The following is a 72089-nucleotide window of genomic DNA, read 5'->3' as shown; positions in this document are numbered from 1 at the left end:
TTTACTGTTTTGAGACAATAGTTTTAACCATGATTTGGGATGAGTGGATTTCTTACATTGCTTACATTAGATTCTTAATTCTTCTTGGAGTCAGCATGAGCTACACACAAATATAAGAGTTGAGCCAGCTATGAGAAAGCTTATCAGTCTTCATTGGCAAGGAGAAGGTTAATAATATTTAGAACACATCTGAGAATGTGTGAGTTAAGCCCTTACCTTTATCCATCAGCCAGAGTGATGAAAGTGACACAGAGTCAATTTTTAAGATCGAGTTTTCCTGGGTGCGCTCGCCAGGCTAAGTCTCTGACAATAGTCATTATATCCTTCCTAGGACAGGGGCTTCAGAGAAAGAATGTGAGCTATGCAGAGAAGCGAATGAGGAATGTGTTCACCTCTTAGCCTCAACCCTGGGTCAGAAAAAGACCTCCCTGGAATTGGAGCTTTGAAAGCAGAAGATAAACATGATGGATACCAGAGAACTTAAAAGAGAGCAAGGGCCAGGGTCCAGGAGAGCAGGACTGTTAGGCTGAGCAGCTGGAGAGCCCTGCAGGGCTGGTGGACTCTGAGGGTTGTGGGGGGGACTCACATACTTAGCACCTTTCCTGTGCTTCTCACTCACTTGCTCAGGTTTTTGCAATAGTGGAAAGAGATGCTTAGAAGGGGAATTACCTGCCCAAGGATGCAGAGTGGGTGGCTGAGCACGATCCCAGCCCTGGCAGGGCGGACTTCCCCCTCTACCACGAAATACGCCAGAGGAGTCTGAACTCCGCCATCGTGAAATCTTAAAGCAACTGAAATCTAAAAGCGACTGAAATTTTGGAAGATCTGTTCGTCCTGAGTGTCTCCTATGGGAACAAATCAAAGGCTGAGGTAGGGAGAAGCTCCTGCTGCAGCCCTGCCGATCACTTCTCCAGGCCTAGGGCAGAGGGATCTCGGGACTGCACTGGGCCCCGCCACCTCACACCACCATCCCGGGCTCTTCATGCTGTGCTTTCCACTGTTTGCCCTACAATTCCCTGCGGGTCCACTGAATTCTAGAGAACCGGGCTCTGTGCTGGGGCCAACACAAATTCTCCTGCCTCTCACATTTGAATGCTCTGTCCTGGACCCATGGACTCCGCCCCAAGCCCTCATGAGGAATTTGACCCCATCCTTTAGTGCACAACTCAAAAGCCAGCTCCGTTAGCAGACCCGGTGACTTTCAGGTCCCCCGGCCATGTTGTTTGTGCCTCTTTCTACTCCCTGCCATCTAAGGTTAATCCATCCAATTAATTTCACATGTATTTATTTACTTAAAAATTATTACGTAATATTCACTACATCCTCCTCTAATATGGATCAATTAGGTTTTTGATGGGGATCAATTATGTTTTTTGGGCATCACGAAGAAGTCATGGATTGAAATGTTTGCTGAGTTTTTAATCTATCGTGGTATTGTTTTTATTAAAGCACAGATGGTTGCCTTGCAGGCAGGTAGGAGCCCCTTCAAGTTGATGGCTGAGTCCTTAAGGCTCTACTGTGATTTTTATTTTATCTTACTTTTTATTTTATGTTATTTTATTTTATTTTGAGATGGAGTCTTGCTTTGTCACCCAGGCTGGAGTGTAGTGGGGCAATCTTGGCTTACTGCAACCTCTGCCTCCCATGTTCAAGAGATTCTCCTACCTCAGCCTCCCAAGTAGCTGAGATTACAGGCGCCCACCACCACGCCTGGCTAATTTTTGTATTTTCAGTAGAGACGGGGTTTCACTATGTTGGCCAAGCTGGTCTCGAACTCCTAACCTCAAGTGATCTGCCTGTCTTGGCCTCCCAAAGTGCGGGGATTACAGGCATGAGCTACTGTGCCCAGTACTGTGGTCTTTACTAACCGCCTTGCCCTTTGGCACAAGATACCCAGGCTCATTCACCTGCCTGGATCAGCCACTTCTCCAAGCTGCCCTGTTTTCCTTTGTCACCAGAACTTTGAATTTTGCCAGTCTAGTAAGAGTAAAATGGCATCTCCCTTCAGTTATAATTTGTATTTCTTGGACTTTTCATAATACTGTACATGGTTTCATATATTTATTTGGTAGGTATCTTTCCTGTTCTGTGATGACTGCCCACGATTTTGTCTAATTTATATATATGAATGTATATATAGGTATGTGCATATATGCACGTACACGAATGTATATATTCATGTCAGTATGTACATCCATGTACATACATGTGTGTATGTGTGTGTGTGTATATACAGTCATGTGTTGCTTAATGTCCAAGATGCATTCTGAGAAATGTGTTGTTAGGCGACTTTGTCATTGTGTGAACATCATAGCATGTGCTCTCACACCAACCTACATGGCCCAGCCTACCCTACACCTAGGCTCTATGGGATAGCCTATTATTCCTAGGCTTCAAACCTGCACAGAATGTGACTGTACTAGTGTACTGAATACTGTAAGCAATTATAATGCAATGGTTAGTATGTAGAAAAGGTACAGTAGAAATAGGGTATAAAAGATAAAAATGGCAGCTCGGTGCAGTGGCTCACGCCTGTCATCCCAGCACTTTGGGAGGCTGAGGTGGGCGGATCACGAGGTCAAGAGATCGAGACTGTCCTGGCCAACATGGTGAAATCCCGTAAAAATACAAAAATTAGCTGGGCATGGTGGCACGCCTCTGTAGTCCCAGCTACTCAGGAGGCTGAGGCAGGAGAATCACTTGAACCTGGGAGGCGGAGCTTGCAGTGAGCTGAGATCGCGCCACTGCACTCCAGCTTGTTCACAGAGTGAGACTCTGTCTCAAAAAAAAAAAAAAAAGGCATGCCTGCATAGGATACTTACCATGAATGGAGCGTGAGGGACTGGAAGTTGCTCTGAGTGGGTGAATGAGTGAGTGGTGGGTGAATGTGAAGGCCTAGGACAGTACTGTATGGTGAAGAGTTTATAAACATTGGACACTGAGACTACACTACATTTATAAAAACATTTTCCTGGCTGGGTGCGGTGGCTCACACCTGTAATCCCAGCACTTTGGAAGACCGAGGCGGGCAGATCACTTGAGGCCAGGAGTTCGAGACCAGCCTGGCCAACATGGTGAATCCCCATCTCTACTAAAAATAGAAAAAATAAAAAAATAAAAAAATTAGCCGAATGTGGTGGCACATGCCTGTAATCCCAGCTACTCGGGTGGCTGAGGCATGAGAATTACTTGAACCCGAGAGGCATAGGTTGCAGTGAGCAGAGATTGCTCCACTGCACTCCAGCCTGGGCAACAGAATGAGACTCTGTCTCAAAAAAAAATACAAAAAAAAAATTTTTTTTAAATAATCAGTTTATCTTACTGTAACTTTTTCACTTTATAAACATTTTAATTTTAAAAAGTTGACTCTTGTAATAATACTTAGCTTAGAACACAAACACATTGTACAGCTGTACCAAATATTTTTTCTTTATATTCTCATTCTATACGCTTTTTTCTATTTTAAAATTTTCAATTTTTTTTTTTTTACTTTTTAAACTTTTTTGTTAAAAACTAAGACATAAACACACACACATTAGTCTAGGCCTACACAGGGTCAGAATCGTCTATATCACTGTCTTCCACCTCCACATACTGTCCCACTGGAAGGTTTTCAGGGGCAATTACATGCATAGCTGTCATCTCCTATGATGACAGTGCCTTCTTCTGGAATACCTCCTGAAGGAGCTGCCTGAGGCTGTTTTACAATTAACTTTATATATACATATATATATGTGTGTGTGTCTGTGTGTAGAAGGAGTGCATTCTGAAATAATGATTAAAAGCAGCGTGTTGTAAATCTATAAACCAGTAACATAGTCATTTACTACTACTTCCAAGTACCATGTACTGTACATAATTGTATGTGCTACTCTTTTATTCCACGGGCAGCATGGTAGGTTGTTTACACCAGCATCACCATGAAGTCTTGTGCTTCGTGAAGATGGCTATGGTGTCACTACTAGGTGATAGGAATTTTCCAACTCCATTGTAATCCTATGGGATTATCATTGTATATGCGGTTCATCCTTGACCCTGACCTGTATATTGCTAATAGATTTATAGGCATTCATTATTTATTCTGCACAATAATCATTTATCAGTTTTATGTTTTACAAATATCCTCCCTGTCTTACATGTCATCTTATCACTTTATGATGTCTCTTTTAGGACAAAACTTTTAAATTTTATGTCCACAGATTAAAAACACTATTGTCAAATAAAGCACATTTAGAGGAAAAAAACCCCATGAAGCCAAATGTACAGCTTAGTGAACTATCACAGAGCGAATAATTGCAACCTCTGTTCATGTCAGGAGAAAAGTCACAGCCAGCAGCCTGCACCAGTCACTGCTTCCCCTCCCTTCTAGTTCCCACTTTCAAGACAACAGCATCCTCACCTTTCCTTGTGATTATTTCTGTGAACTTGTATCTCTAAACATTGTCAGTCTAGTTCTTCCTATTTGAGGGGACTTTTATATAAATGAAGACACACAGAATGATTTTTTTGTGTGTTCTTTCACTTACGTTTTTGGGAAATTCACAAAATGATTCTAAAATTACTATGAAAATGGACGTGCCAAGAATAACAAAACAAACTTGAAGAACAACATTGGAGGAGGACTTCGTGTTACTGGATAGAAAGACTTCTCATAGAGCTTTGGCAATAAAGACTGCACGTGCTGTCTTCCACTGTAGGGATACGCTGCGACATATCCATCCGTCGTGGAGTTGGTGGACGTTTGTGTTGTTGCCAGCTGGTGGCGGTCATGAATAATGCTGCTACACACATGCCTGTGTCCATCTCTTGTAACATCTGTGCAAGCATTTCTGTGGGGTATATACCTAAGAGGGAAATTATAGGTAGGTGTTTGCAGTGACCACACATTCTCTTTGATCTAGATAGCCCAAGTTTGTGTTTTCAATCATGCCCTAGCTTGATATATTGTCTTATATGAATATCCAATTGTTTTGGAATAATTTACCGTAAAGATGACCATTTTCCCACTGTTCTAGAACGCCAGCTTTGTCATAAGTTTAGTGTTCATATACACTGCTTCCCTTATTGTCTCCACCTGAAAAAACTCTGAATTCATTTGCCAGGTTGAATGACTCCACCTTATGGAAATGTTTACTCTCTTCCTTCTAGGTGTCTCTCTAGGAGTCCACACCCCCCATCACTCATCATAGGAAGGGGACTCTTGTTTTGGCCAGACTGTAAGGTCCTTGAGTTATGCCTTATTTATTCTTCGTTCTGCCCCAGCCCCTCTGCTAATTACTGAATGGAATGAGTGTATTACCAGCAGTCCTCATCATAACTATGCTGACATCTACGCAGCACTAAGTGCTATATTCATTTGTGATTCATCCTTCGTACACTCTATATGAAGTAGGCAATTCTAGTATCCCATCCTATGGAAGAGGAAACTAGTGCTTTGAAGGAAAGCACCTTGTCCAGGTAACAGAGCCAGGGAGTGGTCAAGCCAGGACTGAAAACTGACAACTGTCAGTCTGGCTCCAAGTACTGTCAGTCTGGCTGTGATGAGAGTCACACATTCCATTTACGGAGCTGTCCTTGGTGGAGATGGACCTTAGAGCTGTAAGTTCAGGCCTGCCAGGTGCTTGCTCTTCTGGCATATCAGTTTCACATTGAACTGACTGACCATGCTTTCAGGTCATTCCCCAGCCTGACGGCAGGCACTAGCCTCACCTGCAGCTGGCTGGAGGTTGCACAGATTTCTCCTACTGTTGGGGGAAAATCCAGCGCAGTTTTTTTTTTTTTTTCTCTAGGCTCTATATCAACACAGCAGAGCTCCTGTTTCCTTTCCATGGAACTCATTTCATTTCTTATTGTGTTCGAACTTCCTTCTTTTGTGTAGGGATTCCCCTATTTCCGGTCAAGCTCTTAATTTTTCTTCGCCTCCATTGCTGATCAGCCTGAGTATCAGGAAGGGTCCCGCCCTCCTTGGAGCTGAGCCCCGGAGCCTCACGGAAGTCTTGCGATGGCACAGGTGCTGCTGAAGGGCATCTGCAGGCTGATAACAAAGACCCTATCTGGATACCATCTCTTGCAATCTACCATAGTGATTATGAAGATGATCCCTGGTTATTTTTCTTATGAGAAATCACCTCAGGCCGGCCAGTTGATTAGAAATATTGACAGGTATTCAGAGAATAAATTTAATTTTAATTCCTTACACAAGCAAGTTTTCAGAAGGTTCATTTGTTAATCGATTTTTCTGGAAACCGGAAAGCCCCTTTTCCATAGAAGCATAGGTCCACACAGGCTCATCTAATATAACCTCAAATAATAGACCATTTTAATGAAAAAGGTAGTAAGCAATGCAGTGACATCACTAGTAATGATACAGTTTTAAAATCATACCCCAGTGAAACTCAATATAAAACCTGTCCAAATGTAGAATGCAATGAAAAGTCAATAGGCAGCCGGGCGCAGTGGCTCACCGTGTAATCCTAGCACTTTGGGAGGCCAAGGCGGGCAGATCACCTGAGGTCAGGAGTTCAAGACCAGTCTGGTCAACATGGTGAAACCCTGTCTCTACTAAAAATACAAAAATTAGCCAGGCATGGTGGCGGACACCAGTAATCCCAGCTACTCGGGAGGCTGAGGCAGGAGAATCGCTTGAACCTGGGAGACAGAGGTTGCAGTGAGCTGAGATGGTGCCATTGCACTCCAGCCTGGGGGACAAGAGTGAGACTTCATGTCAAAAAAAAAAAAGAGAAAAGTCAGTAAGCAATAGGCTTTCGTGGAGATGTTACATGGAATTTAGAGGTTTTAAGAGCTTTAAAAAAGCCTAACATTATACTTAATTTCACCTGAAAAGCGGGATTTTATTTTTCCTGGAGCAACTGAATTGATTGTACACTCTTGTTGCCCAGGCTGGAGTGCAATGGTGCTAATCATGGTAAGGTATTACCATGATTAACACCATGGTGAGGACTGGTATTTGTTGGACTGAACATGCCTTTTAACATAAGAATCAGTAAAAGCCACAGGAGCTATTCAAAAACTGTCCCCTCATTCTGTTCTTCCAATAACTATGAGAGAAGGATTATTCCCATTGTAGAGCTGTGGAAACTGAAGTCCAGAGAGGATTAAGTTACCCGTTAGTAAACTGGAGAGATCAGACCCAAGCTATACTCATTCCAATATTCCACATTGCTTCACAAACAGATGGAACTGAACAGAGAAGAAAGAGAAATGTGTGCGCCCAAGGGAGAGAGAAAGGAATATTCTCCTGGACTCCCGTTCTTGGAGGTTCATCTTCTGGTCAGTGCTTCTTGGGCATTATTCCACATAATCCTCACAATAACCCCAAATGAGGTGCCTCGTCACTCCCATGTTGCATGTGGGGAGACTGAGGCACAGAAGGGTGAAGTTGCTTGTCTAAAGACACATCTCGAGCAAGCAGGGCAAGCTGGGCTTTGCACTCAGAGAGGATGCCTCTGAGCCAGCCGGCTCGCCTGTTCCTTATGCTGCACTGGCTCCCTGAAGATGGCGAGAGACACCCAGTGACAAGTTATAAGACAGGCAGACAGGGTGATGGGATGGCCGCTGGGAGCAGGGAGACTTCAGCTGAGAAGGCTGCTCCAGGGAGACAACCTGCCAGAATGAAAAGGAGGAACTCATGTACGGCCCCGGGACAGGGACAGCCAGAGCTAACTGGCATCATATGTGGGGAGGCTGCAGCGTGGGTCCAGTCACTGGGCAGTGAGCAAGCTTAGACTTTCTTGACTCCAGTCGGCCTCTCACACACTCTGGAACTCGTGCAGAAGGATACGATGGGCATGCACATTTGGGGACTTCCAAGAAGATCTTGGGCGACATCTCTGGCCAAGGTCCACTGTGATGGAAAAGGCAGAGACAGACTTTCCCAGAGAGATGCAAAGGCCCCCACAGCTGGAAGGAGCTCCGCAAGTTTGGGGATTTGAAACATCAGAGAAAGTGTGAATAGTGAAGGAGGTGGAAAGGGAGATAGAGAAAGGGACTGAGAAACAGACAGGCAGACAGAAAGAGGGGTGGGCAGAACCCAGACTTGCAATTATTTCTCGTTGCCCTGGAGTGCCACGAGGTGATTGGTGCAGAGAAGTAACAGGATCGTGCTCTGAGTAACATATTAAAAAGGTCCTGGGGACTGCAGTGAGTCCTCCAGCAGTGGACTTGTCTTCTATGGTCCTTGTGCTTCCTGGCTAGGCACTCTCAGTAACCCCACCCCGTCCGTATCACACCCAGATTTTTAGCTCAAGAAGGGAGAAGACAAGTAAATGGGTGAGTCTTCTTTCTTTCTTTCTTTCTTTCTTTCTTCTTTCTTTCTTCTCTTTCTTTCTTTCTTCTTTCTTTCCTTCCTTCCTTCCTTCCTCCCTTCCTTCCTCCCTTCCTCCCTCCCTCCCTCCCTCCCTCCCTCCCTTCCTTCCTTCCTTCTTCTCTCTTTCTTTCTTTTGACGAGTTTTGCTCTTGTTGCCCAGGCTGGAGTGCAATGGTGCAATCTCAGCTCACCACAACCTCAAGCCATTCTCCTGCCTCGGCCTCCCTAGTAGCTGGGATTACAGGTGCCCACCACCACGCCCGGCTAATTTTTTGTATTTTTAGTAGAGACAAGCTTTCACCATGTTGGCCAGACTGGTCTCAAACTCCTGACCTTCGCCTCCCAAAGTGCTGGGATTACAAGTGTGAGCCACTGCGCCCGGCCATGGGTGAGTCTTTCATTATGAGTAAATCCCATTTGATCAATGACCACTTGGGAAGCCTGGGATTGTTTCACCACTTTTACTCCATAGTCACTCCTTTAAAAGAGCACCTTTGATTCCGTGCCATACTGGAAATGTGGAAAAACAGCTATTCATACCCTAGTTTGCCAATAAATACTTGTGCATTCAAATGGATTTTGTTTCTACAGTTGGAAGCCCAATTGCAAGTTCTTCGTATATTTCAAATTAGCGAAGGAAACAATGAATGCCAACTACAAAATGAGAAAACAGTTGACTACGGCAGGAAAAGGAGGCCACTCTGGCTGTAGTCTCCATATGTAGTTTTAATTTTAACAGTATCAATGTTCGGTTCCAGCTTATGAAATAAGTCACTGAGGTGTTTCTTGGAACAATAAAATGGCCCCCAAATGTTTGCCTTCTGGTTGTAATTGTTCTGCATGCAAAATGTGCCATACTCTCAACATACGTTCCAAATGGACATTTATCAAACATAAAAAGGAAGGAAGGAATGTCAAGCCAGAGAGTTCCCAATATCCGCCTAAGAACCCTGGGGATGGCTCAGTCCCTAATGATGGCCTTGGATCACAGAGTGCATGGTTGTCATCACATTTAAACACCTGCATTTTCCACTCAGCAATCAGATTACTCACAGTGATGTTAAATTCTGAGAATGTTGAAGGCCTGAGGATGTGGGCCAGACCATGCTACAGATACTGGTAATTTTCATTGGGAAGACCATTTTTATGAACTTATTCTAAGAAATTACATCATAAAATTTCTTAAGCCCAGTTTCTCCTAACTCTAACTCCAGAAAGAAAGGCAAGACTTAAGAGTGCTTTCTAATATGTTAGGCACTGGACTGACATAATCTCACTTAAAGCTAACAAAATCAAATAATCTTATTTTTGTTACTCCTTCTTCCCCAGTTTTGTAGATAAGGAAGTGAAGGATTAGAGCCAGCCTAAGGCCACACAACAATTAAGCCATTAAACAGAAGACCTGGGGTTGGAACCCAGCCATGCCTCCTTCAGAGCCTGGATCCCTGACCCCTATTTTACTCTGCTTCTCTGACTCATTTCTAACAGGAAGGTTATTTTTCCACAAGAGAGATCTTTAGATAGCTCACGGGCCTACACTGATTCATCCATTCTCTCTCTTTTTGTTTTTTTAACTTTTAAGTTCAGGGGTACGTGTGCACATGCACGTGTATGTTCACTGCAGCACTATTCACAATCACAAAGATACAGAATCTATCTAAATACCCAACAATGATAGACTGGATCAAGAAAATGTGGTACATACACAGCCTGGAATACTATGCAGCCATAAAAAAGAATGAGATCATGTCCTTTGCAGAAACATAGATGGAGCTAGAGGCCGTTATCCTTAGCAAACTGACACAGGAACAGAAAACCATCCATGGCAGGAGTGGCTAAGTGCTTTGGAAGCTGTGAAGAATGCTACTTTGGTTATAAAGAACAGTGGTGGTTAGTTCCCCCCACCACCATTTTCCATTTATCAATGGATATTTGGTGTGACCTGGAGCAGGTTAGAACTTCAGGTTCTTCAGCTACAGACTAGGATAAGAAAACTGGGAGGATCAAGTGGATAAAGTAGGCGAAATCCTTGTCCTGAATCTAAGGAAACACTCAACCACCTGAGTTTATTACTTTAATTCTTACCATTGTCATCTGTAGTTGGGTTTAGGAAAACATCTCAGAGAATGTTTGGTTTTAACCCTGAGATGGATGAAGATCAAGGACCCTAGATAGTTGTCCAGGTAGGGGGCCCTGATACAGGGCAGACCACGTGCGTCCCGTATGAATAATAACTCCAGGGTTCTGGCTGCCTCCCTCTCTGACTGGTGCCTCTCTGCTGCCCCAACATTATCTGGGGAAACTGGGACTATCATACCTGCACCATTTTTGTGTCAGGGAAATGTAAAAAATCTTATTCATTTTTCCATCTTTGCTTTGAATAGAGAGAGGAATGCTGCATTCTTCCAGAGGTTCTCACATGTTAATACCCATCAGATTCTCTTAGGAAGTTATTTGGGGTGCAGATTCCTGTCTTACCACAGAAATTCCAATTTAGCTGGCCCAGGGTAGTGATTAGACCCCAGAATCTGCATTTAACCAAGCACATCAGTCATTCTGAGATCCCCTGAAAACTTGGGCCTTAAGAACTGAAACCCCAGGGGCACCCTTGGCCAGGCCAGATGCAAACAGAAATTAGGACTCACAGAGGGTTGCATTCCTGAGTGGTTCCTGGTGCCAGCTCTGCCTTAAGCAGGGTTTTCTACTACGTACTGTCTTATTCAACCCCCACAATAAACCCCCGATGGGTGCTGTTCCAATCATTCCCACCCTGGGTGAGATGAGAAGGACCAAGCTTGTGAGCACAGCAGGTTTGGAGTCTGCATCTGGGGCAGATCCTAACCCCGCTGCACCCATCTGCCCTCACGCTCATGTGCCTCTTAACCGTCTCCACGGTTTTCAAATTCATCTTCTTCCCTCACTGGTCCCTGGTGTCCCGGCGTTCCTCTGACCAAGGTGCACGTTTGTGGCCATGCTCCCAGGAGGATGCAGCCCACCCACCACTGTATTCAAGCCTCAGATGTTTTGTGACCAAGCTTTCCAAACGCCAACCTTACATTCTGCCTTGGGTCACTGGACTCGTCTCCAGGTTTGCTGTAGCACCCCATGCAATTTAACGGGATGCAGTCATGTTGCATGGGAAGAGGCAATAGAAATGACGCATTGGACCAGGTGCGGTGGCTCACGCCTATAATCCCAGCACTTTGGGAAGCTGAGGCGGGCGGATCATCTGAGGTCGGGAGTTTGAGGCCAGTCTGACCAACATGGAGAAACCCCGTCTCTACTACAAATACAAAATTAGCCGGGCATGGTGGCACATGCCTGTAATCCCAGCTACTCAGGAAGGCTGAGGCAGAAGAATCGCTTGAGCCCGGGAGGCAGAGGTTGCAGTGAGCGGAGATCGCACCATTGCACTCCAGCCCTGGGCAACAAGAGTGAAACTCCGTCTAAAAAAAAGAAGAAAGAAAGAAAGAAGAAAGAAGAAAAGAAGAAAAGAAAGAAAGAAAGAAAGAGAAAGAAAGAAGAAAGAAAGAGAGAAAGAAGAAAGAAAGAAAGAAAGAAGAAAGAAAGGAAAGAAGAAAGAAAGAAAGAAAGAAAGAAAGAAAGAAAGAAAGAAAGAAAGAAAGAAAGAAAGAAAGAAAGAAAGAAAGAAAGAAAGAAAGAAAGAAAGAAGAAAGAAAGAAAGAAGGAAATGACATATTGGTGCTGAGCTGTAGGGTTCGCGTTGGTGCCTGTGGTCGAGGTTGGCTGTCCGAATCCCTTGCCAATACCCTCGCAGCACTGAGGCAGAGGAAATTATACCCTGGGACTGCTTAAGGATGCTGATGAGATGGAGCAGGATTTCCATTTTTTTTCCCCCCACAGGGAAAGCACCTAGTAATTATACTCGAAGTTGGGACTTTGAAGGACAGAGGATGGGTCTTTTCTGACCTTTTGATGGTGAGGCCAAGCTGTGATTAGAGACCTGGCCTCCTGGCCCAGCAGTCAATGGGTGGGTAGGGCAGCCCACACACTCCTAGCTGCCAACCCAGAGAATCTGTTGAGCATCTTCTCCCTGGGCTGCAGCTGCCCGCACCCCACCACAGGAGTAAGAGCACCCAGAGTGGAAGGATGAGGGTGGGAAGGGACACTGAGCAGACAACGCTTATGAAATGAGACAGGGCAGGTCTGGCCACGGATTCCACAGGGAGCAGCCAGAGAGAGAGCAGAAACTCCGGAAGTGAGTGGTGAACCAATGTGCTCAGATTTCTTGGGAATGGTCTGATTTAACATATTGTGCCTCTCTTCCTTTAAACCATTAAAACTCTCAGATGTTTTGATGCTTCAGAATACAAACTCCATTTGCCAAACCGACGTTTAACATTAAGAAATAGCATTGGCCTGGTGTGATGGCTCATGTCTGTACTCCCAGGATTTTGGGAGGCTGAGGCGGACAGATCACGAGGTCAAGAGATTGAGACCATCCTGGCCAACATGGTGAAACCCCACCCCATCTCTACTAAAAATACAAAAATTGGCCAGGCGTGATAGCATGCGCCTGTAGTCCCAGCTATTCAGGAGGCTGACAGGAGAATCACTTGAACCCGGGAGGCGGAGGTTGCAGCGAGCTGAGATCATGCCACTGCACTCCAGCCTGGTGACAGAGTGAGGCTCCGTCTCACCAACAACAACAAGAAATAGCATTGCAGCTTTTGTCATTTATTTAGAAAAACACTGAGTTTGCTCTAACTGAATTGGGAAATACCCATATCCCATAACACGCAAATTCTTAGGGAACATTAGCAAATCCTCTGAGTTTTTAGGACATCAACAGTGGACGGGTATGCTTACGTAGCAAGACTCAGGGAAGGCCTGTGCTGCTCCCAACTCCTGGGGCCTCCGCTTGCCAAACAAATTTAAGTCATCCAACATCTCCTGCTGCCGACTGTGAGCTTGATGCTGCATCCTACAGTGGACTGAGATGGGGAAGATGGGCCTCTGCCACCTTGGAGCTCTCAGGATGGTCAGATCCTCTGAGAGTAACGGAGAGCACAGACCCTTGGAGATGGCCAAGCCCTCGCCTTTCCCTCGCTGACCCTGCATCCACTCACAAAGTTCATCCAATTCACGGGCAACCAGAGCTTCATGCCCTGCCACTCTCCGCTCCCACCTAAGAGATTGAGCATCCATCCTGTAAAGCTCACTGCAGGTTTTCCTTGAGCAAGGGGTCACCCAGTGGGGATTATTTTGGGGATTTTAGGAAGGCTGTTGCCTTGAAATGTTCTCCTTCACAGTGCTATGCTGCTTAAACCCTCTTTTGAGTAAATGCTGCTTTCCACAGCAATGTTTTTCAAAAAGTGAGTACCAAGCCCAGTGCGATGGCTCACACCCATGAGTTTGAGAACAGCCTGGGCCACATAGCAAGACCTCGTCTGTAAAAAAAGTTAGCCTGGCATAGTGGCGTGTGCCTGTAATTCCAGTTACTTGGGAGGCTGAGGCAGGAGGATCGCTTAAGCCCAGGAGTTCAAGACTGCAGTGAGCTGTGATCGCACCACTACACTCAAATCTGGGTGACAGAGTGAGACCCCATCTCTGAAAAAGAAAAAACAAAAAGCATGCGCTGATGGAGAGAGTTTCGGGACAGATTTGTGCATATTTAGCTTATATTTGTATATTTGTATATTTTCCTTATACTCCCTTAGGATACTTTTCTATATATGCCTAGGAATGGAAGTGCTAGTAGACCAGCCTGAGAGTGGACTAGTTAATTAAACTACATCTTAGATAATAGAAAATAAATTTGTATTGCCCAGTGAGTTACAATGAAGGAAATGAAATACTGAAAGTCCATGTGCCCATCCCAGCTGCAACCTAGTGTGCTGATCCTGGCCATCAGAGAGGACATGACTTTCCCATTTGCTGGTGGAACAAATCACCACAAATGTAATGAGCTGAGAGCTTGTCGCCGAGGGGTTCTGCCGTACAGTGAGCCGGAGCGCTGTGGCAGGGTGTGCAAGCAGCCCACGGCGCTGGCTCATGTTGGTGGCATTCTGAGCATGGGGAAAGCATGTGTTAACAATGCACAGTAACATGTTCCATTAGTTATGTGTGTATGTGTGTTTCTAGGTAAATATTTCGGAGTTAAAGACCATTTTAGCAAATCATGCTAAAACGATGAGCATATGTGAGGTAGCATTCCACAGTGTTTCCAGTTACTTCTGAACAACTCTTCTGTTTTATTTGAATGTTTTACTAAGGAATTATTTTCTTCTGCAGCCACAGATCACGAACACAGTAGCTTTCTACAGTTTACATGCAGCCAGTATGGAGTGGAGTTTGGCCTTAAACTCAGGCAGTTTGGCTCCAGAAACTATGCGTTTAATTCTGTCCCTATTCTGATGGAGTCAAGGTCTCACTTACTGCAGAGGACAGAGCTGTCGGGGTGTAGGGAGATCACAATGAGAAGCACCAGTCTTGGGTGTTTCCAGCGCCTGGTGCTGTAAAGCGATCCCTGGCTGCACAGCTGTGGTCAGTAAGATGTTCTGGAAATGGCAGGCTCAGCCCAGCACATTAGCCCTTCTCACCAGCAGCAGGACAGGGACTACAGAGGGGTCTGCCTCCTCCAGCTGTCAGTTCACATGTCAGGTCTGGAGGCCATGATCTGACCCTGTGTGCTTGGCGTGAGGCTGGGTGACAGCCAGCCCACCAGGCTGCAACCTTCTCCTGCCCTGGCATTTCAGATGGGTTCTTATGCCCAGGATTGTGTCTCTGCCCTTTTGAGGCTCTGGAGGTAATCAGGCTCTCTGCACACACAGGCGGTTTGCACAGGCCTGGCATCCTGTGGTGCACGTCAGCCCATCTCTCCACAGCACAGCTGCTCCAGTTACCCTGGCTGGGGGCCAGCTCAGAACCCCAAACACTACCACCTGTCTGGCATTGAGTCCAGCCACTTCCTGAACCTCCTCCCGTCTGATTAGATCCCTTTGATAGTGCTGCAAGAGGTGCTAGGTGACCCTCTTCCCCCAGCATAGTCAGAAAAGCTGCTTCCTTTCTCCTGGGACCAAGGGAGTTGCCTCCCCCTCCTCCAGACCAGGCTTGTCTTTCCCCAAATCCCAAACACGTGCAAAATTTACTGGATCCAGTGGAAGAAGTGCCCCCACCTCAACCTCAGAGATCAGCGTGCCGAGGGGGCCGTGACTAACCTTTAGGGACTGCTCCATCGATGGGAAAGCCAGCATCAACTTCAAGTGAACCAGACAATGGATGCCAACCTGCTGGAGGGCCGAAGGAGCCAACCTTGCACAATCTGCAATGTTATCGGCTGCTCCTGGGGACACCAGGCACAGTCCTTCCATCTCCAGGTTCCAGTTCTTTATTCCTCCAGAGTCCCTCTGGAGAGCTTCTGTGAAGAAGTGGGGAGTGGTTCCCAGCTTGTGGTAGTGAAATATATCTTTCACTGACAGATGGTTCCCTCATTGGAAAGGAGAAACCTCTGGATAGAATGTTGGAAGGGCCACTGAAGGAGAAAGAAGTTAGCACAAAGAGCATCCCCTCTACCCCAATGGCCAGGCTCGGGGACTCACACCTATAATCCCAGCACTTTGAGAGGCTGAGGCAGGTGGATCACATGAGGTCAGGAGTTCAAGACCAGCTGACCAACATGGTGAAACCCCATCTCTACTAAAAAAAAAAAAAAAAAATTAGCCAGGCATGGTGATGTGCAGCTGTGGTCCCACTTACTTGGGAGGCTGAGGCATGAGAATCACTTGAACCTGGGAGATGGAGGTTGTAGTGAGCTGAGATCGCACCATTGTACTCCAGGCTGGGCAACAGAGCAAGACCCTCTCTCAAAAAAAAGAAAAAAAAAGCATTTCTTCCACCCCAAAAAATCAATGGATGACTTAGGAGACCCTGAGCCAACACCAGCCCTATCATGCCTCCCGGGCCATAGTTAAGCTGTGTGAGAAGACAAGGGTGTTTCTAAGTTACTTCTACTTGTAATAAACACTGGATGTATTTATTCCGTGAAAGAAAATGTGCCTCACTGGCAAGATGTAACACAGGATACAAAATCATGTCTCTACCACTCGTTGTGTGCTAAGCCACTGCCACCTGTACTCATGCTCCCCTCTCTGTCCTTAAGACCACAACATTTGAAATGAACATATTTATATGCATATATATATAACACATTTATATGAGGCACAAAGCAGCAGGATGCCTGAGTTCCTGCATGGTGTGACATTAGAAATGTGACCTTCATATTCAGTGTCTTGTGAACTGCACACTGTTAAGATAGACTTTTAGAGCTGGCTCACACTGAGCAATGCCAGAAATAAACTTCCTCCCATCTTCCAATTCACTTTAAATTTTTACCTCCAAAATTAAGGGAAAGCAAAAAAGGAACTGCAGCGATATCATGTTGCGATGGTTAAACATACCAGAAATTACAGAAGTGCAAGAAGATAATTTTTCAAGATTTTAAATCTACAAACGTTAGGGATAATTTTATAAGGTAAGATCAGGGAAATGTAAGAAAATGTCTGCATCTTTGCAAGAGGCATGCTAAGGTATTTAGGTGTAAAATATCATGATGCCTGACTTTAAAATACTTCAGCAGAAACGAAAGATTTTTAAAAGTGGTAAAATGTCAACAATTGTTAAACCAAGACTTACAGGTGATGAGTAGACTAGTCTCTCTACTTTTCTGCATATCTGAAAAATTCTCAGGGAAAGGCAGGAGAAAGCAGTTCTTCGTTTTAAGAGCAGATCTTTGGGAGGAGGGCAGGCCTTGGTCTTGTTTTTCTTCCTCTGATTACTAAATCGTACGGTTTATTATAGAAACGTTAGATTAGACCAAAAACCACAGACAGGAAGATTGAAGTCATCTATCATGTTAACGCTCAGAGACAACTCAGGAGAGATCACTGTCAATATTCAAATGCATTTCCTTCCATGCATATTACAAACCGTTAAGACCTGCACCATATAAAGACGAACCATATGAATTTGCCAATATTTGACCATCTTAACTGACAAAACAGAAATTCATACAATTCTTCTCTCTCTATTGCCCTTTCACCATGGGATGTGGCAGAAAGAAGGCCCTTGCCAGATGCTGGCCCCTCGATCTTGGACTTTCCAGCCTCCAGAACTATGAGCCAGTAAAGTTCTGTTCATTATAAATTACCCAGTCTCAGCTATTCTGATACAGCATCATAAAACAGACTAAAACAGGGGGTTACCTTAGATTCATAATATACCAGCAGGAACCCAGGGGTGTGGCACATTTCCTGAGGAGGCTTTGCAGATCATGAGCAGAAGGTAAATGCTGCAGGTTCCCTTGTATGTGCCACATTGGGGCAGACTGAATAATGGCCCCCAGAGATATCTAAGTCCTATTCCTAGAACCTCTGAATGTTACCTTATGTGACAAAAGAGACTTTGCAGATGTGATTAATTAAGTTCAGGAATTTCTGATGGGAAGATTATCTGGGTAGGTCCTATATGTATTCACACGTGACCTTGTAAGAGGGAGGAAGAGGGAAAATCCCACAGAAGAAGTGGGAAATAGGACACCCAAGCAAGATGCTACCCTGCTGGCTTTGAAGCTGTAAGAAGGGGCCGTGAGCCAAGGAATGTGAGGGGCACAGCTGTAGAAGCTGGAGAAGACAAGAAAATTATTCTTCCCTAAAGCCTCCTGAGGGAGTGCGGCCTCACTGACACCTTGGTCTTGGCCTACTGAAACTGATTTTAGATTCTGACCTCTTCCAGAACTACAGAAGAATAAGTGTATTTTTAAAAATTTTTAACTTTTAAAATGATTTTGTTATATTATTTATTAATTTGAGACAGGGTCCCGTGCTGTCTCCCAGGCTAGAGTGCAGCGATGTGATCATAGCTCACTGCAGCCTGGACTTCCTGAGCTTAAGTCATCCTTCTGCTTCAGCCTCCTGAGTTGCTGGGTTTACAAGTGTGCACCGCCGGGTCTATTAATTTTTTTTTTTTTTTTTTTGAGACAGATTCTCGCTCTGTTGCCCAGACTGGAGTGCACTGGTGCGACCTCGGGTCACTGCAACCTCCACCTCCAGGGCTCAAGCAATTCTCCTGCCTCAGCCTCCTGAGTAGGTGGGATTACGGGCACATGCCACCAAGCCTGGCTGATTTTTCTATTTTTAGCAGAGATGGAGTTTCACCATGCTGACCTGGTTGGTCTCGAACTCCTGACCTCAGGTGATCCACCCATCTCAAACCCGCAAAGTGCTAGGATTACAGGCATGAGCCACTGTGCCTGGCCTGTACTTTTTACAGAGATGAGGGTCTCACTATATTGCCAGGCTTGATCTTGAACTCCTGGCCCCAAGTGATCCTCCTGACTCAGCATCCCAAAGTGTTGGGTGTGAGCCATCACTTCCTGCTGTGTGTGATTTTAAGCCACCAAATTTGTGGTAATTTGTCAGCCCATCCACAGGAAACTAATACACACAGCAAACACTGAAGCTCCTTCTTTCAATCCAAATTAGAAGTCTGGGATTTCTGTGTGTGTGCAACCACTACCAGTTTTCTAGACACTCTTTAGAAGCAAAATATTGTGGGAGGGCAACACAAGTGAGAATGAGGAAGAGAATAACCTAGACCCAAAGCAGACTTGCAAAGCTACATGGGAGGCTGGGTTCCAGCTGATACACTACTTAAGAACAAAAGAATAAAAAAGAAATTCATACAATGCAACTGAATCCATAAAGAGTATCCCATGCCACTAACACTGACCTTCAACCTAACTTTACTGGCTGCATAATACTCAGGAGGTGAATATACTTTAGTTTTTTTACAAACATTTTACTATTTTGAAAGTTACTGGGCATTTGTATGACTCCTAAGTTTTTGCTACTATAATGATGTGATTTGCATTTTGGTGCATACATCAGTATTTGATTCTCAGATTATTTCTTTAGGTAGTTTCCCAGAAGTGAAAGGTCATGAAGATGTTTAAGGTTCCTGACGCATATTGCCAAATGATTTTTCAAAGATTCTGTTCTCCCCACGACAGGTAATGAAAGTGACTTTTGATGCAGTCACGGCAGCATTAGAGACCCCTTTTATGAATACATTTACTAACACAATGGAAGAAAACATGTATGCCACGTTGTATTGATTTACTTTTCTTTGGTTTGGGGAAGATTTTCAATAGTTCTTTATCTCTTTGTGCATTATTTGCCCACGTGTCTCTGAGAGTTGTAATATTTTTTATCTTCCAGTATCAGCATCTTTTCATGAAGCTTTTCCTTCTGATTATAACACTAGTATATTGTCATTGCAGAAAATGTAAAAGGTGTAAAAAATAAAGTTACTAAATCACTCCATAATCTCATCACGCAGACTTAACCACTGTTATTATTCTGGTATAATAATTTTCTTCATGATGTTTTTTGCTTTGCTTTTCTGAGGTACACATACACACTCACATGCACACACGGGTGCATACACGTGTACACACAGGCACACCCACCCACATATATGCAAACACACCACATACACACAAACACTCATGCACAAAACACACATATACACACATAGGCATACATGCACACACAGTTGAGTGCGTTGTACATAAATTCCTCTTCCTTCTCTAGTTGTCATTGTTCTTAGTCTGCTTTGTGCTGCTAGGATAGAACACCTAAGACCAGGTAACTTATAAAGAACAGAGATTTATTTCTTACAGTTCTGGAGCTGAGAAGTCCAAGGTCAAGGTGGCCACATCTGCTGAGGGCCTGCTTGCTGCATCATCCCATGGCAGCAGGCAGAAGGGCAAGAGAGGGCCAAGCCCACTTTCATAGCAAACCCACTCTCACAATAAAGACCTTAATCCATTCATAAAAGCAGAGCCCTCATGATCTAAACACCTCCTAAAGGCCTCACACCTCTCAACACTGTGACACTGGGGATTAAGTTCCAACACATGAACTTTGAGCGACGCATTCAAAACCATAGTACCATTATATTATGGGAATTTTAACATGTCATTAAATGTTCCTAATAAGCCTTTATACTCCAGCATGTCATCTTATACATGTAGAAAAATTTAATTTTCTTATCATTGGATATTTTAATTGTTTTTACATTTTTGTAATGTTTAATAAGCCTATAATTAACATGTTTTTCTATAAGTACTTGGTATAGATGAATAATATTAATCTTTTATCCCTGTTTATTTGTGGTAAGCGTTTTTCCAAGAGTTTTGGTCTTTAGTTTTGGCTTCTTCTTTTTGCCTTTTGTCCCATTTTTTTCATTTTATTTTATTTTACTTATGTTTATTTATTAATTTTTTTTTTTACTTTAAGTTCAGGATACATACGCAGAACGTGCAGGTTTGTTACATAGGTATACGTGTGCCATGGTGGTTTGCTGCACCTATCAACCAGTCATCTAGATTTTAAGCCCCGCATGCATTAAGTATTTGTCCTAATGCTCTCCCTCCCCTTGCCCCGCAACCCCTGACAGGCCCCGGTGTGTGATGTTCCCTTCCCTGTGATCATGTGTTCTCATTGTTCAACTCCCAGTTAGAGTCGAGAACATGCGGTGTTTGGTTTTCTGTTCCTGTGTTAGTTTGCTAAGAATGATGGCTTCCACCTTCATCCATGTCCCTGCAAAGGACATGAACTCATTCTTTTGTGTGGCTGCATAGTATTCCATGGTGTATGCCACATTTTATTTATCCAGTCTATCATTGATGGGCATTTGGGTTGGTTCCAAGTCTTTGCTATTGTGAATAGTGCTGCAATAAACAGACATGTGCATGTGTCTTTATAGTAGAATGATTTATAATCCTTTGGGTATATACCCAGTAATGGGATTGCTGGGTCAAATGGTATTTTGGTTCTAGATCCTTGAGGAATTGCCACACTGTCTTCCACAATGGTTGGACTAATTTACACAACAGTGTAAAAGCATTCCTGTTTCTCCACATCCTCGCCAGCATCTGTTGTTTCCAGACTTCTTAATGATCGCCATTCTAACTGGTGTGAGATGCTAACTCATTGTGGTTTTGATTTGCATTTCTCTAATGACCAGTGATGATGAGCTTTTTTCATATGTTTGTTGGCTGCATAAATGTCTTATTTTGAGAAGTGTCTATACATATCCTTCGCCCACTTTTTGGTGGGGTTGTTTTTTTCTTGTAAATCTGTTTAAGATACTTCTAGATTCTGAATATTAGATCTTTGTCAGATGGATAGATTGCAAAATTTTCTCCCATTCTGTAGGTTGCCTGTTCACTCTGATGATAGTTTCTTTTGCTGTGCAGAAGCTTAATTAGATCCCGTTTGTCAATCTCGGCTTTTGTTGCAATTGTTTTTGGTGCTTTAGTCATGAAGTCTTTGCTCATGTCTATGTCCTTAATGGTACTGCCTAGGTTTTCTTCTAGAGTTTTTATGGTTTTAGGTTTTACACTTAAGCCTTTGATCCAACTTGAGTTAATTTTTGTACAAGGTGTAAGGAAGGGGTCTGGTTTCTGTTTTCTACAGATGGCTAGCCAGTTTTCCCAGCACCGTTTGTTAAACAGGGAATCCTTTCCCCATTGCTTGTTTTTGTCAGGTTTTTCAAATATCAGATGGTTGTAGATGTGTAGTGATATTTCTGAGGTCTCTGTTCTGTTCCATTGGTCTGTATATCTGTTTTGGCACCAGTACCATGTTCCATTTTTTAAATCCAAAAGAATTATGACTTTTTTTTTTCTGAGCGATTTCATTGCATAATTCCATTGCTTCCCTTCCAGACAGCAGATTCTTCCTCTGATATTTTCTCTGACATTTGTATAACTTGGGTTTGTCTACATTTTAGCCTTTAATTGGCTGTGAACATATGATCGAACGGTTTAGCTTAGTTTATTTTTTGTACCTGGTATAGCAAGTGAAAACTAATAAACCATCTTTCAAATTCTACCAACTGTTTCATCATTATTGCTAGTTTTCAGGCTGTGTGCAGTTTGAGTTTTTTATTTGGTTTGTTTTGGCTTCATAATCAGTTTAGTGGGCAGCCTAGGGAGGGTATCAGGGGCAACCTTCACCATGATCTTGTTGCATAAGATGAATTACCTGAGCTGGAAGGGTCTGTCCCCAGGTATGCGTCCCACCTTCCTCACAGGGAAGCATTTGCATCTATCATAAGGGCCAGACTGGTTTGGAATAAGGGAAGCTACACACTTGATCTTAAATGACTGGCGTCTGTCCCCAGTGAGGCCAATGACCAATGGTGGCCAACAAAATCCCTTAGCAGCATCTGGGGAACTGTAGGGGTGCGACCAGCAAGCAGTGCCTCCTGCATAAAACAGCAGCTCAGATGAAGCGGTAGCTCCCTGTGGATGACATGGCCCCTCTCACCCCCTTTCTCCTCTGACACACCTGCTTATACTGGGGTCATCAGTCCAAGAGGCCCAACAACCTAGCTTTCAGAGCTAAGAGCTCTGAACAGAGATTTACCCATGTATTTATTAACAGCAAGCCAGTCATTAGCATTGTTTCTATAGATACTAAATTAACTAAAAGTATCCCTTATGGGAAATGAAGGGCTGGGCAGAATTAAAGGAATAGGTTGGGCTAGTTAACTGCCACAGGAGCATGTCCTTAAGACTCAGATCGCTCATGCTGTTGTTTGTGGCTTAAGAATGCCTTTAAGCAGTTTTCCGCCCTAGGCAGGCCAGGTATTCCTTGCCCTCATTCTGGTAAACCCACAACCTTCCAGCATGGGCATCATGGCCATCATGAACATGTCATAGTGCTGCAGAGATTTTGTTTATGGCCAGTTTTGGGGCCAGTTTATGCCGATTTTGGGGGGCCTGTTCCCAATACGCCTCCAAATCTCATTCTTAGACCCCTGCCCCAGTCCTGCCTTAAGGGATGCTGAGGCATCAGCAGCTCAGCCTGGACTCGGCTTCATCCGTAACCCAAGCTCTTTCATCCTTGCACACGGACTTGCCTCTATCAGGGTAAGCCATGTGGCAATGGTGGTTCCAGGGACCCAGGGTTTCCCTAGGGAATCCTGTTGTGTTGTTGCCTCTCACAGTTTAAGTCTGAGCATCTGGTGAGTCCGTTTCTTTTAAATTTTTGTTAAAAGATAAGAAAGCAAGAAATGTCAGTAGTCTGAGTTAGCAATTAAAGTGCCTCTAACCTCAGTGACTCCTAGCCAGCCAAGACCAATAGGTTGAAACTTCCTAAGTCTTTGTTGTTTTTCTGTTAATATATATATTTTTTCTAACTCTAAAATAAAACATTTCTAATGTAGATATTGGGAAATTAGAGAAAAATAAAGGAACACAGTAAGGATCTCACATAATCACATCAGAGATAATTACCATTAATATTTTGCTATGGTAGCAATTTTCACAAGATAGCCACTTTTTAAACAAAATGATGACGAAATTGACATTTAAAAATATATATACAGGCACTAGTTTTAAAATAAAGTGACTCAAACTGCCCCCTGGGCAATTTATACCTGCAATGTGATTGAGGGTATGGTCCAGGAAAAGAGGTGGCACCTACGTACCGGACCATAGCAGATGTTCTGAGGGTACTGAGATTTTGCTCTGAGAATTTATGTAATGTCTGAATTTTTGTAAAAGAAAAACCATGACATGAAAATAATTAGTAATTCTTACATGGTATTTACTGAGTACTATGCATTTCACAAGTATTGGTTTTAAAATTTTCATACAATTCATGAGTTCAGACCTAGTTGTATGAGTTAGAAGCTGTTACTATCCCATGTGAGAAATAAGGAAACACCAGACCTAAATAACTTGCTCAGTCACTTAGCTTGATGGTGGCAAACTGAGATTTGAACCCAAGCATTTCAGGCTCTCAAGTTCTTCTTCTTCTTTTTTTTTGAGACAGAGTCTCTTTCTGCCATCCAGGCTGGAGTGCAGTGGCCCAATCTCAGCTCACTGCAACCTTTGCCTCCAAGGGTCAAGCAATTCTCTTACCTCAGCCTCCTGAGTAGCTGGGATTACAGGTGCCCACCACCACGCCCAGCTAATTTTTGTATTTTTAGTAGAGATGGGGTTTCGCCACGTTGGCAAGGCTGGTCTCGAACTCCTGACCTCAGATGATCTGCCCACCTCAGCCTCCTACAGTGTTGGGATAACAGGCATGAGCCATCGTGCCCGGCCTCAGGCTCCCAAGTTCTTAGTCACCATGGTATACTGCAAACATTGAGTGAGTACCACCAGGAGACCCCTGGTGAAATGCAGCAAGAAAATCTCACTAGAGAAATCAAGATGGTGGCTAGTCAAGTTGAACACGTGGCTGAATTACCAATGTTTATTTCCAATGTTACCTTAGTTCTTGAATTCATCTTTATCAAATACTAGATGGATACTCGAGTCTGTTTGGGAGATTTCTGTTGTATTTTATTTACCTGTCACTGGGCTGTTATCGCACCTACTTCAATAGAACACACCTCCACAGTGCAGCTCAGTGGCAGTGGGGACAGCAAGAGGACTTGGGTTTCTGAGTCAGCCTGCCCAGTCTTTCCCAATGACTTTTCTGGATGAATTTTAAAATTATGTTCAAAGTTCCAAAAAGGATCAAAGGGAGAGTTTCAATGTAATCATATTAAAATGATAAGGCTAAGCTCAGTGGCTCGTGCTTGTAATCCAACCACTTTCAGAGGCCAAAATGGGAGGATCACTTGAGCCCAGCAGTTTGTAACCAGCCTGGATAATATAGTGAAACCCCCATCTCTATAAAAAAAGTTTTAAAAATTAGCCAGATGTGGTGGTGCATGACTGTAGTCCCAGCTACTCAAAAGGCTGAGGCGGAAGGATTGCTTGAACCTGGGAGTTCAGGAGTTCAAGGCTGCAGTGAGCTATGATCTCACCAGTGCATTTCAACCTGGGCAACAGAATGAGACCCTGTCTCTAAAAAAATAACAAAGAAACGTTCATTATAGCAATTTCTAAGTCTCCTTCTTATATCCCTTGGCAAAGTTTTATGTTCTTCTAATATGGCCTAAGAATTTTGTTTTAGTTATACCTTAGTTAGTTTCAATTTTATTCCTCTTTATATTACGTTTTAGGTGGTAATTTTTGTCACATAGGAAAACTATATGTGTATGTGTATATATGCACACACGCATAAATATGTACATATATACACATATACATTTATATTTAATTTTTATTTAACACAATCCTGCTGTTCTCATTAATTGTAATAGTTTTTGGTTGTCATTGCCTCACAACTGTGACTAATGATAATTTTGGCTTCTTCTTCGTAATTATATGTTACTTATTGAGTTGGCTAGGATTTTCAGAAGAGCGTTGAATAATAGCAAGGCTGTTAATAGAGCAAAAAAAAAAAGAAACTAAAAGAATAAGAGAAAATAATTAATTCATTCCTATATTTCCATGCATTAGGATTCTAACCAAGCATTTATTTTTTTTTAAATTTTTTTGAATTATTATACTTTAGGTTTTAGGGTACATGTGCACAATGTGCAGGTTTGTTACATATGTATCCATGTGCCATGTTGTTTTGCTGCATCCATTAACTCGTCATTTAGCATTAGGTATATCTCCTAATGCTGTCCCTCCCCGCTCCCCCCACCCCACAACAGTCCCCGGAGTGTGATGTTCCCCTTCCTGTGTCCATGAGTTCTCATTGTTCATTCCCACCTATGAGTGAGAACATGCAGTGTTTGGTTTTTTGTCCTTAAGCAAGCATTTAAAATGGTGATAAAAATAATACTTAATGCAGTCAGAGCCATCTTATACTTTTAAATAAGAAAAAGTTGGCTCCAAAATTTTGTGAGATGTTTTCATTTTCTTTTTGAAAAGGAGAAAAATATCAGGGTTCCGGGTGAAACTTCAGCATAGATTTGTTCAGAATGAGGTGCTGTTCTGACATCTCAAAGATCCAGAGCCAAATGTTTTGGTTCCTCTGAGAGAGAAGAGGAACAAAGGAAAGCAGGAATAATCCCAAGATGTTTTCAGACACCCATGGGACCTTCGCAGCAATGACTAGAAGAGACCCTGCTGGGAGAGGCCAAGATCCTAGTTCAGCCAGTGAAGCCCAGGGGTAGTGACATGGAAGTATTGATATTGTCATACCCACCTCTGATTCTTGGGGGAAGTTTCTATATCCTATAAATACAGGTGGTAAGAAGAGAGGAGAGCCTTATATTTGTTTGGCTGTACCTTTAATCAGACCTGGTCATATGAGTTAGAAGCTGTTACTATCCCATGTGATAAATAAGGAAACACCAGACCGGAATAATTTGCTCAAACTCACTTAGTTTGTTAGTGGCAAACTGAGATTTGAACCCAAGCAGTTCAGGCTTCCAAGTATGGAAGGTGTGGCCAAGACATTGCAGCATGGAGTGGAGACTGTAAAAATCTAGGAAGATTTTACCCACATATTGCTTTGTGTATTTCTAAGTTCTTGCTGTGTATTAAAGCTCTCTTAACCAACCTTCCCTTAACCACCATCGCTGGATTGACCAACATTCTGCATGTCTTCTGCAAAATAGACTCAGCATGGCCATATTATACATATATATATAGAGAGAGAGAGAGAGAGAGAGAAGTGGAGAGAGAGAGAGAGAGAGACAGAGTTTCGCTCTTGTCACCCAGGCTGGAGTGTGCTGGTGCAATCTCAGCTCACTGCAACCTCCACCTCCTGGGTTCAAGCTGTTCTCCTGCCTCAGCCTCCCAAGTAGCTGGGATTACAGGTGCCCGCCACCAGGTCCGGCTCTTATTTATTTATTTATTTATTTTTGTATTTTTAGTAGAGACAGGGTTTCACCATGTTGGCCAGGCTGTTCTCAAACTCCCAACCTCAGGTGATCTGCCCGCCTCGGCCTCCCAAAGTGCTGGGATTACAGGCATGAGCCACCATGCCCAGCCTCAGATTTTGAGGCTAGTGGGCTGCTCTCTGATAAATCCTCCTAAGACTCAGGCTGGTTCCCAGGTGACAGTGAGCAGGTCTATGCAAACCTACCCCCAAAGTCCAAGGAAGGTGAGAGGCCGAAGAAAGAGGCCGACAAATCCAGTTTCTTAGAAAGGAACATTTTATAGGGACTTACAAACAGAAGCCATGATGTCCTGGGAGGCCACAAGATGAGATAGTGGATGCCTTCGCACCATTATCTCCCAGACCCACCGATTACGTACCCAGGCAGAGGAACGTGTAGGACAACTTCTTAAGGGCAGTATTTACCATAAGTATGTGTTCTTATGTAAAAAACAGTAGATAACATAGAAATCTCGGAGGCCTTCCTGGAACTGGGGTTAATGAGAAATACATAGTGGATTAGCATCCAAGATGCAGTTGCTCTGGCCTCCACACCAAGCCCATTTATGCCAGTTGTATTGGTTGTTATAATGATATAATTTAAATAAATACTAGCTGACTCTATGAAGCCTAAGTGCAAAAGGAAAGAGCTATTGTTTTTATGAAAATGAAGATGAATGCTCTGGAAAGACTAAGAATGAGTCTCTTAAAAATGTTTTTAAAAAGTTGTGGCCAAGACATTGGGAGGTGGGGTGGAGATTGTAAACATCTAGAAAGATTTGTACCAGGAGCAGTGGCTCACGTCTGTAATCGCAGCACTTTGGGAGGCCAAGGTGGGTGGATTGCTTGAGCCCAGGAATTCAAACCCAGCCTGGGCAACATGGCAAAATCCTGACTCAATAAAAAGTACAAAAACTAGCCGGGCATGTTGGTGTGCACCTGTAGTCCCAGCTGTTCAGGAGGCTGAGGTGGGAGGATCAATTGAGCCTGGGAGGTCAAGGCTGCAGTCAGCCTTGATCTTTCCACTTCACTCCACTCCAGCCTCCTGGGTGACAGATCAAATCTTATCTAAAAAAAAAAAAAAAAAAAAGAAAGAAAAAAAAAAGAACCCAACACCCAACAATCCCATTACTGGGTGTATATCCAAAGGATTATAAATCATTCTACGTAAAGACACATGCACACATATGTTTACTGCAGCACTATTTACAAAAGACTTGGAACTAACCCACAAGCCCATCAATGATAGACTAGATAAAGAAAATGTGGCACCTATATACCATGGAATACTATGCAGCCATAAAAAAGAATGAGTTCATGTCCTTTGCAGGAACATGGAAGAAGCTGGAAGCCATCATTCTCAGCAAACTAACACAAGAACAGAAAACCAAACACCACATGTTCTCACTCATAAGTGGGAGCTGAACAATGAGACCACATGGACACAGGGAGGGGACCATCACACACCAGGGCCTGTCGGGGGGTGGGGGACAAGGGGAGGGAGAGCATTAGGACAAATACCTAATGCATGCGGGGCTTAATGATGGGTTGATAGGTGCAGCAAACCACCATGGCACATGTATACCTGTGTAACAAACCTGCAGGTTCTGCACATGTATCCCAGAACTTAAAGTGAAAAAAAAAAGTATTACTATCTTTTTTATGGTATATAGTTGTACTTTATACATTATGAATAAAAAAAGAAAGATTTTACCCATATAGTGCATTGTGTTCTTTCTAAGTTCTTGCTCTACATTAAAGAAATCTTATCTGAAAAGATTAGATGATGCAATGAAGAGGTGGTATTAGAAGAAGGATGATGCAGAATTCCAGCAAGGAGACCTCACTCAAAGAACAGAACTTGGTTGTCACATCAGAAGAGGGATTTTTATCTCCAACAAATTATATTTGTGTCTCTTAAGTTAAAGTAACATACTCTAAATATTTGTAATTTCTTAACTAGCGTTTTGTTTCACCGTCGACGACTCTCATGAATGCCTCAGATAGAAGGACTTTTTCTCTGTGTTTCTTTAAAATGAGAAGCTGGTCTGCTGTCGATGGCCTTTAAATATACCCTCCTCTGCCAAGACATGCTCTTTTTAGGTTCTGGGCACAACGCAGCAGATGGTGTTGCGTTGGGTAAGATGAGAGGTGCTGCATTCAGCAAAAAAAAAAAGCAGACGTCTCAGATATCCCAGCGTGCGCCACTGGTTAATGGCTGTTTGGTTTTTGGTTTTCCTCCCAAGAAAATATGGGTGATTTCTCACTTTCACATGTCCCAAAGAGCTGTTACTTAGGAATGCTGACCTCATGGGTGGAATTAAAATGAAACGTTGTGAAATTCTGGTGTGGTGGGCAGGAGCAGATGTGCAGCTCTGGAAAAGATCCTAGGAAGGGGTACGTGCTCATCCTGCCCCATCAAAACTTACCCAGGAGTTTCTCTTCTGCCCTTAGGAAAGAAGTTGAAAAAGCTGGTCCCATTAGTCACCCTCGCTGGTGGCCTGGGAGGGCTGCATTCCCAAGCAGCATCCCACCGAGGGTCCCCCTGAAAAGGTCACAGCCTGAGCTCAGTAATCATTCTCGGCAACGTGCGTGCTGTCAGGCATTGCTTGGAAGAAAAGCTTAGGAGGGGTTGCGGTTTCTGCATTTGTGGATTTTGAGCATCAGCATCCACAAAACACACAAATTCAAACACATTAAATAATCGTCCTAAAACTCAGGCATGCCACATCTGAAAGACACGTTGCTTCCTGACACACTGCCCATTTTCCCACACTCCTGCCATTTCCTTTCCAGAGCAGAAAACCCCACTGGCATTCCAAGGCTAAACTGTTCATGCCCCACTGAGTTCAAGGATCCTTCGAGAGTCCTCCGATAAAAGGGGAAAATGTCCTGATAATCCTAATGGGCTTCTCAGTTGCCAACGGAAATTTGAAAAATGTGAACAGTAACAGAGCAAGAAAGATTGCTCAGACGACTGTGGTTGGCAATAATTTGCCCATGGAGTTTTACAAAGGCATCCAAATTAAATCATTCCTCATGATGCATTTTGCTCAATATAGCTCCTGAATATAAAGAATGGCATGACTTATAAAATTCAGCAATAACACATACGCACAAATTCAACATTTATATTGTTATTTTCTTCATTCATGGGTTAATGAAGTTGAGACACCAGCAAGAACAGGGTTGTCTAAAATGTCTGCTACTTTCGATGGCTTTTGGGGGCATAATCAGCACATTTTTCAAGTACCCATTTTTATAACGTAAATGACTAATATTTCAGCCTTCATCAATCATTGTACACTGGAATAAATTGATCGATCAGATCTGCTAGAAGGTGGGAGATGCTCAATGCAGGACAAGAGGAGCAGGGAGGGCCAGGCACAGTGGCTCACGCCTGTAACCCCAGCACTTTGGGAGGTGAGGCAAGCAGTTGCCCAAGGTCAAGACTTCGAGACCAGCCTGACCAACTTGGTGAAACCCCGTCTCTACTAAAAAATACAAAAAATTAGCCAGACGTGGTAGTGCACACCTGTAGTCCCAGCTACTGGGGAGGCTGAGGCAGGAGAATCGCTTGAACACAGGAGAAGGAGGTTGCAGTGAGCTGAGATCGCGCCACTGTACTCCAGCTTGGGTGACAGAATGAGACTCCATCTAAAAAAAAGAGAGAGAGAGAAGCAGAGAGTGAGTCTTCTGGTATTAGATTGGTGCAAAAGTAATTGCGGCTTTTAATGGCAAAGCCACAATTACTTTTGCACCAGCGTAATAAATAAGGGTCATCTCTGCCTGCTGGGAACTTTTCATGCAGAGGGACCTCCCAGACACCATCTCTCTCCTTCCCTGTTTCTCTTTTTTTCTTATTTCATTCCCATTTAAAGTTTTTATGATCTTTTGCCTAATATTTATTTTTATTAACTTATTTTTCATTTTCCATGTTTGCTCTCAAGGGTGTCTCTGAAGAAGACAGAGAACTTGAGTCTGCCTGTTGTCCTCAGCACAGACACACCCAGTCCTGACTGTGTAAGAGTGGAACGGGCTGTTGGTCTTTTATCACCAGAAATTTACTGATACAATTTTCTGATCTTCAGAAAATTTGGGAAAAATAAAAAATCAAGCTAGATGCAAATGCAGAAGAATAAAGGGAAGAAAGGAGGTGTTAGGCAGAAGGCCAGAGCTTCATCCTATCAACAATTTCAGAAGGAAAGTGCTATGATTTGAATGTTGGTGTCCCTCCAAAATTCATGTTGAGCCTGAACACTCAATGCAACAGCATTAAGAGGTGAGACCTTTAGGAAGTGATTAGGTCAGGAGGGTTCCACCTTCAGAAATGGAATTCATGACCTTATAAAAAGGCTTGGGTGCATCTGTTTGGCCCTTCTGCCATGAAAGGACACGTAGAAGGCCCCATCTATGATGCAGAGACCTCCCACCAGACACCCGATCTGCTGGTGCAGTGATCTTGGACTTCCCAGCCTCCAGAAGTATAAGAAATAAATTCCTACTGTTTATAAATTATCCAGTCTCGGGAATGTTGTTATAACAGCACGAATGGACTAGGACAGAAAGGTGGACCCAGGTTCCTCTTGCTGCCTTCTGCTCAGGCCAAGTCCTCCCCAGCACGGCTGGGCTGCTGCACCTGGGTCTCACCTATCACCAAAGAGAAGCTGGGCAGGGCCTCAGGGAACTTCTAGAAACGTGGGGAGAGCATTCCTTCCCTGTTCTCCTCTCCTGGGGACTTCATGATGATGTATATTCTGTTGAAACTGATCACAGATCTGGTATGATTCTATTCATTTTGTTTCACCATGAATCATAGTACTTGAAACACAGAAAGTAACATAGGGTCATCCTGTTCAATCCCTCTCTTTTTGTACCCCCTGCTCCACACTCCCCACACTAAGGAAGAGAAAAAAAAAATAAAATGATGGACCAATCTATGTATGGCAGAATTTTAGTTCCTCTTCTATTCTTGCCAGCCGCTCTTCATTTTCCTGAGTTCACAGGCACAAGTAACTGAACCAGCACTTGGCAAGTTGTGGAGACAATTAGCCATTTGTTACTTGTTTTAATGAGCCAAGTGGATAATTGTTTCTGGCTAGAGCCACTGGGGATACAATCAGTCCTCTGCATTCCTAATTTCTGGGTTAAATCTATGCTAGCGGAGTGGTCCTATCTGAAAAAAGACTGAAATGTTGCTCTTAGAATTGATAAAATGTCCTATCCTACTGCAAAAATCATCTCGTTACACCAGACCTGAGATTTACAGTTCATTCCTCACTCCCTTTAGGCGATGACAAAGGTGTTCCTTATAAGTTCCTGCAGGATGGCTTAGAGAGTGCAGAGGACAAGGGAACCATTCTCTTCTGCATTTCCAGGGGAGAGGACAAAGCCACAGTCATCTGCACGTGCCTGCAGCCATCTGCGTGGCCATCTCTGACCTTCTCTTGGGAGATCACAGTTTTGCTTATGTACAACCACTTTGAGCTCTCACTAAACTCATCTTTTCTATCTCTCAGCATTGAGGCACTGCAGGCGGCTCTCATGGGAAGTCCCTGATAAGCTCTATCAGAAAGGCAGCCAGCCTCTCCAGCCTCACCCATCAGGCCTGCTCTGAAAGCAGCTCCTCTCTTGCCAAGGCGAAGGCTCGGATTTACACCGGCTGTTCTGCACTCCTATTAAGACTGTCATTGAATCAAACCCTTGAAAGCAGCCCTGATGCCCATGGTGTAGATTGAGTTGTTGTTCGTGGGTCTTTTTGTGTGGGGTCTGTAGCTAACACAGATTTAGATACGGCAGTGAGCTCAACTGGAAAGAAGTCCTAATCGCAAGCACATTGGTACTTCTGGATAAGTTTTGGTAAAAGTTATACATTTTTTTTGAAGGGTTTGAGGAAGAATAAAGATACATGAAGGCCTTCGTTGTTAAGTAGCTGGATTATTCAATTATGCACAAAATTGGAGAAAAGACTTGGTACAGTAATTTCAAATGACTGAACTGTAATAAAAATTGGCATTGGAAGATGGAGGACCCATTCGTGAGCATGTGCACGTGTGCAGCAAGGCGGGGGGTTGCAGGGGTACAGAAACCTGCCTCATTTGCTGGTGCAACTAACCCTTCTCTTGTGACGTCATCTTTCCCTGCCCCTCCTCCGTAACCTGAAAGTTAACCTGAAAAGAATTGTTCACCACATTGTTCGTGTATGATTAGTTATTCAGCTGTCCAAACTTTTGTCTAGTGTATTCACCTCCTAGAAATAGTGGGATTAAGAGAAAAAGACAACTAACTTTTTGGAGACTCCTACTACCTACCAGGTGCATCAGCTCCATGCCTCATTTAAGTCTCAAGGAGACCCTGGATATAGGTGTTAATATTCTCTTTTTAACGATGTGAAATCTGAGGATCAGAGAGGTTAAGTTATTTGTCTAAGATCACACAGCTAGTAGGTAGTACATACAAGAATTGAATAGAGGCAATTAGTTGCCAAATGCAGAGCTCCGCCTACTCTAAAACTGTAACCCAGATGTCAGGGGGATGTTGTCAGTCTTGCACCATTCCTGCAAGTTCCCAGGGGGCTCCTCCTCATGGCCTCTTCTGTCCTAAATGCCTCTGAGTCTGTGTGAGCTGCCTCTGTTCCATCCCTTAGACACAATGATAAAAAAGCCCAGGCACCTCACCAGTTACATAAAGTGTCTACTCACACCAAGCATTTTGTGGGGCTAGGAACTTGACTAACGGAAGGTTTAGGGGTGGGATCGTGAGCTACAGCGCCTTCCTCCTCTCTCCCCCTCCCATTCTGTTCCTTCCCCTGCTCACCCACCGGGCTCCTGCTTTAGGAACTTTTGTAGAAGGTAAAGCAACCACACTCCATGACCTCTCTCCACCCACGCTAGAGGTGGGAGCATGCCATGGATGAAACACACAGTGAGGTGCAGCTCAGGCTTCTCTCTGGGGGCTTCCGAGCAGCCCCACAGAATTGTTGCAAAATGGAGTCACTCATACTTAAATTCCATGTCACCAAACTGAAACGATGTTGTTTATCTGACATTTGAGAAATCAGAAGAGAGATCCAGTTGTGAGCTATGTGGTAAGAGAGTCCCTCTGCTTTCATCCTTGTGAGGAAGGCAGCCTAAGGTGACCTGATGCCACCCCACCTATGTTTTTTGTCCTGTGCTGTTTCCTTGTTCCTGCTCAAGCTGCCTTACAAAAACTGACTCTTCTGCCCACGGGGCAAAGCACCTTTCCTCTTTCATAGCTGGGGTACATCATGACTCATGAATCAAAAACAAAATGGCAACGAATTTAAAGATCGAATTGGCAAAGGCCAACTTTTGTTTTTTAATTTGTTTTTGACAGAGTAAAAATCGCCTTGTCCTTGAAGAAAAGCATCAAATGAACTATTTTGTCTAAACTGCCTAATCCAATCTCATCTACACCACTATGGCAATAAGGCACTGATCAAATTTTCCTTTCTGGACATGGCCATTTCTAACCAGGGGTGAAGGTTCACCATTTAGGGGAGAAAAAGGATGCAGTATTTGGGACACAATTATACTAAAAAAAATTATTTGTTGTTTACTTGAAATTTAAATTTAATTGGATGCCCTGTATTTTATCTGGCAACCCTAAGAAGAAGGCATAAGAAAGGGATTAGGGCTGAGTGTGGTGGCTCATGCCTGTAATTCCAGCATTTTGGGAGGCTGAGGAAAGAGGATTGCTTGAGTCCAGGAGTTTGAGGCTGCAGTGAGCCATGATTGCACCACTGCACTCCAGCCTAGGCGACAGAGCGAGACTCCGTCTCAAAAAACAAAAAAGGAAGTTTAAATTCATGGAGCTCATTTTCATGCAGGATATGCTTAGAGATTCAGAACTTGATCGTGTTTCCAATGCACAACTCTTTTGGGAGAGAAATAGTTTCTTAAATCATTAGAGTTCATTTTCCACGAATTAACCAAGTATTTAAAACTTGGGTGAAAAGTGTTGTGCTAATTGGAAACATTGCTATCACAATCTCCAAGTATGGTTTTTAAGTAAGCCTGGGAAATTGCAGTTTGAAAATGCCATTAGCATCAATCAAAATGAAACACGAGCGTGACACCCAGGAAATGCCCTGGGAGGGCAGAGGGGAGAGAAAGAGGAGAAAAAAAAACAAACAAGGCAAACTTTTCTGCTCTTTTCTGCCTGGAAGCTCTCTGCAGCTTCCAGCATGCCACAAAGGAGGCTTTCTTGCCTCTCCACCTGCAGGAGCCACACCTGAGAAGATAGAGAGCAACTGCATCAGCTCCTGATATGAAAAAGTGAAAACAAACCAGCCCTGGGAATATAGACAACATATAAATGTTTAATGTGGCTACATTAACTACATAAAGGCATGCTCATGCTTTGTAGACAAAATAGTTAAAGTCTAATGCATGGCAGTGATCAGCAAATTATTAAATCGTGCAAGTGCTGATGCTCCCGTTTCCAATTTCCTAATGTTCCTGATGCCATTACAGGTAAATGGTGCCAGCCCCATGTGCACAGAGGGATCTTCACTTACTTTTTTTGTTTTTTTTGTTTGTTTGTTTCCAAAGCTAACGGTTTTTCCCATTAGCCTTATAAAAGTAATGCATGTTTATGTTTTAAAAAATTCACAAAAGCTAGCTTGAAAAACATAATCCATAATCCCCCCCTGCTCCCCAGTACTCACTTCTAACTCCAGATGTATTTCTTTTCTGTCTTTTTTTTTTTCTTTAGACACAGTTTTGCTCTTTCACCCTGGTTGGAGTGCAGTGGTGTGATCTTGGCTCACTGCAATCTCCGCCCCCACCCCGGTTCAAGCAATTCTCTTACCTCAGACTCCTGAGTAGCTGGAATTATAGGCACATGCCACCACACCTGACTAATTTTTGTATTTTTAGTAGAGATGGGGTTTCACCTTTTTGGCCAGGCTGATCTTGAACTCCCGACCTCAGGTGATCCACCCGCCTCGGCCGCCCAAGGTGCTAGGATTACAGGCGTGAGCCACCACACCTGGCCCTTTTCTGTCTTTTTAAAATGTCATTTTGTATACAGCATACATTACTGTGGTCTGGATTTGTTTGTTTTTTTTTTTTTTTTTGGTACATTACGAAGAATTCCTTTTTAACATAATTTTAAATAGCAACAGCATACTGGAAGTAAATTAAAGGTATGATTAGCAGAAAAATGTATAACAAATTATCCTAAATACTAGCTAGAAGTGAGCCACAAATGCACCGGATCTCTGCTAGCTGAAGCCAAGACATCCACACCACTAGTTCACAGGATTCATAATGTTTGTAAAATAAAACACAATATGCACTTCAGGAGAGGGCTGTGTTTTTCAGATATTGATACCCAAGGGGGAATTTCCACCATGAGTCCTTCTTGGGAGGATTGAGAGGTGACAGCATGCTGGCAGTCCCCACAGCCCTTGCTCGCTTTCAGCGCCTCCTCTGCCTGGACTGCCACTTCGGTGGCACTTGAGGAGACCTTCAGCCCACTGCTGCACTGTGGGAGCCCTTTTGTGGGCTGGCCAAGGCCAGAGCCGGCTCCCTCAGCTTGCAGGGAGGTGTGGAAGGAGATGCGCCAGCGGGAACCGGGGCTGCGTGCTGCGCTTGTGGGCCGGCTGGAGTTCCGGGTGGGCATGGGCTTGGCGGGCCCCGCAATCGGAGCAGCCGGCTGGCCCTGCCGGCCCCGGGCAATGAGGGACTTAGCACCCGGGCCAGCGGCTGCGGAGGGTGTACTGGGTCCTCCAGCAGTGCCAACCCACCAGCGCTGCGCTCGATTTCTCACCGGACCTTAGCTGCCTTCCCGCGGGGCAGGGCTCGGGACCTGCAGCCCGCCATGCCTGAGCCTCCCACCCCCTCCATGGGCTCCTGTGCTGCCCGAGCCTCCCCGACGAGCGCCACCCCCTGCTCCACGGCGCCCAGTCCCATCGACCACCCAAGGGCTGAGGAGTGCGAGCGCACAGCACGGGACTGGCAGGCAGCTCCACCTGCAGCCCCGGTGCAGGATCCACTGGGTGAAGCCAGCTGGGCTCCTGAGTCTGGTGGAGATGTGGAGAACCTTTATGTCTAGCTCAGGGATTGTAAATACACCAATCAGCACCCTGTGTCTAGCTCAGGGTCTGTGAATGCACCAATCGACACTCTGTATCTAGCTGCTCTGGTGGGGCCTTGGAGAATCTTTATGTCTAGCTCAGGGATTGTAAATACACCAATCGGCACTCTGTAGCTAGCTCAGGGTCTGTGAATGCACCAATCGACACTCTGTATCTAGCTCAGGGTTTGTGGATGCACCAATCGACACTCTGTATCTAGCTGCTCTGGTGGGGCCCTGGGGAACCTTTGTGTCCATACTCTGTATCTAACTGACCTGATGGGGACGTGGAGAACCTTTATGTCTAGCTCAGGGATGGTAAACGCACCAATCAGCGCCCTGTCAAAACAGACCACTCGGCTCTTCCAATCAACAGGATGTGGGTGGGGCCAGATAAGAGAATAAAAGCAGGCTGCCCGAGCCAGCAGTGGCAACCCGCTCGGGTCCCCTTCCAGACTGTGGAAGCTTTGTTCTTTTGCTCTTTGCAGTAAATATTGCTACTGCTCACTCTTTGGGTGCATGCTGCTTTTATGAGCTGTAACACTCACCGCGAAGGTCTGCAGCTTCACTCCTGAGCCAGCGAGACCACGAAGCCACCAGAAGGAAGAAACTCCGAACACATCCGAACATCAGAAGGAACGAACAACTCCAGACGCGCCACCTTAAGAGCTGTAACACTCACCGCGAGGGTCCGCGGCTTCATTCTTGAAGTCACTGAGACCAAGAACCCACCAATTCCGGACACAGGATCTATTTATTCTACAAATAAGCCTGCATACGAGAGATAAGAAGGACACTGATGGGATTCAGGGCACACTACCTCAAAGTATGGCATGTTAGCACATTGAGTATTTTAAGCCGAAGAAATATAGACTTGGCGAGATGGCTCATGCCTGTAATCCCAGCACTTTGGGAGGCAGAGGTGGGAGAATCCCTTGAGGCCAGGAATTTGAGACCAGACTGGGTAACATAGCAAAACCTCGTCTCAACCAAAAGTTAAAAAAAAAAAAAAAATGACCTGGGCATAGTGGCATGCACCCATGGTCCCATCTGCTTGGGAGGCTGAGGCAGGAGGATCACTTGAGCCCAGGAGTTCGAGGCTGCAGTGAGCCATGATTGCACCACTGCACTCCAGCCTGGGCAACAGTGAGACCCTGTCTTTTAAGACCCTGTCTTAAAAAAAAAAAAAAATTGAGGAGTGGCAGGTGCAAGAAGAGCGCTCTGACCTTCCCCCCTGCACTCTGACCTTCCCCTGCACTCTGACCTTCCCCTGAAGCAGGCCACAAGACTCTCATGTGAGAGGCACCCCTCTTCTGAAGACACAGGGGCACAGAGAGGAATTGAACACACAGGACTTGCTAAATTTTCCTCAGTTTACCCATCCCCTTTAACCTATCACATTCTTCCATGGCTTTCTCATCTTTTATCAAACTTAGCATAAAAACACAGGTTTAACTGTTTTTTCTGGTCTTCATGTCGTCATGAGGGCTCTGTGTCATGTAAAATTTATTAAATAAATTTGTTGGCTTTGCTTTTTTGCTGTTGTTGTTGAGACAGAGTCTCACTCTGACACCTAGCCTGGAATGCAGTGGCACGATCTTGGCTCACTGCAAACTCCACCTCCTGGGTTCAAGCTTCCCAAGTAGCTGAGACTACAGGCACAAACCACCATGCCCAGCTAATTTTTGTATTTTTAGTAGAGACAGGGTTTCACCATGTTGGCCAGGCTGGTCTCAAACTCCTGACCTCAGGTGATCCGCCTGCCTTGGCCTCCCAAAGTGCTGGGATTACAGGCGTGAGCCACCACGCCTGGCCGGCTTTGCTCTTATTAATCTGCATTTGGTTACAGGGGACCCAGCCAATGAACCTAAGGTGGGTAGAAGGGGAAGATGTGTTTTCTCCTTACAACGCTTTCATCCAACTTTCATTCTCATAGCACACCCATTGTCAGCTGCAGGTAGCAGGTCATAAGCTCTTAAAGGGGTGGCCTTTTCTACAGATTCCAGAAGATACAAGAAAATCAGCATCATTTTTCTTTGGGTTTTTTTGTAAGTATGTAGTATCATTCTCTACCCCTACTATTGTGATTCTAGCTTTAATGCCTAAAAAAAAACAAAAAAATCAAATAATCACAAGCTCATATTATGCACAAATTTGAAAATACAAATGTGTTCGTAATAGTATTGTTTACCATGGCAAAAATATCAAGTAACAATCACCTAAGTGTTCAGCAGTAAGGGAGTTGGCTAAGTAAATTATGGAACATGCATACAATCCTTTTGGTACATGAAAAATTATTCAGCCACCAAAAGCAACTATGATGAAGAAAATCTATTGAGGTTAATTAAAAAAAAAAGCTGGATACGAAAGTTTATGTAAAAGCGATTCTTAGATTTTACATGAAAAGGGATTGGAGCAAAATTAAAAAATGATAGCCAAGATGATGAGGCAGTGGGAGCCTTTCTTCCTCTGTTTTCTTAAATTTGGGGTTGTCTAAGTTGCTTTCCTTGTTGCAAGTAATCCTATTTGTTGTTGTTGGTTGGTTGGTTTATTCTCTCTGGTTACCTGTTGGTTGTCAAGTCGATGAATGAAACTTCCAGGTCCCTGAAAAGCACCGCAGCCTTCTCATGCATCCACTTCAAGCAGGCTACAAACCTGACTCAGATGTGAGGAGCTGATTGTGCCAGTTGCAAAGCACTATTTGTTCCTGAGCAAATTATTTAGAACAGTTATTATTACTCAGAAAGTTTGTTTGCACAGACCTCACTGTTGCAGCTCATAAAAATGGGCTCTTGATAACACTACATGGAAAAAGAACAAGCACAAACAGTGCAGAATTGGAAATGAGCTCTGGCCCCTGCTGGCCCAGCAAGGAGGAGGGAGGGTGGGGCCTCCCAGTCACAGGCCCCTTCATGCAGTGACTCAGAGGTGCCCTTACTAACAAAGATCTTTCCTACCTCTTCTACTGGCTGAAAAGCATGTTGGCACCTCGCAGGGGGGCAACAGAGAACTAGAAGAAGCTGGGAAGGGTGAGGATCTTAGAAGGAGACACTAATTTCAACATAGGTCCTGGAAAGTAGAAAGTTAACCATCTAATTTAATGGATCCAAAAAGGGTGCTAAGCTTGAACTGGATTTGAGGTTGTGTTTTTGTACCAGCGTGTCATTCTGGTCTTGGAGGTATGTCTAGAGGTGATGTTTTTGGGGTGGAAGCCTGATGCTCCTAAGTGGTCCTCTGCAAGGTGGAACAGAAATCCAGCCAGAGGTGAGAAACACAGGCCCAGTTCTGGAATCAGAGGTCCAATCACACGGGCCAGGATCTGGGTAGGGTGTTGAGAGGAAGTGCCGGGGTGAGAAACACAGGCCCAGTTCTGGAATCAGAAATCCAATCAGATGGGCCAGGATCTGGGTAGGGTGTTGAGAGGAAGTGCGGTGTAATAGGCAGAGGGAAAGCATTGGTGCCTCAATTTCCAGCCCCTCAAGGCTGGCCACAGAATGCATTATTGTTCTCAGCTACTGGCCCCCGCCCCCTGTAAGATGCCTGTGCAAGTACACCATGAGCACAGCCACAGCGCCTTTTGTGGGTGGAGTCAATGAACCATCCTGCTGAGAATAGGCTTGGGGCTTGGGAAGGTGACTTGCTTTGGCCACTGAAATGGGAGCGGGAGTCATACAGGGAGCCAGTTCCCAGCTGAACTGTTAAGGGCTATTGTCAGATTTTGGGGTTTCTTTTGCTTTCTCGCTTTCTCCTTTGACATGAGGACATCACTCTCCACAAATCAGCTGCCCCAGTGGAATCTGCTTGTGGGAAATACATGGAGCAGAGCCACAGCCAACCTTCTGCCAACCTGTAATGCATGCAAGAAATAAACTTCTGTGGTTATAAGGGACTGATTTAAGGGGCTGTCCTGTTTCCAGAGACTTACCTTGAAAATGCTGTCCCTGGCCAGGTGCAGTGGCTCACGCCTGTAATCCCAGCCCTTTGGGAGGCCGAGGGGGGAAGATGGCTTGAGCCCAAGAGTTTGAGACCAGCCTGGGCAACATGACAAAACACCGTATCTACAAAAAGTACAATAATTAGCCATGCACGATGGTGTGTGCCTGCAGTCCCAGCTACTCAGCAGGCTGAGGTGGGAGGATCACTTAAGCCTGGGAGGTTGAGGCTGCAGTAAGCCATGATCATGCTACTGTACTCCAGCCTGGGCAACAGAGTGAGACCCTGTCTCAAAAATAAAAGAGAAAAAAATGCTGTCCCCTCTGATGAAGCACTTCACGGGGCTATTTCATATGGCTCTTTTGAGAAATGAACAGGGAATGCATTCAGCCCAAAAAAACATGAAGGAGAACTTAAGGGCTGCTCCGTCTCTTGGGTGCCACATTTCTGGTGATTAAATGGGAGGGTCAGTGGTAAGAGTTTCAACAACTTCTGTTTTGTTTTTCTCTAAATTGCCATTTCTTTTCCTCCTTGAAAAATATTGATCTAGAAATGAAACTGTTAACACACATGCATTTTTTGATGTTTTGGAGAAACCCAATGTTCCGGAGGGAAAAGGCACTCATTGTGGTTGAAATTACCCTCTTTTTGCTAGCCTGAGCATGACCTCTCTCAAATGAGAAATTGCACAATGCTTCCAGGCCTTCCAAGCTCAGATTTACTTTTCACAAATAGCTGAGCTAGAAAAACCTGCTTCCATCTAGTACAGCTGCTTCTGCAAGGGGACCCTGCAGCTCTATTTGCTTATGTAGGGAAAATGCTGCCCCACAAAGCTCCCACATCTCTCCCCCCACAGTTTTAGGTGTAATTGTCTCCTCTCTCTCTCTAGCTCCTTATATTATGTTAGTTTAAGCCTTCATTACCTCTTGCCTGGAATCCTGAAATTGTTTTAGGGCTGATCTCTCCCCAGCCCTGTTTCTTCTACACACTCCTGCAAGGTTTGTGTTTCTAAAGCCCAGCCCTACTAATCTTCCTTGGGCAGAAATCTCTATGCACCCTATCATTGACATGGCCTGGTTCTCTGGGTCTCAGCTGTTCTCTTCTACTTCCTGCCTGTTCGGAAACTGTACCGCCTATTTGGAGTCAGGCATTTTCCTGCGTTACAGTCTTTACTAAATCTTTTCTAATCTCTAATCAAAAGTAACTTCTCTCACCTCTGAAAGTAACGTTAGCACTTAAACTTCATTCTAGTAACTCTAAAATAATTCATAATCATGGTGGAAATGTTGGAAATTAAAGAAAATTATGGAGAAAGCGGTAAGATAGAAACATAACGACACCTGAGGAGATAATCAATGTCAACATTTAGTTATTTTCCCCCCTCTGTGATAAAGACTAAAAGGCATTGGCAGGAGAGAGAAGTAAAAGTTATCAGGGAGTTGGTGGTGCACATTGGGATAGTGGCACATTAAAAGGCAATAGGAAAATCAAACATTTAAAGCGATCGAAATTGAAAGATGTCCATATTATTTGGTCCAACAATTCTGCTCCTCAGAATTTATCCTACGGAATTAATAGCATAAATATCCAAAGGTATTGGTTTGAGAAAGCTCATTACTTTTAATAGCAAAAAAAAAAAAAAAAAAAAAAATTGGAAACAACCCAAAGTTAGATCGGTTGGGAATTAATTAGCTCAATTATGAAATATCCATTCAGTGAAATACTATGTCATCATTAAAAGAAGGTAAATTGCAGATGAGAATATGTAGCATGATCTAATTTGTTGTGCTGTGTTTTCCAAATGTGCATATTATTTTTATTTATCTGAAGTCAGTTCTAAAGTTCCTTGCTTAGATTATTTTGACAAAGTATTTCATATGCATAGAAATGGTTTTAGCATGACATACATTGATTATTAGTGGTGGTTAACTCAGAGGAATAAAATTAGGAGACATTCTTTTTCTGATTTGTACATTTCTATATTTTATAATAATAAGTAAAATATGGTTGACTCTTTGTATCTGTAGCTTCTTCATCTGTGGATTTAACCAACAGCAGGTCGAACATTTAAAAAATAATAATAAATAGTTGCATCCGTTCTGAAGATGTACAGAATTTTTCTTGTCATTATTTCCTAAACAATACAGCAAACCACTATTTACAAAGCATTGCCATTGTACTAGGTGTTATAAGTAATCTAGAGATGATTTACAGTGTGCAGGAGAATGTGTGCAAGTTATTTGCAAATACGACATCATTTAATATCAGGGACTTGAGTATCTGTGGATTTTGGTATCTGGACGGGGAGGAGGAGGGTCCTGAAACAAATCCCCCATGGATACAGGGGCAAATGTACCATAGTCCCGTGCTAAGACAACAATAACAAAAATTTATGACTGGAATTGTTTTGGTGGATAATTTATAGGTTCTCTAAAGGACTTATTTAACAACATAAAGGCCTCTTAGAAAACAGAACTGTATATTTAAAATTGCATATAGAAATGGGGTGAATGTAATAAATTAAAAGCAATTAAATACAAAGTAACATTGTATAAATGCTTGTCTTGTTCAATTTTAGTGATGTGACAGGAAAGGGGGATCCTGACCCGGACCACAGGGAGGGTTCTTGGATCTCACGCAAGAAAGAATTTGAGGTGAATCCATACATTGAAAGAAAGTTTATTAGGAAAGTAAAGGAATAAAATAATGACCACTCCACAGGCAGAGTAGCAGCATGAGGGGCTGGTTGGCCATTTTTATGGTTATCTCTTGATTATATGCTAAATAAGGAGTGGATTATTTATGAGTTTTCCGGGAAAGAGGTGGGCGATTCCCGGAACTGAGGATTCCTTCCCTTTTTAGACCTCACAGGGTAACTTCCTGAAGTTGCCATGACGTTTGTAAACTGTCATGGCGCCGGTGGGAGTGTCTCTTAGCATGCTAATGCATTATAATTCGTGTATAATGAGCAATGAGGGCAACCAGAGGTCATCTCGGTTTGGGCGGGTTTTGGCCAGCTTCTTTAATGCAACCTGTTTTATCAGCAGGGTATTTAGGACTTGTATCTTGTGCTGACCTCCTATCTCGCCCTGTGACTTAGAATGCCTAACCTCCCGGAATGCAGCCCAGCTGGTCTCAGCCTTATTTTACCCAGCCCCTATTCAAGATGGAGTTGCTGATTCCAACACCTCTGACTGTAATGCTTTAAGTTTTGTTGTTGTTGTTTTGTTTGTTTGTTTTTGAGACAGAGTCTCATTTTGTTGCCCAGGCTGGAGTGCAGTGGCCCGATCTCAGCTCACTGCAAACTCCGCCTCCCAGGTTCAAGCGATTCTCCTCCCTCAGCCTCTCCAGTAGCTGGGATTGCAGGCACCCGCCATCACGCCTGGCTAATTTTTGTATTTTTTTTAGTAGAGACGGGGGTTTCCACCATGTTGGCCAGGTTGGTCTCGAACTCATGACCTCAGGTGATCCACCCACCTCGGCCTCCCAAAGTGCTGGGATTACAGGCATGAGCCCCCATGCCTGGCCACTTTAAGTTTTTACTTCCCTTTACAATAGGGACTCTGATTTCCTCCAGGTCCAAGGAGGCAGCCTCCAGTGAGAAAAAAATCAATGGCTCTCAGCATGCTTTCCTCCCTCGGGCTGATTGGCCTGTTCCCTGATGGCCGTAGAGGTGCACGTCATCTGCAAACTTAGCGTCCTATTCTACTCCTCTTTGGACACAGTCCTTCCAGACACAGGTTCTATTTGCCTGAAGCAGTCAGGGTCTCTTCCCGTCTAGATGCTTATCACAGTTCTACAAGAATTTGCATCAAAATCTAACAAAGGTAAATAAACAGGGATTGCTCCTGGGTTCACCCCAAGTGACCAAGTGAGAGGGGCGTGGACCTTCTCAAAACCCAGGTCTTATCGCGAATGTCAGAGCACTGTCAGTGCGGTCGTGATCTGCAGTTGCTCAAGCATCAGCTTTTCAATAATAGAGACTTCAAAGGACAGAACAGTTGTCAGCCGGTGGAATCCAGCCTTCCTCATCCAAGATGCCCTGCTAACACTTCTTCGGCTTCACCCTGGGCTGCTGGTTCCTGCTTAGCCAGGATGGACTTCTCAGCTCTATCTTCTCGGGGCTTGGGGCTTGAAGAATTATGGGGAGCTGTAACTTAGGAAAGGAAAAATCACTCTCAGGTGTTTGTTGTTGTTGTTGTTGTTTTAAGCAGAGTTTAAAAATAGTTTTTTTGTGATGCAGAAAACCTCTACCACTTATGTTATTTGTCCACAAAACAATTTCACACCCAGGTTCTCATAGTTTAAGCCTGCCCAAGTTTTCTGAAGTGCTTCCTAATAAGTCATTTTTCACATGCAACTCTGTGAGAGCTCAAATTCATTCTTTTCAATGGTGATCTTTTCTAAGTTGCTGCCCCACCTCTGGGGTTGAACATTCACTGCAGAGAGCTGTTCACACACTGGATTGTGGAGCTTGTTAGCGCTGCTTCTAATGTTTGCTAAAAACCTCAGCAAAAGGGAAGATGGGCAGTAAATATTTCTAAGGCTTTTCTGGCTACAAAATTAATGGCAATTTCTCAAGGGACCTGCTGAGATTCCCTTTCAAGTATCTTAGTGACTCAGCGTTCACAAATGTTAAGCAGGGCTCAGACCCAGCCCTTTGAAGTCTCCCATCCCACAGGTTGGAAAGGCACGGTGATTTAGGATGGTCAGCAGGGGGGAGAGCAGGAAATGGACCTTGTCACCAAACAAATAAACGAAACCAGCCGGGCCAGATCGGGCAGCTTGGTGCCTTTTACACCTGGTGGAGTCCCGGGACAGAATGGAAGGATGCAGAATGGCTGTGATGCGCTGGGATGAGAAGACAATTCTTTACAGAAGGATCAAAGCCATCATTTTTGTTTAAAGCTTCTCTCAAGGAAAACAATTTTTTTTTTTTAGAGTTTAGGAAGAAAGTAGGAAAAGAAACTGTCTACGTCAATATTTAGTTCTTTCTTTTTTCTTTTTTTGAGAAAGAGTCTCGCTCTGTCGCCCAGGCTGGAGTGCAATGGTGTGATTTCAGCTCACTGCAACCTGCGCCTCCAGGGTTCAAGCGATTCTCCTGCCTCAGCCTCCCAAGTAGCTGGGATTACAGGCACCCACCACCACACCCGGCTAATTTTTGTATTTTTAGTAGAGAGGGGGTTTCACTATACTGGCCAGGCTGGTCTCGAACAACTGACCTAAGGTGATCCACCCGCTTTGGCCTCTCAAAGTGCTGGGATTACAGGCATGAGCCACCGCGCCCAGCCTATATTCAGTTATTTCTACTTGCACTTCCTCACATAAGCACAGACCACGGGTCAGGTGATGAAAAAAGTCCAACTTTGTAGAATATTTCAAGAGATTCATTCTGAGTCAAATATGAGCGACAATGGCCCATGACACATCCCTCAGCAGACCCTGAGGATATGTGCCCAAGGTGTTTGGGGAGCAGCTTGGTTTTATACATTTTAGAGAGACGTGACCTGTCAATCAAATACATTTAAGATATATTAATACATTGGTTTGGTCCAGAAAGCCAGGACAACTCCAAAGGATTGGGAGAGAGAGAGCTTCCAGGTCATAGGTAGATTATTTATTTATTTATTTATTTTTATTTTTTATTTTTGTTTTTTGAGACCAAGTCTTGCTCTTGTCCCCCAGGCTGGAGTGTTATGGTGTAATCTCGGCTCACTGCAACCTCCGCCTCCCAGATTCAAGCGATTCTCCTGCCTCAGCCTCCTGATTAGCTGGGACTACAGGCACACACCACTACGCCCAGCTAATTTTTTTTGTATTTTTTTAGTAGAGACGGGGTTTCACCATGTTGGCCAGGCTGGTCCCGAACTTCTGACCTCAGGTGATCCACCTGCCTCAGTCTCCCAAAGTGCTGGGATTACAGGCATGAGCTACTGTGCCCAGCCAGTCATAGGTAGATTTTAAATTTTTTCTTATTGGCAAAGGTTGAAAGTTATTATCAATAGAAAAGAATGTCTGGGTTCTGATAAGAGGTTGTGGAGAACAGAGTTTTATCATGCAGATGAAGACTCCAAGTAGGCAGGCTGCAGAGATAGTAAATGTTTCTTTTCTTTTCTTTCTTTCTTTCTTTTATTTATTTATTTTTTTTAAGGCAGAGTCTCTCTGTCACCCAGGCTGGAGTGCAGTGGAGCAATCTCGGCTCACTGCAACCTCCGCTTGCTGGGTTCAAGCGATTCTCCTGCCTCAGCCTCCTGAGTAGCTGGGATTACAGGCTCCTGCCACCAGGCCCAGCTAATTTTTGTATTTTTAATAGAGATGGGATTTCACCATGTTGGCCAGGCTGGTCTCAAACTCCTGACCTCAGGTGATCCGCCCACCTCCCAAAGTGCTGGGATTACAGGCGTGAGCCACCACACCGTAAATGTTTCTTGTCAGAATTCAGGTCTGTGTTGATGTTAATGCCAGAGGAGTATGGTGCGGCATGTGTGACCCCCACTTCTGTGAGGGCCCAGACCAGTCTTTCAGGTTAAATGCAGAGCACGCTGGCCTAGCGGAGGAAGTCCATTCGGATGGTTGGGAGCCCTTCACGTTTTCTTTTTGGTTTACAGGTCCTTAGTCAAAACTCTTTGTGACCTCCCCTTTGATGTTCTCACCACATGCAGACTACATGCATCTGCATGGGATGCTGAGCTTTCTCAAGCTCTGCCCATTGGAGTCATGACAAATTGCTCAAAGCTACCATCTTCCCAGAGGCTTTCTAGAATCTCGATGAAAACTGACCTATTTCTGATACTAGAGTCATTTCCTGGACCTCGGATGTGTAAACTGTGAAGTCAGTAGCCAAGAGAGAGGCTGAAATGTTGATTCAGAGAGAACAAGGCATTGACATGTTGGCTTCAGTGCCTTGTATGGCTATCTCTATTGTAGCATGTCCCAGCGGGACACTGGGTGATGCTACACACACCCACATGGGCACACCCACTCCTACACTCACACACAGACACACATACACACGCCCACTTCCCCCACACATACCCCACACCTCATGTACACATGCACAAATACACAAGCACTCACACCTCCCATACTCCCCCACCACCCATCTCTCACACATGAGGTTTCTCTGCTCAAGCAAGTTTGGAAAATCCTGCAAACAAAATATAATTTCATTTTGCCATTGACAGTTTATGGTAACAACTCTTAGTAGTCCTGCCATGAAGAAAGCTGTGTAGCTTTGCATCAGGACAATCCAAGGGCAATGTGTGGCATAGCCCCTTTTCATACAGCCTCTGTGGTTTTAGGAAAATTCATTTAGAAACCGGTATAACAGATAGTGAAATACAACTCCCTGCCTTCTTGGGCTTGTCTTTTGTTTTCTGACTTAAAAAAATTGTATCATCTTTCCCTGAACAGACCAATAGTGAGATCTGAAATTGAATCAGTAATAAATTGTCTACCAACCAAAAAAAGCCCAAGACCAGATGGATTCACAGCTGAATTCTACCAGATGTACAAGGAAGAGCTGGTGCCATGCCTACTTAAACTATTCCAAAGAATTGAGGAGGGGGTCTCCTCTCCAACTCATTCTATGAAGCCAGCATCATCCTGATACCAAAACCTGGCAGAGATACAACAAAAAAAGAAAACTTCAGGCCAATATACTTGATGAACATTGATGCAAAAATCCTCAACAAAATACTTGCAAACTGAACCAAGCAGCACATCAAAAAGCTAATCCACTGTGATCAAGTAGGCTTTATCCCTGGGATGCAAGCCTGGTTCAACATACACAAATCCATAAATGTGACTCATCACACAAACAGAACTGAAGACAAAAACCACGTGATCATCTCAATAGATGCAGAAAAGACTTTTTATAAAATTCACCATCCCTTCTTGTTAAGAACTCTCAATAAACTAAGTTTTGAAGGAACATACCTCAAAATAATGAGCCATTTATGAAAAACCCACAGCCAACATTGTACTGAATGGGCAAAAGCTGGAAGCATTCTCCTTGAAAGCCAGCACAAGACAAGGATGCCTGCTCTTACCACTCCTACTCAGCATAGTACTGGAAGTCTTGTTCAGAGCAATCAGGCAAGAAAAAGAAATAAAGGACATCCAAATAGGAAGAGAGGAACCCCCTGTTTGCAGATGACATAATTCTATATAGAAAACCCCATCGTCTTGGTCCAAAACTCCTTCGGCTGATAAACAACTTCAGCAAAGTCTCAGGATACAAAATCAATGTACAAAATTCATGAGTATTCCTATATACCCACAACAGTCAAGCCAAGAGCCAAATCAGAAATGCAATCCTATTCACAACTGCTACAAAAAGAAAAAAAAATTACCTAGGAATACAGCTAACCCGGGAGGTGAAAGACCTCTACAATGGAATTACAAAACACTGCTCAAATAAATCAAGAAACGGTACAAACAAACAGAAAAACATTCCATGCTCGTGGATAGGAAGAACCAGTATCACTAAAATGGCCACGTTGCCCAAAGCAATGTACAGATTCAATGCTATTCCTATCAAACTACCAATGACATTCTTCACATAACTAGGAAAAAGTTATTTAAAAATTCATATGGAACCAAAAAAGAGCTGGAATAGCCCAGGCAATCCTAAGCAAAAAACAAGCAAACAAACAGAAAACAAAGCTGGAGGCATCACATTATCTGACTTCAAACTATACCACAGGGCTACAGTAACCAAAACAGCATGGTACTGGTACAAAAACAGACACATAGACCAGTGGAATAGAATAATGAGCCCAGAAATAAACCCACACACCTACAACCATCTGATCTTTGGCAAAGCTGACAAAACAAGCACCTGAATAGAGAAAAGACTTCGTATTCAATAATGGTGCTGGGAGAACAGACTAGCCATATGTGGAAGATTGAAACTGGACCCCTCCCTTACATCATATACAAAAATCAACTCAGGATGGATTAAAGACTTAAATGTAAAACGCAAAACTATGAAAACCCTGGACGCCGATCTAGGCAATACCATTCTGGACATGGGAGCTGGCAAAGATTTCATGATGAAGACGTAGAAAGCAATCACAACAAAAGCAAAAATTGACAAATGGGATCTAATTAAAGAGTTTCTGCACAGCAAAAGAAACTATCAGCAGAGTAAACAGACAACCTACAGAATGGGAGAATATACTTACAAACTATATACCTGACAAAGGTCTAATATCCAGCATCTGTAAGAAAAAAACAAATTTACAGGAAAAAACAACCCCCTTCAAAAGTGGGCAAAAGACATGAACAGACATTTTCAAAAGAAGACATACATATTTGCAGCCAACAAGCATATGAAGAAAAGCTCAATATCACTGATCATTAGGGAAATGCAAATCAGAACCATAATGAGACATCATCTCACACCAGTCAGAATGGCTATTACTGAAAAGTCAAAAAATAACAGATGCTGGTGAAGTTGCAAAGAAAAGGAAACCCTTATATTCTGTTGGTGGGAGTGTAAATTAGTTCAGCCATTGTGGAAAGCAGTGTGCCATTCCTCAAAGAGTGAAAAAAAGAGCTGCCATTTAACCCAGCAACCCCATTACTGGGCACACACCCAAAGGAATATAAATCATTCTACCATAAAGACACATGTGCGTGTATGTTCGTTGCAGCACTATTCACAATAGCAAAGACATGGAATCAACCTAAATGCCCATCAATGGCAGATTGGATAAAGAAAATATGGTACATATACACCATGGAATGCTATGCAGTCATAAAAAAGAAAGAGATCATGTCCTTTGCAGGAGCATGGATGGAGCTGGAGGCCATTATCCTTAACAAATTAACCCAAGAACAGAAAACCAAATACCTCATGTTCTTACTTAAGTGGGAGCTAAATGATGATAATACATGGACACAAAGAGGGGAACAACAGACACTAGGGCCTACTTGAGGGTGGGAGGTTGGAGGAGGGAGAGGATCAGAAAAAATGTCTATTGGGTACTAGGCCTAGTACCTGGGTGATGAAATAATCTGTACAATGAATCCCCGTGATGCAAGTTTACTTATATAACAAACCTGCGCATGTACTCCTGAACCTAAAATAAAAGTTAGAAAAAAAAAGTGGCACACCTGTAGTCTCAGCTACTCAGGAGGCTGAGGCAGGAGGATCACTTGAGCCTGGAAGGTGGAGGTCGCAGTGAGCCAAGATTGCACCGCTCCACTGCAGCCTTGGCGACAGACTGACTCTGTTGGGAAAGGAAGGGAAGAAGAGAAGGGGAGGGGAGGGGAAGGGAGGGGAAGGGAGGGTAGGGGAGCGGAGGGGAGGGGATGGGAGGGAAGGGAAGGGAAGGGGAGGGGACGGGAGGGGAGGGGAGGGGAGGGGAGGGGAGGGGAGGGGAAGGGAAGGAAAGGGAAGGAAGATACCATCCTTTGGCATCAAAAAGCCTTTGGGCTCTTAACTTCCAGTATGGCCTGTTCCTCTGGGTATTGTTTAGACAAACCCCCAGGGAGCTGGCCTCTCTCAGGTCCCTTTCCTGAGGCTCTGCTTGACCTGGGTCTGATCCCAAGTCTGGCCGGTTGTGCCAGTGTGTGGGGGGCATCTTCTCTCTGTCGTGACACAGGGGAGCCCCTGCAAATTAGATAGAAAGAAACACCACTGCTCAGGCTGGAGGTGGCCAAGGCTGTGTGTCACCGTCATTTCTTTGGTAAAGTGCCCCCATGAAGGCTCCGTTTGCCGCTGAAGGGAGACCATGGTGAGAAATTCTGCTCATGCTGCTCTTCTTCCTGCTCTCTCATTCTAAGTTCACCCTTCACCTAGGTTAACTGGATGCATGAGGACCACACCAGGATGGCCAGAAATATGAGGCTGAGGGCCACCGGCATCACGAACAACAACTGGAAGCCGAGATCCCCTCTCTTCCACCTGTTCCTGCGGTGGTGGAAAGAGGAGCTCACTCATGCCTACTTCAGAGGGCAGACAGCAGGGTCTAGAGGACCAAGTGTCCAGTAGGCGGTGCCACTTGCATTTGAAAGTCATTGTTATTGGGGGTTCTCTTTGAAATGAGAAGAAAAAACTGAAAATGGGAACGGATTTTATTTAAAAAAAAAAAAATCCTCAGAAAGGCAGCCCTCCCAGGGCACCTGCTTTGTGCACTGGAAGCCAATTCCTGGGCTCCTTTCTGAAGTCCTCATCCTCAGGTGGGAGCCAGTTTACTTACAGGCAAAAAGGATGCTGTGTCTCAGCAGCCCTTCCAGAGGCCAGAACATCCAGCCTCACTGAGCACTGAGAACAGTCTCCACGTTGAATTGCCTGCATGTGTCAGCTTTGTAGAGAACCACCAACTGTGATTTAATCTCACCTTTGCACGACCACGGAATATCTCAGCTATGAAAATAAGTACTTGCTAGGTAAGTTATAGTAAATGGTAGAGTGCAGAGATTAAGCAAACAAAACCTATACTCAAACAGGCTTGGTTTTTATTTCTGACACAGAAGCTTATAAATCTATGACCTTAAAACACTGTAAGCCTCAATCTTCTCAACTATAAAATGGGCATCCTTTTATACTAGTATCTCCTCTGGTTGTTGAAAGGATTAAGTAGGATAAATCTTATAAACTCTTTGACATAATGCCTGGCCCATAATAAGTATTTAATAAATATGAACAATTATATATATGGTACATATAGATTATATGTATGGCATATTGTAAGTGCTCAACAAATACTTGTTATTCCTATGCATTTCCAAGTCTATTTACACTCATGCTTTTTAAGAAAGCTGTCATGAGCCAAGATTGTCAGTAAGTTTATGCATAAAGAAGTGTGTTTGTTTTTCTGGAGGTCCTTTTGTAAGTATAATTTATGAATGAATGAAATGATCCTTCCTACATTTTCACTTAGGAAACTGGGATTTAATGTGATGCTGTTTGATTAATTCTGCTCTTTATGCCATCCCCCAAATAACTCAGGATTGCATTGCATGGCGACAGCCCTGTATCATAGCATCGTAGAATATTGGGAATTTGCCTGTCCTGTGAACTCAGCCAGAGGAGCCAAGACTCTGGTTGTCAGACTTTCCCTTGGTGTCTTTGGTTGTCAGACCTTTACCAGAGGCCAGGGGCAGAGCCTGATGCTCTCTTTGTTTTGTGGTTGCTGTTCGGGGGCCTTGTTTGGAGGATTTTATTAATGGGTAAGGGAGGGCTTACTTGCCTCTCTGTCACAGTTTCTTTTAAGTACTTTCTTTGTTTTGTTTGTTCCCAGTACTTCAAAGCTGAAGGGTTTTTCTTGGGAGCAGAAGCAGAGGTGACCAGAGTCCTAAATCATCAAGACAGGATGGAGGTGGTGAGTAGACAGTGATTGCTCATGAAGAAGCAGTTTAAAAAAAGGGGAGGAAGGGAGGAAAGAAAAAAAGAACAATTGGTCCTACACTTACATTAAGTGTCAGATGTTATCTGACACTTGCATTTAGAGACTTGGTAAAGAAAAAGACGGTGTGTACCTCTGGAAACAAACCATCTCATACTTCCATGGGCAAAAAAATCACCTGGGGGCTTGTTTAGAAGGCGATTCCCAGGACACACCCCTGCGCATTCAGGAAATCTGCAGAAACCTGCATTTAACCTGAGCACCCTGGAAAGCAGCAGCCAGGGGCACTGAACCAGATTACCTGATACAGTTAGAGACATTCAGAATCCTGAGGGACCGCTGTCACCAGCTACAGGCAGCTGCTAACTCTGTGTGGGCTGAGTACTTTGCTCTCAACCTCTAACCCACTGCTGCTTTCTGGGAAACCTTGCCCTGGTGAATAAGTGATGCAACCAAGGAAGATAAAGAGATGCTCAACCCTTTCATCCTTGCCGGAAGAGTTCTTCCAAGCACTTTGACAGCCCAGCTAGCTGAGGTCAAGCATTCAGCCTCGGGCTTGGGAAGGAGAGGATGGAATTGTTCCACACAGGTCCATGACTGGGATGTCAGCCTCAGAGTTACTGTGCACTGATAACCCCCATGAGCCCGCAGCTCATCCAGGTGGAAATCCTCCTTGCCTCGCCAGAACAACCCTCACAGTAACAGCCCGCCAGCCGGCCCCAGGCTGTCTCGAGTCAGCTGGGGCGCGCACAGCACAGCCAGGTGTCCGTGAGCATGAGGATTCAAGGCTCACTGGAAAGATTCATGGTTGATGAAAATAGCAAAAGCAGACACTGGCTGAGCTCACACTAAGGAAAGAGACACACCTAAGTAGATATTATGGGGTCATATTTGCATACAGATTGCAGCATAAACTTAGTCACAATTATAAATAACTAAGGGATAAACAGGATGTTTTGATGTAATTTTTAGTTTACCACTCGTAAGGGAAATGGTGGGACTTTTTTTTTTTTTTAGGCCTCACCAAATGTTCAATTTATTTTTCTTTATAATTCTATGCTAACATATAATTTTATAATTAACTTCTTTCTTGTGTCCTTAACATAATTTTATGCAACAAACCAAATGATTATATGCACTCCCAACATTTTCACCAAATTTGATGATTTTGTTTGTGCAAGGATTTTATATTAGCCCAGAATTCTCAGGCTTAAGTACTAGAGAATTTGTTTTGTTGTTGTTGTTGTTGTTGTTGTTTTTGAGACAGAGTTTTGCTCTTGTTGCCCAGGCTGGAGTGCAATGGCAGGATCTCGGGTCACTGCAAACTCTGCCTCCCAGGTCCAAGCAATTCTCCTGTTTCAGCCTCCTGAGTAGCTGGGATTACAGGCGCCGGAATGGTGGGACTTTTCTATGAGATGTGGGTAAGGGCAGCATGTTTTTAAAAGTGTTTTGGAGATCTGATATCACTGTTAGGCAAGGGAAGATGTTATGTGATAAAATGTTTGGAAAACTCTGGGTTAGACAAAGTGAAAAACACACATCTTTTTTGCAGGATTTCTCTCTATTGATTGCAAATCTGCGGGCTAGATCACTAGACCCCTTTGTCAAAGATCATCTTTAAAAATTAGTGTGTCCACAGGAAGGGGAACATCACACTCCGGGGACTGTTGTGGGGTGGGGGGAGGGGGGAGGGACAGCATTAGGAGATACACCTAATGCTAAATGACGAGTTAATGGGTGCAGGAAATCAACATGGCACATGGATACATATGTAACAAACCTGCACATTGTGCACATGTACCCTAAAACCTAAAGTATAATAATAAAAATAAAATAAATAAATAAATAAATAAATAAAACTAAAAAGCCATAGCAACAACAGCAAAAAAAAAAAAAAATTAGTGTGTCCAAAACAGATTCTGGGAAATGTTGCATTATGTAACTCCAAACGTCCCCTCTGGCTCTTACGGCCGACGGCCTCTAGCAGGGAGAAGGTGGGAAAGAACACAAATCCCACTGTCAGTGCAGCAGGATGGTAGATGGCTGTCCAAAACTCTGCCAGCAGCTATTGCACATAATAAAACACTAAAAGTTAAAAAAAATTCATATATGCCACTGACAAAATAATTCCCTCTCCAGAGAACACATAACGAAGAAATGTGCTATTGTGTATCCTCCAGATTTGTATTTGTCATCTACAAATTACAAAAAAAAAAAAAATTGTATTACCATGGGGGAAAAAGCTTCCTTTTCAATAAATGGCAAATCTCATTGAAGGAAAAAATTAACATTGTGATCTTCCAAATTCTACCGCATTGAGGCTCAGGAAACCAGATGCGGTGATATAGGTGCCATTGAACCCCAGGGAGGACAGTGGCCACTCTTCAGAACTGGGTAAACAAGACCCTCGCAGCCACAACAGGAAGAGACTTGGGGGAGTCCAAGGAGGCCAGAGGAGAAGGCCTCAATAGAAGTAAACAGGAACGCCTTGTGTTCTCCCATTTTTTTATTATTTTTGACTTTTTTCGTCTATATAGGCAATGATTTGGAAAACTCAGAATCCTGGTCAGTGAAAGATAAATAGGGATCATTACATGACAAATTTGGTAAATAAAATTAAGACAGCTTTACTGAAGGCAGAATTACTGCAGGTTTAATTTGAACTTAGAAGAAAAAAGAAAAGTGTCAACCTCGTTTTTCTAGGAGATGAGAGTATTAGTTCTAGCTTGAAAATAGGCAAATAACTTCATTTGGCAGAGCCCATGTTCTTTTCTCTAACATTATAATGCCACCACATAGTGGGAATTCAAGAACTGACATGCCCTAAATATGGAATAATAATTTACTGTATGGCAGAAAGGCTACTTTCTCTAAAGGATACTTAATCTCAAAGCAATGATTAGTGTCATTCTTAAAGCTGAAATGCTCCAGGAAGATTCATTAAAGATAAGGCCATGAACTTCATCACTACACCTCTTTAACATCATTCTAGAAATGGTAGCCAATGCAATAAGACATGTGACAGAAATAGTTTCAAAAGGAGAGAAATGCTAATTGTCAGATGATTATTTAATTGTCTACCTAGAAATCCCAAGATAATCAACTAAAATTAGAATTAGAATGGAAAACAGAACTCAGTAGTTTATAAGATGCAACCAAATAAATGTGAACAAATCGTTAACCTTCTTACTAATGGCAATACCTAGCAGGAGAAAGCCCTACTGTATGTATGCATGTGTGCACATATGTGCGTATGTATGTGCAATCATGTGTATTATGTATATGTGAACAAATATATATCACATCTATCTGGGAATAAACTTAGCCCAAAATGTAAGAACTCATTTGAGGAACAAACAAACAAGAAAATGATAAAAGGCACCTAAGTTAAATAACTGAAAAGACTTGGAGAAACTTGTAATATTCCTGAGTAGCAAAACTCATCAGGGTTGTAAATGTTATTTTTATGTCCAATTAACTACAGTCAACTAAAGTCCAATAACTTGCTATTATATTTTTTGTAGGGTCCAGCCCTATGGGGCTTAGTGGGTGTTCTCCCCGTGTGTGGAGATGACAGATTGTTATAAATAAAGACACAAGACAAAGAGATAAAGAAAAAACAGCTGGGCCTGGGGGACTACTACCATCAAGATGCAGAAGACCGGTAGTGGTCCTGAATGGCTGGGCTCACTGATATTTATTGCATACAAGACAAGGGGACAGGGTAAGGAGGGTGAATCTTCTAAATGATTGACAAGGTGAAGCAAGTCACGTGATTACAGGACAGGAGGCCCTTCCCTTTTAGGTAGCCGAAGCAGAGAGAGAAGGCAGCATACGTCAGCGTTCTCTTCTCTGCGCTTGTAAGAAAGACCAAAGACTTTAAGACTTTCACTATTTCTTCTACCGCTATCTACTTGAACTTCAAAGAGGAACCAGAAGTACAGGCGGAGCATGAAAGTGGACAAGAAGCGTGACCACTGAAGCACAGCACCACAGGGAGGGGTTTAGGCCTCCGGATGACTGCGGGCAGGCCTGGATAATATCCAGCCTTCCACAAGAAACTGGTGGAGCAGAGTGTTCCCTGACTCTTCCAAGGAAAGGAGACTCCCTTTAGCCGTCTGCTAAGTAAGAGGTGCCTTCCCAGACACTGGCATTACCTCTTGACCAAGGAGCCTTCAAGCGGCCCTTATGCGGGCATAACAGAAGGCTCACTTCTTGCCTTCTGGGTCACTTCTCACAATGTCCCTTCAGCACCTGACCCTATATCCGCTGGTTATTCCTAGGTTATATTAGTAATGCAACAAAGAGTAATATTAAAAGCTAATGATTAATAATGTTTATAATAATGATTGATAATTGTCCATGATCATCTCTATATCTAATTTGTATTATGACTGTTCTTATTCTAACTATTTTGTTTATTATACTGCAACAGTTTGTGCCTTCAGTCTCTTGCCTCGGCACCTAGGTACTCTTTCGCCCACAATTTTTTTTCTGTATTGAGATAATCTGAAAAAAATGAGTGAAAGAGCTAACAATTTCTACTAAAGATAAGTAATAATGAAGCCCTTAAGAAATATTATAAACCTGTAGTAATTAAAAAATAAATAACCATATCTAAATAATGGAGACTGCTCACTCATGGGCCAAAAGTTTATGAGAAATTAACCTGAAAGCAGTGACATAGTGAGAAAGGAAAATTCATTTAATAAATAGTATTGAAAGCAAGATTTGCTACATAAAAAACCGCACTTGATGTAGTCTAAAATAAATTTTAATTAAAGTAACACGTAACTTCCACATAAGATTCTAAGACCAGGTAGTTCAACTTACGACTATTACTTTAAAATTTGGAAAGTCTGCAAAAAAAGTCTATTTAGAGTAGCGAAACTAGAGAACCTCTAAGTTTAGAGTTTAAAAAATAATGATTAGGCAGGGCACTGTGGCTCATTCCTGTAATCCCAGCACTTTGGGAGGCTGAGGTGGACAGATCACGAGGTCAGGAGCTTGAGACCAGTCTGGCCAACATGGTGAAACCCCGTCTCTACTAAAAAAAAAAAAATTAGCCGGGCGTGGTGGTGAGTGCCTGTAACCCCAGCTACTTGAGAGGCTGAGGCAGGAGAATTGCTTGAACCCAGGAGGTGGAGGTTGCAGTGAGCCGAGATCGCATCACTGCACTTCAGCCTGGGCGACAGGGCAAAACTGTGTCTCAAAAATAAATAAATAAATAAATAAATAAAAATTAAAAACTGTAATATTGTCTTTATCTTCAGTTAAGAAAAACTTTCTAGGCACGAAAGCAATGCAAGAATTTACAAATATAGTAATATTTTTAGAATCAAAAAAGTTAAATGTGTAATTTAAAAAAATGAGAATGCTGCAAATAAAAACTTTGAAACTAGGTTAGGTTGAAACTAATGTTACTTTTAGAATCAAATTCATGGCCTTAAATTCTTGTATTATGAACTAAGAAAAAGTTAAAATAAAGACACTAAGCATTCAGGAAAAGGTGTTAGGGAAAAAGTCAAGAAAACAGTTGGGTGCCGTGGCTCATGCCTGTAATTTCAGCACTTTGAGAAACAGGGGCAGGTGGATTGCTTGAGTCCAGGAGTTCAAGACCAGCCTGGGCAACATGGCAAAACCCTGTGTCTACTAACAATACAAAAAAATTAGCTGGGTGTTGTGGTGCACACCTGTAATCCCAAGTGGGATGTAATGCCCGAGAGGCTGAGGTGGGAGGATCACCTGAGCCTGAGAAATCAAGGTTGCAGTGAGCCGTGCTAGCACCACTGCACTCCAGCCTGGGCAACAGAGGGAGACCCTGTCTCAAAAAGAAAGAAAGACAAGAAAACAAATATAGAAAAATAGTAAATAGTAGAAAGAAAATAATTAAGGCAAATGTAAATATTAATAAATTTAGGAAAATATTTGACAAGTGAATCTTTCTTTGAGAAACATTTAACAGAATAGACAGTGCTAGGCTATATCTGCATCATGAAGGCAGGAATCCTATCCTATTTCCCCCCAATATTTCTTTTTGTAGAAATGAGAATAGATATACTACAATGTGAAAATATTATAAAAAGATAAAACAGAAGTATACAAAATTAAGAAGAAAAATGTGGGAATAATATGCAGAGAAGATAAAATTAAAATATTTCTTCAAATTTAAAAGCCTTTATGGGATGGAAAATAACATTTATCAAAATGAAGTTAACAAGAAAAAAAATCTATAAAGTCACATCTATGAGTAACTTGTTTAAATTACTTCCACATAAGAATCTAAGGCCTGGTAGTTCAATCTATGATTATTGTTTTAAAATCTGAAAAGTCTGCAATATCTGTGCAATATAAACTGTTCCAAAGCACACTTTTAAAGTGTGTGGGCTGGGTACAGTAGCTCACACCTGTAACCTCAACATTTTGGAAGGCTAAGGTGGGAGGATCACTTGAGCTCAGAAGTTTGAGGATGCAGTGAGCTATGATCACAACACTGCCCTGCAGCCCAGGCAACAGAGCAAGACCCCATCTTAAAAAAACAAAACATAAAGTATGTGTGGGGGCTGGAGAAAGAGTAGAAAAATCCATCCTATAAGTGTGGTAAAGAATGTATTTATATTATCAATATTAGCTATCTCATATCCAATGCTTAAAATGTTTTGACTATCATAAAATTAAAAGTTTTTTTTAATGTGTCAAGAAATGTCATAAAGAATGATGAGTGAAGTAGCAACTCAGAAAAATATTGGCTATGCTGATAGAAAATTAGAAAAGAAGCAGGCCAGACGTGTTGGCTCATGCCTGTAATCTCAGCACTTTGGGAGGCTGAGGCTGGTGGATCATGACGTCAGGAGTTTGAGACCAGCCTGGCCAGCATGGTGAAACCCTGTCTCTACTAAAAACACAAAAAATTAGCCGGATCTGGTGGCGCATACCTGTAATCCCAGCTACTCAGGAGGCTGAGGCAAGAGAATTGCTTGAACCCGGGAGGCAGAGGTTGCAGTGAGCCGAGATCACGCCACTGTACTCCAGCTTGGGTGACAGAGCAAGACTCTGTCTCAAAAAAAAAAAAAGAAAAGAAAAGAAAAGAAAAAAGAAGCTGTGAGTGGTGGCTCATGCCTGTAATTCCAGCACTTTGGGAAGCCAAGGTGGGCGGTTCACGAGGTCAGGAGATCGAGACCATCCTGGCTAACATGGTGAAACCCCGTCTCTACTAAAAATACAAAAAAATAGCCGGGCGTGGTGGCGGGCACCTGCAGTCCCAGCTGCTCGGGAGGCTGAGGCAGGAGAATGGCGTGAACCCGAGAGGTGGAGCTTGCAGTGAGCAGAGATCACGCCACTGCACTCCAGCCTGGGTGACAGAATGAGACTCCGTCTCAAAAAAAAAAAAAAGTTCACATTCCGTCAATCCCAAAATTCCACTTTTGGGAATAACACTTTTTATCCAGGAACATCCCCTCTTGAAATATGAAAGATACACTCAAGAATGCAACTGAAGAGGCCTGTCGTGCATTGTCACAATCATGGGACCAGGACTGACATTTTGTTGATATAAATGTTTCAAAGTATTTTCACTCACACTTTCTCATTTAATTCTCACAATATCTCTTAGTGATAGGTTTAGTATCCCCATTTCAAAATTCCCAAAGCAATAGATTCTTTGGTAAGTCAAGGAACCTCCTCAAAATCCAAGAGCTAACTGGAACTGGAGCTTAACTGAGTCTAGGTGACTTCTAAAGTCTTGCTTAGTGTTCTTTGTACTTGATCCCATGGCTCTGAGCATGTTCAGATGTTAGACGGGACCTCAGAAAGTGTCTGGTTCACACAAGCCCCTGGGTCGCATAAGTAACTTAGGGTCAGAGGAAGTAAGTCAGCATTGGTTAGCAGATGGCTGAACATGACTTCCTGCTTCCAGTAAATATTCTTGTGGTTGCAACAAGTGTTTCTCTAACTTTCAGAGCAAAGTGGAGAAGTATTCCAAGTCATGCCTGCGCCATCAAGAAAAGATTTTGGGAAGCCACGAGGCAGCTGAGACACTCCTGAAGGTTGTTTCAGCCCATATTTAGCTCCCTCAATCCTCCTCGCCTCACGCGCTGCCTAGCATTCTTCTTCTTTGTGCTCACTGGGGCAGTTGAATCCTCATCTTTGCAGAAGTGAATAATATTTTGAACATGTTGGGGAGAAATAGTCTCCTGAAAACATAAGGTTGGGGATTTACAGTTCCTGATACCAGTGTGTCTTACACTTTATTGTGAGCAAGAATCAGCTGGAAGCCTTGTTAAAAAATGCAGATTCCAGGGCTCTGTCAGTCATGCTTCTGACCCAGCAGCTTTGGAGTAAACCCAGAGATGTTTTAACAGTTGGTCTGAATCAATCAGAGGCAAAGAGTCCAAGGAGCTCAATGGCAGTGGAACAGTTTTATATCTCCTGTTATTTCTTGACTTATGATCACTTCCCCAGGGCCTGATGGGCATTTAAGTCCAACCTTTAGGACCATTCTTCCTCTGTCTTTGATGCATTTTAAAGCATTGTTTTTGCTTGTCTTTTTCCAAGACCAGGTAGCAGCCAGTTCTAGACTTGGCCTATATTTATTGATGCTGTCTTGAATCCCCATAATATTAATAGCTGGCTTTACCACTCCTTTCTTCATGTTGGTGTTTGGAGAAGCAATTATCTTGCATTCCCATATCAGCCATTAGCTCATGCCACAGCCAATTCATTTATTCAACACAGGTTGAATGGGAGTTCCCAGGTGGTACAGAAACTATGTTGTAAGGCTCAGAAAAGACTTTCTTTGCAGGTGACTAAGACGGCTGTGTCTCCTGGCCAGCAGAGAACCATGCACCCCTCCTCTGGTTATCATGACCAGCTTCACTGGTGTGGGACCAGTGCAGCCCCACAGGGCCCTAAGCATAGAAGGGCCCTGCATTTGATTTAATATTCTGCTGTTACCTTCCTAAAATTCTTAATACTTTTTGAACAAAAGAACTTGCCTTTTTGCTTTCCACTGGACCTTGCAAATTGTGGAGCTAGTCTTGCTAGTTGTAGTCAGAAGGTCTCACTTCAGATGTACAAGAAGAGAAATTAGCATTTGGGTCTCTTGATGTAGCTCTGGTGGCTGGTGTTATAGCCATGGGACTGCTTAGCTGGGAGTTGACATATACTTATTTGTCTTTGCTGCACAATACCCTTCTGGTTGAATTTAATAGTACTTCTGTTAGTGGTAAAAGGTCACTACTTCTATTTTGGGCAATAATATCAAAGAAAGAAAAACAAAATTCTTTTTTTTTTTTTTTTTTTTTGAGACGGAATCTGTCATCAGGCTGCAGTGCAGTAGCACCATCTCAGCTCGCTGCAACCTCTGCCTTCCGGGTTCAAGTGATTCTCCTGCCTTAGCCTCCCAAATAGCTGGGACTACAGGCGCCTGCCACCACACCCAGCTAATTTTTTGTATTTTTAGTAGAGACAGGGTTTCACCATGTTGGCCAGGATGGACTCAATCTCCTGACCTCGTGATCCACCCGCCTCGGCCTCCCAAAGTGCTGGGATTACAGGCATGAGCCACCGCGCCCGGCCTAAAAAAGTGGATAAATTCTTAGAACAGAAAGAGCTCATGAATGGCAGCGGACAGGTCAGCTGGCTAGCTCTTCCACTCCACACTGCCTCTGTCTCAATCATTTTAGCTCAGAGACACAAGATGCAAAGAGACATAAGATTCAGAAAAGCCATAGATTCATCGGTCAACCAATGCTTGAATATGAGATACAGATATGGCTTTGTGCAATGCAACTGTGATTGTGTTCTCTGACCATTTGATTGTCAGATAGAGCAGCCCACTCAGGGAAGCTTCAGCAAACAACACCAGCACCTCCAGAACTCAGTGGAAGGACAGATGGCCTGGCCACGGGACAGCCTAGAATCGAGATTTAGGAAGCAACCAGGGACCAAGAGGCCATTCTCTCCAGCTCTGTCTGGGGAGCCATCTGCTCCCTCTTCCCCGATTTTGCTGTGTCCCCATCTTCTTTGTTTCTCATTCTCCACAAGGAATAGATCTTTCTTCCCCACTTGTGCACAGCAGAAATGTGACCACCCAGGTGCAGCCTTTCAAGGCCTGTCAGTTCACATGCCCTGCAGTGATTACTCAGAGCCCCAGGAGACAAATTCTAAACTCCCAGGAGAAGAAATCAGACTGGGACTTTCATTAGGAATTGCTGTTGGTTCTTAGCAATGGTGCCGGTGGATGGGTCACAAAGTCTGTGACCCACACAAAAGGGTCTGTAGAAGGGAGGTGAACGAGAAGTCCATCCAAAGGACTCACATGTTATCTAGGGTGCCAAAGAAAAAGTATGAACAATATGAAGTTCTGGATGGAACTTGTGGGAGGGTGGGCTATGGGTGAAGCCTGTTGCTAGGTGAAATTCACAACTGATGATCTAGTTCTTGGGTTGGGTGGTGAGTTCATATGCGTTCATTTAGAGCATAGATGCAAATAAAGAAACAAAGTAAAAGATATAATGGATTAATAATGCTGTACCATGAGCCAAGGATTATGATTAATATGATTAAAATAGAAACAAACCAAACAATAAAACAACTGAAACAAGGGAGATGGGTTTTGAGTTCATGGAGAAAGAAGGGAAGCTAAGTTTAGGAGTGCCTGCATCCCAGAAAATTTTCTTTACGTAGACACCACTTACTGTGTACCATGTGGCACACACTGGCTCATATAGAATTCAAAACACTTTTAGAATTTAGTACCTATTTTATAGATAGAAAATTAACTCAGAGAGATTAAGTTGCTCCATATTAGGGCAGATCTAGGTTCTAAATCCATGTTTCTCTAATGCCAAATACTAACTGGTAATATAACCCTTCAAAGTGAAAAGCAGGGGAAATTTTCTTCCTTTCTTCTTTCTTTCTTTCTTTCCTTTCTTTTTCTTTCTTTCTTTCTTTCCTTCTTTCTTTCTTTCTCTTTATTCCTCCCTTCCTCCCTTTCCTTTCCCTTCCTTCCTTCCTTCCTTTCTTCGTTCCTCTCTTTCTCTCTTTCTTTCTTTCTTTCTTTCTTGAGATGGAGTCTCATTCTGTCACCCAGGCTGGAGTGCAATGGTGCCATCTGGGCTCACTGCAACCTCCACCTCCTGGGTTCAAGCGATTCTCCTGCCTCAGCCTCCTGAGTAGCTGGGACTACAGGCACACGCCACCATGCCCAGCTAATTTTTGTATTTTTAGTAGAGATGAGGTTTCACCATGTTGGCCAGGATGGTCTCGATCTCTTAACCTCGTGATCGTTCCACCTCAGCCTCCCAAAGTGCTGGGATTACAGGAGTGAGCCACCGCGCCCAGCCAGGAAATTTTCTAACACACCCTCCATCCCTGTTATGGTTTGAAATGGGTCCCCCCAAAAGATTTGTTGAAGTCTTAAGCCCCAGTACTTGTAAATGTGACTTTATTTGGAAATAGGGTCTTGGCAGATGTGGTTAAGATGAGTTCATTAGGGTGGGCTTTAATCCAATATGATTGGCGTCCCCTAAGAAGAGGATAAGAGACACAGAGACACGTACAGAGGGGAGATGATGTGACGAGACACAGGAGAATGCCCGCGATGATGGAGGAAGAGACTGGAGTGATGCCATCGCCAAGCAAGGAATGCCAAGGATGGCCAATGAACACGAGAAGCTGGAAGAGGCCCGGAAGGATCCTCTGTAGAGCCTTCGGAGACAGTGTGGTCCTGCCCACACCTCTGTTTTGGACTTATGAACTCCATAACTGTGAGACTATCAATGTGTTACTTTAAGCCACCCTGTTTGGGGTACTTTGCCATGGCAGCCCTTGGGAACTAATACAGTATGCTTGGGAAGAGGGAAGAAAGTGAGGAGGCGGGGAGACCCTGGCCAGGGTGAATGGGGTAGAAAGGAAGGGTTAAACTCACTCTCTGGATGGAAAACATTCAGGAAATGAAAGCTCTCCCTGTCCTGACACCACGAGAACTGCTGTGAAAGCTGTCAGATGAGGGACACGGAGAAAGTGCTCTGCAGGGCCCCCAGAGAGCAGCAGTCCAGAGGAAAGGGCAGTGGAGGTGGGGCAGGCCCTGAGATTCCTGCAGGATTGCTGGACTCTGCATCTCAGTTGTCTTGGAGCCCAAGCGGTCACCAGAGCTTGACAGACAATGGCAATGGGTGAGATATCCCAAGGCCCACCCCTGCACGTGCACTGGAACTGAGGAGAGGAGGGGGATGGGACTCAGGTCTCAATATATCAGCAGGTAGTGGGCCACGTTCCCCCATGATGGGCTTCTCAGCTTCTAGACCCTGACCACACTCCCGCTCCAGTGGGCCTGCTGCAGTGGCTCCCATCAGCAAATCCATTTCGTAAGCTCACACATTTTAAAGTTATTAATTTTTTCTTATATGTTTAAATAGTTACAAAGGGTGAAATTTCCAGTGGATTTGAACTACAGTTCACCCTTGTACAACACAAGTTTGAACTGTGAGAATCTACTTATGGGTGGGTTTTTTTCTGTGTATATATTGGATTTTTGGAGATTTGCAACAATTTGAAAAAACTCACAGATGAACCACATAGTCTAAAAATACTAAAAAAAAAATTTTTTAAAGCTAAGTATGTCATGAATGCATAAAATATATGTAGCTACTGGTTTATTTATGTGTTAATGAAATGTTTATGTTATCAGTAAGGCTTTCGGCCAACAGGAGGCTATTAGTAGTTAAGTTTATGGGGAGGTAGAGTGGGTTGGGCCTTTCCTGCTGGCATGTGGCCTCAGTCAGTTTTTGGCAATCTATAAAGGGACCCAAAGGAGACTGCTGACAGTGCCCAAGGTCTCCTGAGGGACACAGGTCACAGTATTGTGAGAAAATCAAAGTGTGATTTACAGTTGTGTGGACCCAGACCTCAACTCCATCACAAAGATCAGACACTGATTTCACGTATCTGATAGAAAAATGAAGCATTCAGAACCTGGCCATAATCTCAAAACTAGCTGCAAGAAAAGGAAGAAACATTCAAAGGCCTTAGAACAGAATTTGGGTTCTGTTAGAGACAGTACAGAATATAAGAGCAGCATGCAAACCAGGAACATGGACCCACTGTCAAACCCAGGAACATGGACCTATGAGTTGGTCATACATTCCAGGAGCTCCTCCACCACATCCAAAGGCAGGTGGGGAACCATCCCCACCACCTGCCAGTCTCTACCAGCGCCACCTTCACCCAGAAGAGTTATTCCTCCTCCTCCAATTCCTTTATTGTACTAAGTGATAAACCATCACCATCACTTTTGTTGGGGACCCTCTGCTCTAACTTACGGAAGGAAGCAGAAATAAATGTATAAACCTGAACTCCATGACATGGTTCTCCACGAAGAGGCTCAATTGGTTCAAAGGCAAAACCATGCCTAGAGGTTTTTGGCATCTTCTAGTCATTGGTGGTCATGAACGTGCAAATAACTGCATGGCTATGTGTATGCCGTAATGTTAGAGAAAATGATTGCAGGCTCTCCTGCCTTCCGTGGTGAGCTGATTATCTTATTTTCTTTTTCAGTACAATATATTAATTATTCAGAAACTCCATAGAGTGAGGCACAGTGGCTCACACTGGTAATCCCAGCACTTTGGGATGCCAAGGAGGCTGGATCACCTGATGTCAGGAGTTCGAAACCAGCCTGGCCAACTTGGCAAAACCCTGTCTCTACTAAAAATACAAAAATTAGCCAGGCATGGTGGTGCATGCCTGTAGTCCCAGCTACTCAGGAGGCTGAGGCAGGAGAATCGCTTGAACCTGGGAGGTGGAGGTTGCAGTGAGCTGAGAATGCACCTCTGCACTCCAGCCTGGGTGAGAGAGTGAAACCCCATCTCAAAAAAAAAAAAAAGAAAAAGAAAAAGAAACTCCATAGAGAATATGAAATTCATGTAGAAGGCACAGGGGAAATTGATAGAGTGGTGTAAGGGTCATTATGTCAGTTTTCTAAGGCTGCTGTAACAAATCACCACAAACTGGGTGGTTTATAAAAACAAAAAGTGACCTCTCACTGTTCTGGAGGGCAGCAGTACCAAATCAAGGTGTTGGCAGGGCCACACCCTCTAGGTCCCCAACCTTTTTCACACTAGGGACAATTTTTCCACGGACCAGGCAGGGGGGATGGTTTGGGGGTGATTTAAGCATATTACATTTATTGTGCACTTTATTTCTATTATTATTACATTGTATTACATAATAAGGTAATTCTACAACTCACCACAATGTAGAATCAATGGGAGCCCTGAGCTTGTTTTCCTGCAACTAGATGTTCCCATCTGGGGCTGATGGGAAACAGTGACAGACCATGAGGCATTAGATCCTCATAAGGAGAGTGCAACCTAGACCCCTTGCATGTGCAGTTCACAATAGGGTTTGTGCTCCTATGAGAATCTAATGCTGCTGCTGATCTGACAGAGGCAGAGCTCAGGCAGTAATGTGAGCAATTAGGAGCGGCTGTGAATACAGATGAAGCTTCGCTGACGCTTCCACCACTCACCTCCTGCTGTGCGGCCTGGTTCCTAGCAGGCTACTGGTCCATGGCCTGGGGATTGGAGATCCCTGCTCAACTGGATGATCTTTCCTTCTCTCCAAGCTTTTGGCAACTATTGGCATTCCTTGGCTCGTGGCCACATGTCTCTCCACTCTGTCTTGTCATTGCTTTCTCCTGTGTGTGTCTGCATGTGAACTGTCCCCACCACTCTGATAGAAACACATGTGTTTACGTTCAAGGCCCACATGTCTGAGTTTTGCACGCTGCTCTTACACTCTGTATCATCTCTAAATTCCTTTTAGCTGTAATAATTTGTGTGTGTGTGGATTTTTCCAGATGGTCCATATATTAGAACCACTTCATCTGCAAACAGTTTTACTTATTCATTTCCAATTTGCATGCCTTTTACTTCATTTTCTTAACTAATTCCTGTGGCTAGGACTTGCAGGAAATCTTGAAGAGAAGCAGTGAAAGCAGACATCCTTGTTTTCTTCTGGAATTTAATGGGAAAGATTTTAGTCTTTCACTATTGAGTAGGACATTAGCTGTGGGTTTTACCTACGGTCCTTCATTATGATGAGGAAGTTCCTGACCATTCCTATTTTACTGAGTGTTTTTATCATTAAAGACAAATGGATTTTGTCAAGTGGTTGTTCTGCATCAATTGGGATGATCAAATGGTTTTTCACCTTCATTGTATTTCCGTGTGTACTACATTGATTAATTTTCTTACGTTGCTATACCTTGCATTCCTGGGAAAAATCTGACTTGGCCCTGGCATATAATAATGTGCTGTTGGGTTGAGCTTGCTAGTATTTTGTTGAGGATTTTTGTGTGTATGTTCACAGAGGATTTTGTTCTGTGTTTAAAAAAAAAATGTTTATGGGGAGTCAAACGTAATACAAGGATTTTCAACTACACTGGGGTCAGCTTCCCAACTCCTGAGTTGTTCAGGGTCAACTGCACTGACACTTAGAGACAAAATAGTAGCATCACTCTTTGAAATTATCCAGTGGACTCTAAATATCATAGTAATTTGACAAGTACTGGCATCCATTAAAACAGAACCACTGACAAGCTCTCCCTGAGCAGTTGGAAATGTTACTTCCCTCCTTTTCTCCTTGAACTCACATTTTCATTCCCACAGAATTTCATCTGATGTAAAGCATATTATGCTTGAAAGTATTTTATTGATTATACATCTCTGGATCAGACACAAATGTGTTCATGAGCAGGAACGGAAATATGTCAATATCCTGTGGCCGTAAGAATCTAGGTGCTAAAAATTTCCTCTGGATCACATTATCATCGCACTAGCAGCACAGAATTGATCAAAAACACAAAGGGATTTTACATTTTGATGGGCAAATATTATACATAAAGAGGAAGTGTTATCAAAAATTTATCTCTTAATTAGGTGGATAGAGCTGCTTTATTTTTCTAGTAGTTCATGTGTCTAAGCATAAATATTCCACTGCTAGAATGAGTTGAAATTCAGCAAAAACTATTCTTATTTTTCTTTTCTATAGCTCTGAGAATTTTGCCCTTTACACATAAAAAAACAGTTGGAAGTATAAGGTTTTTTTTTTTTTGTAAATCAGTATCACTCAATTCTTTGAACTGTTTCTGAGTTATGTCCAAAAACATGTAGGGCTCTTTCATAAAAAAAAAAGAAAAATTAATGATTGGTCAACTAATTTTTTAAAAGCAAACATTTAGAAGTGACTGCATGGCTTGTAAAATAATTTGTTATCTAGTCATCAGCACTGTTTATTTTTTCCAGTCAATACCAATGTTGAAACGTCCTTATGTGAGGAGTCCTGGAAGTAGGTCAGGGGGTCTTTGCAGAGGTAAGTAAGTTAAAACGAGGTCATTAGAGTGGGCCCCAATTCAATATGACCAGTGTCCCTATAAGAAGAGACTTTTTTTAATGAAGTGGGTGAAGGGTGACTGTGGCGAGGGAAGTGGGAAAGGGGAACATTACATCCATCGCAAGAACATTTTCAAGGGACACTCATTTAGAAACCGAAAGGCTGAAAAATGACTCTGTAAACTACTTGGGCCTGGTTCCTGTTGGAAACAAAGTCTTCTCTTGCTGCATGGGCGTGTGGACCCTCTGGGGAAGACTTTCAGCCAAAAGGGCTCCGATGTGGTTTGGCTCTGTGTCCCCTCCCAAATCTCATCTCAAATTGTAATCCCTACATGTCCAGGGAGAGAGGTGATTGGATCATGGAGGCACTTTCCCCTATGCTGTTCTCATGATAGTAAGTTCTCGTGATATCCAATGGTTTAATAAGTGTTTGACAGTTCCTCCTCCACACGGTCTCTCTTGTCTGCCACCATGTAAGATGTGCCTGCTTCCACTTCTGCCATGATTGTAAGTTTCCTGAGGCCTCCCCGGCCATGAACTGTAAATAAATTAAACCTCTTTTCTTTATAAATTACCCAGTCTTTTATAGCAGCATGAGAATGGACTAAAACAGGCTCCTTGCCACCTGATTCAGCAACCACAGTTGAAAAGAATAATCAAAGAGTATGGAAGATCAACTATGCATGTCTAATTTTGTTCCCTCCAGAACAATATTCAGTTAAACTTCACTAAAGCAATGAGAGAGAGAGAGAGACCCAGATAGGCAGGGCAGGAGAGGAGATGATGACAGTGACAACATTTGAAGAATTGGAAAGCAGAAAGCAGATGGGTACGGCAATGACTGACCTGAGAGGACCTTAGAAAATTGATTCTCACCTGGCAGGAAGAAGCTGAGAAACAATCTGATCTCAAAAGGCACAGGAACAGGCATCTCTAGGAACCTCGGGAACTGGAGATGAATCCAGGACCATCCATGTGCACTGATGGAAGATAGCACATTTAGATTAGACCCATGTGACTCTCTTAAAAATTATTTTTATTTATTTATTTATGATTTATTTGAGATGGGATCTTACTCTGTTGCCCAGGCTGGAGTTCAGTGGTACGATCATGGCTCACTGCAGCCTCAAACCCCTGGGCTTAAGCAATCCTTTCACCTCAGCCTCCCAAGTAGCTAGTAGTATGGGAGTGAGCCACTGCACCCAAACCTCATGCGACTCTTGAGACAGATCCATTAGGGGCACTAGCCCCAGGTCACAGCTGCCATTGTTGTTCGCATCTTTCTACCTGAGGACAGAGTGCCTGGGCCAGCCTGGGCCAACACAGCTGCCTTGCCTGTGTGTTGATGAAGCTCCTTCTCTTCTCTCAATATCCTGGTCCGTGGGCCTTGTATTACCCTATAAAAATACTACACTTGACCTCCTTCTTGCAGCAGGAGGTGAACCAGAAAATAGTGACCAGTTCACACCCTCTGACCACATTTCTGCTGGTGGTCCACAGCCTGGCTGCTCTACCACCCTGCCTGATGTTCTCACTGGGGTTGTCCCTAGGGCTGTCAGAATTCATTCACCATCTCTCTTCTGGATCCCCTAGAAGAAGCCTTGTAAACTCTCAGGAAAGCTGAAGGCTGTCTGAGACCCACGGGTCATTCTGCTTATTCTACTGGGAATCTGCATTTTCTAGTGGTGACATAGTCTATTTTTTATACAGCTCAATTTGTGCTTATTAATTACTCTGTTTTCCTAAGCTTAATAATATTTTGTTTAGGAATCTATCATCTATCTATCTATCTATCTATCTATCATCTATCTAGGTTGATTACAGGCCTGAGCCACCACGCCCATTCTTGGCCCATTCAAGCAACTGTTTCGTGCTGCTGAAAGCCACAGTGAGTGCTCTGAGTGTGCTGAGAACCACGAAGTGGCTCTGATGAACATCTTGCATGAGGACGCTGCACGGGACATGGGCTTGTGGTTTTGGCTGAGGAAAGGCAGCGCCCGTCACCACTGTCCTGCACCCTGTGCCTGGCACACACCCCAGAAGAGACATCGCTCTGCCTTTCTGCCCTTTATCGGAATGCCATCTAGTCAGCAGACAGCTATTTCGAGTCTAGAGCGTGACAGGCTGGAAGCAGATGTTGCTAAGATGCCCAGACAGGCCCTGAGAGGTGGGGCAATCTGCGAGCTGTTAGCAGGACGTTGTCCAGCAG

General features: G+C 43.6%; 1 long non-coding RNA gene across 1 annotated transcript; it reads right to left on the bottom strand.

The window, feature by feature from the left end:
• Positions 1-44045: 44045 nt before the first annotated feature.
• Positions 44046-65999, bottom strand: LOC115832531. The gene is made up of 4 exons (XR_004028057.1): positions 65985-65999; positions 60667-60674; positions 44580-44586; positions 44046-44119 (listed from the first exon to the last, which is right to left on the bottom strand). It is a non-coding gene; the product is annotated as an uncharacterized LOC115832531 (long non-coding RNA).
• Between the last annotated feature and the right edge of the window lie 6090 nt (positions 66000-72089).

The sequence above is a fragment of the Nomascus leucogenys genome, chromosome 22a, assembly GCF_006542625.1.
Source record: "Nomascus leucogenys isolate Asia chromosome 22a, Asia_NLE_v1, whole genome shotgun sequence".
In the NCBI taxonomy this organism is placed as follows: Eukaryota; Metazoa; Chordata; class Mammalia; order Primates; family Hylobatidae; genus Nomascus; species Nomascus leucogenys.
The sequence above is the reverse complement of the archived record's forward strand: the minus strand, read 5'-3'. Positions and strand labels throughout refer to the sequence as shown.